The following is a 72,089-nucleotide window of genomic DNA, read 5'->3' on the forward strand; positions in this document are numbered from 1 at the left end:
ATAAATAGGGGCTATAATTTGGTGTTAATATATTTATCGTTGGGTTTTCAATATCGTATTGATGTCTAATGATGTTAACACTATTCTCCCCATAATCAAGGCAGATGTGATGCATGGACTCGTTTCCACGGCATGAAATCACAGAGCTTTAAAATCTTCACGTAGTCACTCACGTGACTCCGAAGTAAAATAGTAAGATTAAAAGAGAACTTACCAGTTTGAAGTTTGATCGTTATTTTATGAGGAGTAACGTTGAGGGATTACGTGCCCTCCGCTCCCACCCTTGATCATATACTCAACTGGTATCTCTTCTCTAATCTTACTATGTTTAGTCATTACCGTTATCTGTGATTTCACACCGCTGCTTTGAAGAATGACACGCATGCGTCCTGGTGGGGTTCTTCACGTAATCCCTCAACGTTACTCCTCGTACAATAACGATCAAACTTCAAACTGGTAAGTTCTCGTTTAATCTTACTATTCTCTGCCACAGAAGGTAGTTGAGGCCAGTTCATTGGCTATAGTTAAGAGGGAGTAGATGTGGCCCTTGTGGCTAAAGGGATCAGGGGGTATGGAGAGAAGGCAGGTTATGGGATACTGAGTTGGATGATCAGCCATGATCATATTGAATGGCGGTGCAGGCTCGAAGGGCCGAATGGCCTACCCCTGCGCCTATTTTCTATGTTTCTATGTTACACACCTGGAGTCATAATGTCAGAAAGTGATGCAGCACGGAAACAGGCCCTTCAGCCCAACTCGCCCACACTGACCAACATATCCCAGCGACACTAATCTCACCTGCCCGCGTTTGGTCCTCAAACCTCCAAACCTCTCCAAACCTGTCCTATCCATGTGCCTGTCAGTTTCTTAATCGTTGGGATAGTCCCAGCCTCAACTACCTCCTCTGGCAGCTCGTTCCATACACCCACCACCCTTTGTGTGAAAAAGTTACAATAGACAACAGGTGCAGGAGTAGGCCATTTGGCCCTTCGAGCCAGCACCGCCATTCAATGTGATCATGGCTGATCATCCCCAATCACAACCACGTTCCTGCCTTCTCCCCAGATCCCCTGACTCCGCTATTTTTAAGAGCCCTATCTAGCTCTCTCTTGAAAGCATCCAGAGAACCTGCCTCCACCGCCCTCTGAAGCAGAGAATTCCACACACTCACCATGCTCTGTGAGAAAAAGTGTTTCCTTGTCTCCGTTCTAAATGGCTTACTCCTTATTCTTAAACTGTGGCCCCTGGTTCTGGACTCCCCCAACATCGGGAACATGTTTCCTGCCTCTAGCGTGTCCAAACCCTTAACAATCTTATATGTTTCAATGAGATACCCTCTCATCCTTCTAAACCAGAGTGTACAAGCCCAGCCGCTCCATTCTCTCAGCATATCAAACCTGGGTCTCTGGCGCCGTGAGGCAGCGGCTCTACCTGTGCGCATCACCAGTCACGACAACAGCTTATTTCCCTCTGTTATCAGGCTTCTGAACGACCCTTCCATAAGCTAGGGCACTGTCCGATTCACCTCTACCCCATTGCGGACATTGGACTTTGTCTCTGGAACTGATGCGCTACAATGCTGAGAACTATATTCTGCACTCTGTATCTTGCCCTTTGCTCCACCTGTTGGACTTGAGTTTGACTAGATTGCATTTATGTTTGGTGGAATCTGATCGGATTGGATCGCAGGCAAAACAAAGCATGCACCTCTCTACCTCAGTACATGTGACAATAATAAACTTAAACCTAAGCTAATAATTATTCTTAAACCGACACCTAAAGCAGGGTAGACACAAAATGCTGGAGAAATTCAACGGGTCTGGCAGCATCTTTGGAGAGAAGGAACAGGTAGCGTTTTGGGTCGAGACCCTTCTTCACACTCTTGACCCGAAACGTCCCATATTCTTTTTCACCAGAGATGCTGCCTGTCCCACTGAGTTACTCCAGCATTTTGTGTCTATTTCCAGTGTAAACCAGCATCTGCAGTTCCTTCCTCCAAATTCCATAGGGCAAGAGCAGGCTGAAGTGATAGGTCACAGGGATGGTTCTGTTTGTGGATCCTGGGTGGGAGATAGAAGAGACCCTTCATCAGACTGGGCTGAGTAAACCAGTTGTGAACCAGCCTCTGCACTTCCTTCTTGCACCCAAACCACTGGTGTTTGTGGCAGCTTGCTTGTCCCACTTACGTGTCCTTGGCGCGATGGTCCCGCGAAGGTCGCGCACGACTTCATTCGACCGCACAGCCGTCTGGAGCGCATGACGTCATTTGAAGATGGACACAAAATGCTGGGGTAACTCAGCGGGACCGGCAGCATCTTCAGTCTGAAAGAAGGGTCTTGACCCGAAACATCACCCATTGCTTCTCTCCAGAGATGCTGCCAGTCCCGCTGCATTACTGCAGCATTTTGTGTCTATCTTCAATTTTCTTGGCCCCGCTCTGGGAGTAGGAGTGGGGGGCGGATCCGGACCGCAACGGCTGTGAGCCCCAGGCCGAGCTCGGCGATCGTTTGCCTGCTTCTGCTGCTGTTGGAGGTAAGACGTTGCGTCGCGCCAGGGTCTTGGGCCTGTCCCACTTTGGCCGTCAGTTCCGCGACAGGCCGTTGGCGCGCGGAGATTTTGTTCGCTACAAAAATTTTGTTCGCCCCTCGCGATGTCGCACACAACTACATACACCTCCGCGCTTCTCAGTGGGACCGGCCCCGCGCGGCAACACGATGCCCGTGCGCCTCAACGCGACCACGAGGTTGCGGAATTTGCGTGCCGAGGACACGTAAGTGGGACAGGCCCTTAACCTGCCACAGGCACTCTGTTACTAATGGTGACCACTCTTTAAGGGCGTTCTAAACGACCTCACTGCCAAAGGTCAGGAAAAGCATTGCACAAAGAGCCTGCCTCTCACTTGGAGCTGGTAGACTCCTGTTGGGCAAGTTGGTAGAAATGTTTAACTGTCAGGTGTGTAAGTGTGGCAGGTGTGGAAGTTAAGAGTTGTTGTTAAGAGCCTGATGGTGTTGATGCAGAGAGTCTAGACCCAAAGGGCACAGCCTCAGAATAAAAGGACGTACCTATAGAAAGGAGATGAGGAAAAATTGTTTGGGCGGCACGGTGGTGCAGCAGTGGAAATGCTGCCTTAAAGTGTTAGAGACCCGGGTTCAATCCTGATTACAGGTACTCGTCTGTATGGAGTTTGCACGTTCTCCCTATGTGCTGTGTGGGTTTTCTCCGGGTGCTCCGGTTTCCTCCCAAGAGAGCTAGACAGGGCTCTTAAAAACAGCGGAGTCAGGGGATATGGGAAGAAGGCAGGAACGGGGTACTGATTGGAGATGATCAGCCATGATCACATTGAATGGCGGTGCTGGCTCGAAGGGCCGAATTGCCTATTCCTGCACCCATTGTCTATTGTCATATTCCAAAGAAGTACAGGTTTGTAGGTTCATTGGCTTGGTATAAATGTAAATTGTTCCGAGTGTGGGACCGATGCAAAGAGCATTGTACGCAGATGAGGGAAACAGCACAGAGGAACAGAGCACAGACAAGGTGTAGAGAACTGCACCATGTAATGTACCAGCTGCGACCTGACACACGGCATTGCCTGGCTTTTATGGTTGTCTGCTGCAATGCACCACCACAGCATTATTTATGATTTAATTTATTTTTATTTGCAAGAAGGCCGTCTCCAGCCATGAGTTGCCTGCGCTGGGCAGTGTTGTGTTTGCACGATGAACTGAGCAGAGGGAGTTTGTTTCAGATGATAAATGAAGCAAATGGTTCGTCAGTAACTCGGCTTTTAGTTTAAGGCAGCAAAAAAAGGCTGCAATACAGAGCGCTTTGGCGATACAGCGCAGGAACAGGCCCGTGAGCCCAGCGACTCCGCGCCGACCAGCGATCACCCGTACACTAGCACTATCCCACACATACTCGGGACAATTTAGTTTTTAGCGAAGGCAATTAATCTCCAAACCTGTACGTCTTTGAAGTATGGGGGAGCTCCCGGAGAAAACCCACGCGGTTACATGGAGAACGTGCAAACTCCGTAAAGACAGCACCTGTAGTGAGTATAGGAGCAGGGAGGTTCTACTGCAGTTGTACAGGGTCTTGGTGAGACCACACCTGGAGTATTGCGTACAGTTTTGGTCTCCAAATCTGAGGAAGGACATTATTGCCATAGAGGGAGTGCAGAGAAGGTTCACCAGACTGATTCCTGGGATGTCAGGACTGTCTTATGAAGAAAGACTGGATAGACTTGGTTTATACTCTCTAGAATTTAGGAGATTGAGAGGGGATCTTATAGAAACTTACAAAAATCTTAAGGGGTTGGACAGGCTAGATGCAGGAAGATTGCTCCTGATGTTGGGGAAGTCCAGGACAAGGGGTCACAGCTTAAGGATAAGGGGGAAATCCTTTAAAACCGAGATGAGAAGAACTTTTTTTCACACAGAGTGTGGTGAATCTCTGGAACTCTCTGCCACAGAGGGTAGTCGAGGCCAGTTCATTGACTATATTTAAGAGGGAGTTAGATGTGACCCTTGTGGCTAAGTGGATCAGAGGGTATGGAGAGAAGGCAGGTACAGGATACTGAGTTGGATGATCAGCCATGATCATATTGAATGGCGGTGCAGGCTCGAAGGGCCGAATGGCCTACTCCTGCACCTAATTTCTATGTTTCTAATAGAACCCGGGTAATTGGCGCTGTGAGGCGGCAACACTACCGATCCTGACCACTAGTGCTGTCTGTATGGAGTTTATACGTTCTCCCCGTGACCTGCGTGGGTTTTCTCCGGGTGCTCCGGTTTCCACCCACATCCCCAAGACCTGCAAGTTTGTTGGTGAATTGGCTTCAGTAAAATTGTAAATTATCCCGGTGGGAAAGAACTGCAGATGCTGGTTTCGATCGAAGGCAGACACAAAATGCTGGAGCAACTCAGCGGAACAGGCAGCGTAAATGGAGAGAAGGAATGGGTCGAGACTCTTCCTCACCCTGGTGTGTGTGTGTGTGGGATAGAACTAGTGTGAACGGGCGATCGCTGGTCGGCACAGAGTCGGCGGGCGGAAGGGCCTGTTTCCACGCTGTATCTCTAAATAAATTAAGTGAAGTTGTACCAAACAAAGTTTTGCTCACAGCAGGCTTCGTGCAATGCATGCAGCTTTGTACAGCGACTATGAGGGACAGGTTGCAGAGTACACAGACCTAGTTATAGAAGCCCCCTGTGGATGTGGGAATGTTGTTCTCATGGGAAATACACACATTTTGTTCCTGTTGCTGTTGTTGTTGTTGACAGTCAGTTCCACCTTGCCACAGTAGGGGGAGCCCCGCTTCTAACAACAGGGTAGACAGCAGAACAGAGCATAGAGACACATTTGTGGAGGGAATGGAAGGGCGACGTTTCATAGTCACTGGAACAGCATGAGGCCATTCAGCCCATCAAGTCTACTGCCATTCAATCATGGCTGTTCTATCTATCCCTCTCAACCCCATTCTCCTGCCCTCTCCCCATCACCCCTGGCACCCAGATAGATTCTTGATTAGCACAGGTGTCAGAGATTATGGGGGAGAAGGCAGGAGAATGGGTTTAGGAGGGAAAGATAGATCAGCCATGATTGAATGGCGGAGTAGACTTGATGGGTCGAATGGCCTAATTATAATCCTATCCCTAATGGCCTTGTGACCCGTGCTAATCAAGAATCTATCGGAAGGGTCTCGACCCGAAACGTCCACCCATTCCTTCTCTCCACAGATGCTGCCTGTCCCGCTGAGTTACTCCAGCATTTTGTGTCTACCTTCGATTTAAACCAGCATCTGCAGTTCTGTCCTACACAACAATCTATCAATCAATGCCTTAAAAATACCCATTGATTTGGCCTTCACAGCATCTGTGGCAATGAATTCCACAGATTCACCACCCTCCGACTATAGAAATTCCTACTCGTCTCCTTCCTAAAGGTATGACATTTTATTCTTTCGGCTCAGGACCCTTCCTCAGCAGAGTATAAAGGTGCATGGACTGCAGGTTACTTCACTTTATAAAGTCCCAGTCATGGGATGCATCTGCAGCAGATCTATTTACAGCCAGCCCTCAGTGAAGGCTTATCGCAGGTACTGACTATCACTTTGCCACGGAATCATTAAGACCATATTTTGAACAGTTTTTAGCATTCAGAAGCCCATGAATTGTTTCTGTCTGAGCTTCAGTGGTGGAGAATTCCAAGATTTACAGACAGGTTGGTGGGTGTATGGAACGAGCTGCCAGAGGAGGAAATTGCGACAGGTAGCATAACAATATTTAAAAGGCATTTTGGGCAGGTACATGGATAGGAAAAATCTAGGTCAAAGGTGGGCAAACGGGATTCGTCACATCGTGGAAACAAGCCCTTCGGCCCAACTTGCTCACATCGGTCAACATGCCCCATCTACTCTAGTCCCACCTGCCTGCATTTGGCCCATATCTCTCTAAACATATCCTATCCATGTACCTGTCTAAATGTTTCTTAAACATTGCGTTAGTTCCTGCCACAACTAACTTGTCCATCAGCGCATTCCATGCACCCACTACCCTTTGTGTAAAAAAGGTTACCCCTCAGGTTCCTACTAAATCTTTCCCCCCTCACCGTACACCTATAGCCTCTGGTTCCTGATTTTCCTAGTCTGGGCAAGAGACTTTGTGCATCTACCCAAACACCAGCAGTCCCAGCCTAAATAATGTCCTTCCACCACAACCTTCTGTCTTCTGTCGGTGAGCCAGTTCTGAATCCATTTTTCCCGAGCTAGGAAAACATGGCGCCAAAACACGGCAGCGCCCGCACGTGTAATATATGCAACAGGAATCTCACCGTGCAGTTGCATATGAGAAATAAATCGTCATCGAACCACTGATTTTGTACATAGCGATTTAAGGAACCATGAGTTCCATGTTGTAACAATTGAGATTACAATATACATGAGCAAAATGCAAATCAGATCTCGAATAAACACAATTTAATTCCAAAATTCAGCAAAATTATCAGTTTTCAGCACAATCAGGAATAAATATACAGTATCTGATATTAATAGTCTAGATACACAGTGGATTCTTCGTAAACCATTTAAACAAAATGACAATAAAACAATGTTAATGTAGCGGCACCATTAATCTCAAGTTATTTAGATGAAATGCAAGTAATCAAAGTGAAATCTAATTAAATGCAAATTCAAAATGTGAGCTTGTGTACAACATACTTTCCTGTTAATGCAACAAACCAGTGTAGCTGACTCAGACCAGGAGTGGAATCTTTAGTGGTAGATGTAAGCTGGGCTTGTTTTACCAAAAGATGCAATGCTGTTGCTTCTAACAAGCCATAATGCAGTTCCATTGGGAAAAATACTATGATAATATAAGTATGATGAGTGCAAATGAATAAATGCAGAAAGTACTGTTCTGCTAAAATAGAGGCAACTGTATGATATTTAGTAAATCCTGATTTATACTACGGTTTAAATTAGATTGGATTTTCTTGTTGAGTTGTAAAACTATAACTTTTAAAGCATTAACCAATACTCAAAAGAGTTACGTAATGGGGAAATGATAGCCAGGTCTGCAGTGCCCTTTAAAAATAATATTTTGCTGCCAATTTGGATTGGTGCACATTCAAGTTAATGCATGTCAGAAATCTTGGAGATGGGAAAATGATGACAAGTCTCATGCTTCAAATCAGATATACCCAGTAATAGGTATAGGCTCTTGGAGTAGACCAGGTTACATTTAGTACGAGGCATATTATTGCACAAGAAATGCCAGTGATGTAAAAATTGGCTGTTATTTGAACTGGAAGTCCCCTGGTTGCTTTGTCGTGGCAGTCCAAGTCTAGTCGAAGTCTTGACATGGACTCACGCCCTCCATACAAGTCTCAACCTTCTACACAGCTGAGGTAAAGGCAGCACTGGTAGAAACCTGCCACTTGCCCAACTCTTTGCCCATGTGATATTACCTGGGTGGAAATGCTAAATGTTAATGCACAACAGAAGGAAATGAGTCCAAAACAATATTTAAGATTAAAGGCCGGAAGGTGTTATCAACTTCGCAGAATTCCCATCAGATCATCTCCCAGTTGGTGGTCTCCTGAAAATGAGACTGCACGTGATTTTCATACTGACTCAGTTTGCTCTCTGGAAAAGTATTTTGGCAAACGGGACATTCGTGACCAAAGTGCGTGGAGATGTGTTGCTCCATATCAGACTCGTCCATGTTCGCTTGGAATTGCATTGAACACACTGGGCAGGCTTGGCTGCAAACAAAATGGAGAAACAAGGAACTGCAGATGCCGGTATGCCAAAAAACAAAGAAGAAGAAAAAAAAGACAAAGTGCTGGAGTAACACAGCGGGTCAGGCAGCATTCACCGGAGGACATGGATACGTGACGTTTCAGGTTGGGACCCTTCTTCAGACTGGGAGAAAGCATTGGGTGTTGGTGCTAGTGTTGACACTGGCAATAGCCCTCAACTCTTTCTCAACAGTCTGAAGAAGGTTCACCTATCCATGTTCGCCAGAGATGCTGCCTGACGCGCTGAGTTACTCCAGCACTTTGTGTCCTTTCTTGGACTGCAAACACATCACATTGTTTAGGTTCAAGCATAATAATTTAGGTTTGGGATACAGCATGGAAACAGGCCCTTCGATCCAACGAATCCACGCCGACCAGCAATCACCTTGTTCTGTTATTGTGCCGTCTCATCTATTCCCTACACATTTGGAGTATTTTTTATTGCGTCCAACTAACATTCAAACCTGTACATCTATGGGATGTGGAAGGAAACCATTTGGGCAGCAGGGTGGCGCAGTGGTAGAGTTGCTGCCTCACAGCGCCAGAGACCCGGGTTCGATCCCGACTACGGGTGCTGTCTGTATGGAGTTTGTACGTTCGCCCTGTGACCGTGTGGGTTTTCTCCGGGTGCTCCGGTTTCCCCCCCACACTTCAAAGACGTACAGGTTTGTGGATTAATATGGCTTCAGTAAATTTTTTTCCATTGTCCCTAGTATGTAGGATAATGCTAGTGTACGGGGATCGCTGGTCAGTGCAGACTCGGTGGCCGAAGGGCCCGTTTCCTCGCTGTATTTCTGAACTAAAACTATAACACCCGGAAGAAGGCCATGTGGTTACAGGGAGAATGTGCAAACTCCACAGAGACAGCACCCGACCTGGATCCAACCAGGATCGGGGCCGCCCCTTTGGTGAATGTACAAAGTTGCAAGCTGCCACATTGAAGTTCAGAGATTTCCGTACAATCCAATCCAATGAATATATTTCATTCAGTAAGCAGAGAACTGTTGCAATAAGCCTGTACCTTTCAACCGCTGAATCCTCTTCAATGTCCTGGAAATTCTCCTGTGCACAGAAACAAGAGTTAGGCCAAATTGATCACATGCACTTTAAGTGTCGGGTCTCCAAGCACGAACCACCTTTGGTGGACCGAGTGCAAGCATTCAGTGAAACGGTCGCCGAATGTACACCAAGTTTTGCCGATGTACAGGAGACCACATCGGGAACACCGGATGCAGTAGATGAGGTTAGAGGAGGTGCACGCGATCCTGGAAGGACTGCTGGATTCCCTTCTACCTCTTCCCCTCTTAGCTCTAGCCTTTGTTCCAAGGATCTGCCTATTATAATCCCCCTTCTCCCGAGTCCACCTTCAACCAGATGCTTCCCGTTTCCAGCTTTTTTCTCCTCCCATACAATCAGTCTGAAGAAGGGTGCCGACTCAAAATGTCGCCGACCCATGTTCTCCAGAGATGCTGCCTGACCGCTGAGTTACTCCAGCACTTTGTGTCCCTTTTCCCAATTCTCAGGACAGCTCGGTCTATCAAGATCTGCCATAATGCATCTTTGGATGGTCCAAGTTCAAACGCAAGCTCTTCCAGAGAGAACTGATGGAATTTTTTTTTAAACGGGACTAGAGTAATTTCCACCCCATCATGGAACTCTGCCCCACCAACCCCGACAGCTCGTCCCAGGCACTCACCAGCCTCCTACAAAAAACGCCACATGTATCTCTTTTACATTGTTGCCCCTCGCACCTTAATCTTATGCCCTCTAGTCACTGACATTTCAATGGCAGAAAGACGGGAGGGCATAGCTTTAAGGGGACTCTTTGTTTACGATTTCTTGAACTGAAACATTTTGTTTGTAACAGGCCTAAATAACATTAGAGTCACACAGGGTGGAACCAGGCCCGACATATCCCATCTACATTAGCCCCATCTGCCTGTGTTTGGCCCATATGCCTCTAAACCTGTCCTATCCATGTACATGTCCATTTCTTAAACGTTGGAATCGTTCCTGCCCCAACTACCTCCTCCGGCAGCTCATTCCATACTCACCACCCTTTGTGTGAAAACTTTCCCCCAGGTTCCTATTAAATCTTTCCCCCATCACAGTAAACCTATGCCCTCTGGTTCTCAATTCCTCTATCAATAGACAATAGGTGCAGGAGTAGGCCATTTGGGCCTTCGAGCCAGCACCGCCATTCAATGTGATCATGGCTGATCATCCCCAATCAGTACCCCGTTCCTGCCTTCTCCCCATATCCCCTGACTCCGCTATTTTTAAGAGCCCTATCCAGCTCTCTCTTGAAAACATCCAGAGAACCTGCCTCCACCGCCCTCTGAGGCAGAGAATTCCACAGACTCACCGCTCTCTGTCACTATCCTGGGCAACTGACTCGGTGCATCTGACCGATCTATTCCGACATTCTACCAACTTCAGTAGCTGGATCCGAAACCATGCCTGTTCCAGTGAGGAATTGGACTGGAGTTCAAATGATAAGTGCAATGACAGATATCAGCACCCGGGGCGACCAATGGCCTCAGACAGCAGTTCCCAGCCAACGACCAGCCACCAACAAAAGCAGCAGAACAGGGGCAAAGCCAAGCAGAAGTCGGTTTAGAGGATACAAGATTTACCCAGGCATCCCGATCTCGCCCATGGTCAACCATTTCAGTCGTCTGCGATCCCTGGGAATCTGCAGAATTAAAACAATACGACACATTATGAGCGACCAAGAGAATGATCTGCAGGTACTCCAGTCACATTCATGCATCTTTACAGTTGTGGGCTGCCTGTGTGTCAGGGGTTTAAATGTTAGGTGGATAGAAATGCTGGAGAAACTCAGCGGGCGAGGCAGCATCGTAGATCGCTACACGTGACAATAAACAAAACATGGAGGAATAATCGTAAAGGCACAGCAAGATAATGTGCAAGGGTTGACCCATGATGTGGAGTTTAGTCTGTGCGTTTGCCATGTACAGGAGTTTAGGCATAATACTGATGTACGACCAACCAAATTTATTCTTATACGATGGGTGCACTGCCCCGTCGAGAGTTACCGAACCTCGCAGGAGCATCGAGGTAACAGCGCATCACCTGCTGATCAAAGAGTTATGTAGCACAGAAACAGGCCCTTCGACCCCACGCCATCCATTGACCTTGATGACAGGTCTCAGGCTTCAATGCTGGGGGCCTGAAAGGCATTGCCCGGAATGGTGGTGGAGCCAGAAACAATAGTGGCATTTAAGAGACTTTCAGATCGGCAGGCACATGGAAGGGCAGGGAATAGAGGGATATGGATCACGAGCAGGCAGATGAGATCAGTTCAGTTAGGCATCATGTTCGGCACAAACATTGTGGGCCGAAGGGCCTGTTCATGTGCTGTACTGCTCAGTGTTCTATAAATCTGAAGATGGCCCCACTAGAACCAGAGGGCATTAGTTTAATGGGGGGGGGGGGGGGGGGGGGGAAATAATAGATAGAGTGAGATAATGAGCAAGGGAAAGATGAGAGGCTGCAAGGGAGGTCTGTTGGAAGACTGATTTTGCAACCAAATTGGTGAGACCAGTTTAGGGTGTGGGGATGAAGAGGAAGTGATGTGGAAACTAGTGATTATCGGCAGGGTTATGGTATGTGCCAAGACCAGATGGGTCCAAGACTGAACTACAAAGGTGCAATAAGACAGATACATCTGGCGGGAGCCAGTGAAAGGCTGTCCACAAGTGAAGCTGCTGAGACTTGTTGGTTCGGGCTGTTAGTCTGTTTAAAACATGAAGGAGGGGGGAGGGTGGCTCTTAAATATTTACATAGAACAGTACAGCACAGGAACAGGCCCTTCGGCCCACAATGTCTGTGCCAAACATGATACCAACAAATGAATCTCCTCCGCATGTACATGATCTGTATCCCTTCACTTCCACGTGCCCATCTAAAATCCTCTTAAACGCCACTATCGTATCAGCCTCCACCACCCTCTGTGCTAAAACATGTCCCACACATCTCCTTTAAACTTTGGTCTTCTCACCTTAAAGCTATGCCCTCTAGTCTTGGACATTTCCACCCTCGGAGAAAGGTCTCTCCTTCTATCCATGCCTCTCATTATCTTGTCTCTACCTCTGTCCAGTCTCCCCTCAACCTCTCAGGGTGGAAATGTCAAGATGAGAGGGCAAGAATTCTCTGCGAATGTTTTTCCAGTGAAAACAATCCTAGTTTGTCCAAACTCTCCTGTGGTTAACACCAAGGAGTTAGTTTAGGTACCAAAAACAATTGTACCAAAAAACATTTTATTCCCTTGCCGACAACACTGCTTTGAAGTTATTTGGCTAAAACTAAGTGGGCAGTGGACAATAGTTGGTACAGTGTGTGTGTGTGGGTGTGTGTGTGTGTGTGTGGGTGTGTGTGTGTGTGTGTGTGTGGGTGTGCAGAGAGTGTGTGTGTGTGTGTGTGTGTGGGTGTGGGTGTGGGTGTGCAGAGAGAGAGTGTGTGTGTGTGTGTGTGTGTGTGTGTGCGCGCGCAGAGTGTGTATGTGTGCGCGCAGTGTGTGTGTGTGTGTGTGTGTGTGTGTGTGTGAGTGTGTGCGCGTGTACAGAGCATTTGTGTGGGTATACAGTGTGTGTGTGTGTGTGTGTGCGCGCAGTGTGTGTGTGTGTGTGTGTGTGTGTGTGTGTGCGCGCAGTGTGTGTGTGTGTGTGTGTGTGTGTGTGTGCGCGTGTACAGTGTGCAGAGCATTTGTGTGGGTATACAGTGTGTGTGTGTGTGGGTGTGCAGAGTGTGTGTGTGTGTGTGTGTATGTGTGTGTGTGTGTGTGTGCGCAGAGTGTGTGTGTGTGTGCGCGCGTGTACAGAGTGTGCAGAGCATTTGTGTGGGTGTACAGTGTGTGTGTGTGTGTGTGCGCGCAGAGCGTGCGAGCTGGGAATGGGAAACAAGACAATGCAAATGCAGAGACGGACAGGACAATCTTTGGACTCTTTATTGAAATAATTGCGGAGCGTGCTGACTCTCCTCTCGTGCCTGGTCACGTCACTGCCGGATGACTCCCTGGGCTGGTGCTGTCTTTGCATGCGACTCTGACATTACTTCCGCCTTTTGTTCCCCCCTCTATCGTGCAGGTGAGCCCCATCTCCCTAGCCCTGCTTGAGGGGGAGAAAGAAACACGCACACACATCACCAGCCACATAGACATAGACACCACACACACCCAGACAAACAGGCTCACGCGCACACACACACACACACGTACACACAGACGTAGACACACATGCGCCACACCCGCATGCACATAGACGTGCACACAGAAACACACACGCGCACACACATACACAGACACACATGCACACACAGACACACATGCGCCACACACACAGACAGACGTGCACACAGAAACACACATGTGCACACAGATACACATGCGCGCGCACACACACACATGTCCACACAGGCACATGGAGACAGACACACACACGTGCACATACACACAGCCATACACATGCAGAGAGACACACACACGCAGAGACACACACGCGCAGACATACAGACACATATGCGCAGAAACAGAGACACACATGCAGGTACAACATGCAGGTAGAAATACACGTGTATTGGTGAACATCTCCGCTACCATTCAAGGTGATCCCGTGCACACAGGGGTCTATAGCTGTGGCTTTGAACCCGTTTGGTTATGAAGCTTGTTCGGTTTATATTTTGTGGAACAGTACTGCACAAGAACAGGACCATTGGTCCACAATGTCTGTGATGCCAAGACCATCACCTATCTACCCGCTCGTAACGCATATCCCTCAGATTTCTGCACATCCATATGCCAATCCAAAGTATTTCAAATACCTCTGAGGTACCTGCTTCCACCACCACCACCCCTGGCAGTGCATCCCAGTCACTCACCACCCTGTGTACAAACCTTGCCCACCTTTACGTTTTGACCCTCTCACCTTAAAGCTATGCACTCTCAATAGACAAAAGACAATAGAGAATAGGTGCAGGAGTAGGCCATTCGGCCCTTCGAGCCAGCACCGCCATTCAATGTGATTATGGCTGATCATCCCCAATCAGTACCCCGTTCCTGCCTTCTCCCCATATCCCCTGACTCCGCTATTTTTTGAAAGCATCCAGAGAACCTGCCTGCACGGCCCTCTGAGGCAGAGAATTCCACAGACTCACCGCTCTCTGTGAGAAAAAGTGTTTCCTCGTCTCCGTTCTCGTATTAATTTTTTCCACACCGTGAAACAGACCATATCTATGCCTCTCAATTTTATATATTTCTATCAGGCCTTCCCACAATCTCTGGCATTCCAGAGAAAACAATCCAAGTCTGTCCAACCCCTGTGGCTAATGCTCCCCTAATCAAGCCATCATTCTGGTAAACCTCCTCTGCACCCTTTCCAAAGCCTCTACATCCTTCCTGGAATGGGGGGGGGGGGACCACCAGAACTGCTCCAAATGTGGCCTAAAGTACTGTATCATGACATCCTAACTTTTATACTCAATACCCCAACCTATGAAAGCAACCATTCCATATGCATTCTTAAATTTATTCTCAACACTGATTATTTAAACATGAAATCCGTGGAGTCAAAGAGTGAAACTTCGTGGAAACAGGACCTCAACGACCAACATGTCCCATCGGCACTAGTCCCATCTGCCTGGGTTTGGCCCATATCTTTCTAAACCTGTCCCGTCCATCTCAGATTAAGAGGCACAAACGATTAAGTTGTACCGAGCCCTAGTGAGACCACACCTGGAGTATTGTGTGCAGTTTTGGTCCCCTAATTTGAGGAAGGACATTCTTGCTATTGAGGGAGTGCAGCGTAGGTTTACAAGGTTAATTCCCGGGATGGCGGGACTGTCATATGCTGAGAGAATGGAGCGGCTGGGCTTGTACACTCTGTGGAGTTTAGAAGGATGAGAGGGCATCTCATTGAAACTTGTAAGATTGTTAAGGGCTTGGACATTCTAGAGGCAGGAAACATGTTCCCGATGTTGGGGGTCCAGAACCAGGGGCCACACAGTTTAAGAATAAGGAGTAAGTCATTTAGAACGGAAACACTTTTTCTCACAGAGAGTGGTGAGTCTGTGGAATTCTCTGCCTCACAGGGCAGTGGAGGCAGGTTCTCTGCATGCTTTCAAGAGAGAGCTAGATGGGGCTCTTAAAAATAGTGGAGTCAAGGGATATGGGGAGAAGGCAGGAACGGGGTACTGATTGGGGATGATCAGCCATAATCACATTGAATGGCGGTGCTGGCTCGAAGGGCCAAATGGCCTACTCCTGCACCTATTGTCTATTGTCCCCATATTATCTGAATGGTGGCCGATTAGGAAAGGGGGAGATGCAACGAGACCTTGGACACAGCAACTTTCAGAAAGGTAAGAAAAACCATGCTGTGAACATTCTCACTAAACCTCTAATGTCAAAAATTCACCGGTTGACCATGATACCACTCATGGTGCTTTGTCTGATTTTGTCACGTGTGGCATGGTGTCTCTGCTCCTGCCTGAGCCGCTTGGTGCCGAAGTGCTTTCATGCTTTTCTGGTCCTCAGATTCCTCTAATCCCACCCTCTCGGTGCAAACTACCCAACTCCCAGCACTTCCCATCCCTCACCCAAAGTTCTGCTGTCACAAAACTGCTGCCATACAAATGCGCTCACCAATCGCTTGATCTCCAATGGTTTCAAAACGTTTCCTCCACCTTCAGATCCCTGCAAGACCTCCCCCTTAGCTCCAGCTGATAACCAAGGTGCAACCTTCCTTGAGGTGCCCTGGTCACCTCCACCTTGCCAGTTGAGCTCTTTCCCGAGTTGCCCAAGTACCAACTTTTTATGATTCCCTCCTTAAACATTCTTCAAACTATTTCATGAACATCACAACAATTTAAAACAGATACAGCATGGAAACAGGTCCCTCTGGCCCACTAAGCCCACGCCGACAATCGATCACCTATTCTCACTAGTTCCATGTTATCTCTCATTCTCATCACCAGGTGCAATCTGCAGAGGGCCAGTCAACCTGCACACCCGCACGTCTTTGGGACACGGGAGGTGACTGGAGCACCCAGAGGAACCACGCACTGTCACAGGGAGAACGTGCAAACTCCTTTCCCTTTGCGAAGCTAACTTCTCTGATAAAAAGTTTCAGAGGATTTGTGACTGTTTCCCACATTAAGAAAGGCTGTGTATAATAGAGGTTAAAGTAAGCTTGAGCCTACACCACACACGCAACAACACAGGCAAAATTAATGCTAAACTTTAGACCACTTACCGCACTCAGAGTACGGGTTTCCAAACAGGAGCCCAGAATGAGCGGCATGAACCTTAGGTACACTCAGGCTGTAGGGGTTAGGATGCTCTAATTTAAATGTTCCACTCTGATGGTTTGAATTGAACCTCATTTCATCAATCTTCTTATTCAGCTTCTGTGAACAGAAATCAAATTATTTATTGGTTGCAGTTTAGTACAGAGTTACAGCGCGGAAACAGGCCCTTCGGCCCACCGAGTCCGCGCCGAGCCACGATCCCCGCACACTGACACTATCCTACACACACTGGGGACAAATGCACATTTATACCAAGCCAGTTAACCTGTAAGTCTTCGGAGCGTGGGAGGAAACCGAAGATCTCGGAGAAAACCCATGCAGGTCATGGGGAGAACATACAAACTCCGTACAGACAGCACCCGTAGTCATGGATCAAACCTGGGTCTCTGGCGCTGTGAGGCAGTAGCTCTATCGCTACTAGCTGCTGCTACCAATACCCCACCTGTGATCAGAAGCTCACCACAGACTCTTGAGAGGAATGCACTTTGTAAAGCCCTTGCCATCTGAAGTATAGTTGCGTACAGTTTTGGTCTCCTAATCTGAGGAGATACATTCTTGCCATAGAGGGAGTACAGAGAAGGTTCACCAGACTGATTCCTGGGATGTCAGGACTTTCATATGAAGAAAGACTGGATAGACTCGGTTTGTACTCGGCAATACAGCACTTATGGCGCCAGAGACCCGGGTTTGTAGATTCATTGGCTTGGTGTAAATGTAACATTGTCCCAAGTGTGTGTAGGATAGTGTTGATGTGCGGGGAACACTGGTCGGTGTGGGATCGGTGGGATGAAGGGCCTGTTCCCGCGCTGTATCTCTGAAATTAAAACTGAAATAAAACATAGACACAACTTTGATGACCAGACCGACAGCACACACCTTGATCTCCTCTTGTAACGCAGTCACCTCCATGGTTCGAATGTCCACGATTTGGGACTTGTCTTCCAGCTCGCGTTCAATGCTTGTGTACCTAATCTACAAAAGGAGCAGCAGCATTTCACTTCATTGCAGTGATTCACAAGGACACAATTGCATCAAATCTTTGACATCCGAGCAGGAGTCTCTCGGTGTCCTCCATAGCAGTGACAGGTCTGCATCATCAACCCAGTGCCACCACCAGGACAACATAGAAAATAGGCGCAGGAGTAGGCCATTCGGCCCATCGAGCCGGCACTGCCATTCAATATGATCATGGCTGATCATCCAGAATCGGTACCGTGTTCCTGCTTTCTCCCCATATCCCTGATTCCGTTAGCCCTAAGTTATATACAATATATATTAATGATCTGGATGAGGGAATTGAAGGCAATATCTCCAAGTTTGCGGATGACACTAAGCTGGGGGGCAGTGTTAGCTGTGAGGAGGATGCTAGGAGACTGCAAGGTGACTTGGATAGGCTGGGTGTGTGGGCAAATGTTTGGCAGATGCAGTATAATGTGGATAAATGTGAGGTTATCCATTTTGGTGGCAAAAACAGGAAAGCAGACTATTATCTAAATGATGGCCGATTAGGAAAAGGGGAGATGCAGCGAGACCTGGGTGTCATGGTACACCAGTCATTGAAAGTAGGCATGCAGGTGCAGCAGGCAGTGAAGAAAGCCAATGGTATGTTAGCTTTCATAGCAAAAGGATTTGAGTATAGGAGCAGGGAGGTTCTACTGCAGTTGTACAGGGTCTTGGTGAGACCACACCTGGAGTATTGCGTACAGTTTTGGTCTCCAAATCTGAGGAAGAACATTATTGCCGTAGAGGGAGTGCAGAGAAGGTTCACCAGACTGATTCCTGGGATGTCAGGACTGTCTTATGAAGAAAGACTGGATAGACTTGGTTTATACTCTCTAGAATTTAGGAGATTGAGAGGGGATCTTATAGAAACTTACAAAATTCTTAAGGGGTCGGACAGGCTAGATGCAGGAAGATTGTTCCCGATGTTGGGGAAGTCCAGGACAAGGGGTCACAGCTTAAGGATAAGGGGGAAATTCTTTAAAACCGAGATGAGAAAAACTTTTTTCACACAGAGAGTGGTGAATCTCTGGAACTCTCTGCCACGGAGGGTAGTTGAGGCCAGTTCATTGGCTATATTTAAGAGGGAGTTAGATGTGGCCCTTGTGGCTAAAGGGATCAGAGGGTATGGAGAGAAGGCAGGTACGGGATACTGAGTTGGATGATCAGCCATGATCATATTGAATGGCGGTGCAGGCTCGAAGGGCCGAATGGCCTACTCCTGCACCTAATTTCTATGTTTCTATATCCAACTTTCTCTTGAATACATCCAGTGAATTGGCCTTCACTGCCTTCTGTGGCAGAGAATTCCACAGATTCACAACTCTAGGTGAAAACGCTTTTCCACATCTCAGCCCTAAATGGCCTGCCCCTTATTCTTAAACTGTGAACCCTGGTTCTGGACTCCCCCAAAATGGGGAATATTTTTCCTGCATCTAGCCTGTCCGATCCCTTAAGAATTTTATATGCCATTAATTTGATATTTTAAAGAACTTGATACTTGAAAGGTGAACGATGGCCCGGGAATGTGGCATCTCTTTGTATACAGGTGTCACGTGTTCTACGCGTTTGATTTTTGAAATAACGCGTTTCTTCCTTTAATACTAAAGCCTGATTTACGCCCCCATATTTTCGGAATAACGCGCTGAAATATTTACCGCTGGCAACATAGTCATGTATGTGTTTAATTTACACGTCCTTGAATTAACGGCTGTTTTCAAGCATGTAACCCCCACTCCGCCCCGCTTGAAACGCATCGTGGCTTGGTTCGGCAACTTGAGCGCCTTGGACAGGAAGAGACTACAAAAAGTAGTAAACACTGCCCAGTCCATCATCGGCTCTGAGCTTCCTTCCATCGAGGGGATTTATCGAAGTCGCTGCCTCAAAAAGGCTGGCAGTATCATCAAAGACCCACACCATCCTGGCCACACACTCGGGTAGAAGGTACAGGAGCCTGAAGACTGCAACGACCAGGTTCAGGAATAGCTACTTCCCCACAGCCATCAGGCTATTAAACCTGGCTCGGCCAAAACTCTGAACATTAATAACCCATTATTTGTTATTTGCACTTTATCAGTTTATTTATTCATCTGTTTTGTAGTCAATGCCTACTATGTTCTGTTGTGCTGAAGCAAAGCAAGAATTTCATTGTCCATCAGGGACACGTGACAATAAACTTGAATTTGAAGAAATCAGCTGTTTTCACACTACCATGGTTGCGACTGAACAGTCCAACCATCAGCTAGAGCGTGGTCCTGACCTCCCGTCCACCTCATTGGAACTTTGGAGTTTCTTTAATTAGACTTTCCCAGACTTCAATGTTATATCTTCGCACTAAATGTTGTACCGTTTACCTGTCCTGGGCCTCCTCCATGGCCAGTGAGGCCCAGCACAAATTGGAGGAACAGCACCTCATACTTCGTTTGGGTAGTTTACACCCCAGCGGTATGAACATTGACTTCTCTAATTTTAGATAGCCCTTACCTTCTCCCTCCCCCTTCCCAGCTCTCCCACAAAGCCTGCTGTCTCCGCCTCTTCCTTTCTTTTTCCTGCCAGTCTGAAGAAGGGTCTCGACCCGAAACGTCGCCTATTCCTTCTCTCCAGAGATGCTGCCTCACCTGCTGAGTTTCTCCAGCATTTTTTGTCTACCTTTTATCTTTGCACTCTGCATTGAATTTTACTGGATCACATGCGAACAAACGCTTTTCATTGTATCTCGGTACACGTGACAATAAGAAATAAACTCTTTTACTTGTGTGTGTGATTGTGCTGTGCATAGTATGATTTTACTGGATTGTGTGCAAAACAATCTGTATCTCGGCGCAAGGCTGGCACGGTGGCGCAGCGGTAGAGTTGCTGCCTTACAGTGCAAGAGACACAAGTTTGATCCTGACTGCGGGTGCTGTCTGCACGGAGTTTGTACATTCTCCCTGTGCTGCGGTTTCCTCTCACATTCGAAAGGCGTCCAGATTTGTAGGTTAATTAGCTTTTGAATGAATTAATACGTTTATTGGCCAAGTATTCACATACAAGGAATTTGCCTTGGTGCTCCGCCCGCAAGGGACAACAGTGATAGTTAGGAATGACACATGAAACATTGAACATTAAATTATCCCTAGTGTGTAGGATAGAACTAGTGCACTGGTTGGCATGGACTCAGTGGGCTGAAGGGCCTGTTTTCACATCCGTCTCTAAACTAAGCTAAACATAGGACAATAAAGTCTTATAGAAACATACATAATAGGTGCAGGAGGGGGCCATTCGGCCCTTCGAGCCAGCACCGCCATTCACTGTGATCATGGCTGATCGTCCCCTATCAATAACCCGTGCCTGCCTTCTCCCCATATCCCTTGACTCCACTAGCCCCCTAGAGCTCTATCTAACTCTCTCTTAAATCCATCCAGTGACTTGGCCTCCACTGCCCTCTGTGGCAGGGAATTCCATAAATTCACAACTCTCTGGGTGAAAAGGTTTTTTCTCACCTCAGTCTTAAATGACCTCCCCTTTATTCTAAGACTGTGGCCCCTGGTTCTGGACTCGCCCAACATTGGGACCATTTTTCCTGCATCTAGCTTGTCCAGTCCTTTTATAATTTTATATGTTTCTATATTATGGATGAGAAGGGAATGGTGGGTTATGGTATGAGTGCAGGCAGGTGGGACTAAGGGAAAATAATTGTTCGGCACGGACTTGTAGGGCCGAGATGGCCTGTTTCCGTGCTGTAATTGTTATATGGTTATATGGTTATAAGATTCCCCCTCATCCTTCTAAACTCCAGTGAATACAAGCCTAGTCGTTTCAATCTTTCCTCATATGACAGTCCCGCCATCCCAGGGATCAATCTCGTGAACCTACGCTGCACTGCCTCAATCACAAGGATGTCCTTCCTCAAATTAGGAGACCAAAACTGTACACAATACTCCAGATGTGGTCTCACCAGAGCCCTGTACAACTGCAGATGTTCTCACAAGTGCACATGCTTGGCCCTGCTAAAACCCATCTTCCTCTCCGACTACTTCCGAATCGCACTCTTTGACCACATTTTCTGGTCACGGAGCGAACACCTGATGCTGCTCAATGTCAAACTTTGCTTCACTGTCGACTACCTGAGAATCGTTGACCTCGTTAAAAAGTGTTATTGATGGTCCTCCATCCTGGAGGGACATTGGCGACTCATGAACAAACAACAGAAAACCAATGAAATACAAAGGATTAATCAGCTTCTGACAGTTCCCAAGGGCAGTTGCACCCTATGCATTTTAATGACATATATAAAATCTAGTCCTAAATCCAAAATCACGACATGCCCGATCATTCCCAGTAGACCTGCACTTTTATTAGCACTGCAATGACAAGGCGTTCAGTTACTTTCAGCCAATGTCAAATGTAAGCACTTGGGATACACATAGAGTGACACAGCATGGAAACAGGCCCTTCAGCCCAACTTGCCCAAACCGGCCAACATGTCCCAGCTACACTGTCCCACATTTGGCCAATATCCCTCAAAACTTGTCCTATCCATGTACTTGTCTGTTTCTTAAATGTTGGGATAGTCCCTGCCACAACGACCTCCTCTGGCAGCTTGTTCCGTACACCCGCCACCCTTTGTGTGAAAAATGTGCCCGTCAGATTCCTGTTGAATCATTTCCCCTTCACCGTAAACCTATGTCCTCGATTCACCTCCTCTCAGCAAGAGACTGTGCATTTACCTGATCTATTCCTCTCATGGTTTTATACACCTCTGTAAGATCACACCTCATCCTCCAGCACTTCATGGAATAGAGACCCAGCCTACTCAACCTCTCCCTGTAGCTCAGACCCTCTAATCCTGGCAACATCCTCGTAAATCTTCTCTGTACTTTCCAACTCGAAACACTTTCTTACCTTTTGACTATTGATCGAAGGATACAGCACGGAAACAGGCCCTTTAGCCCACCGAGCCCAAGCCAACCATCCATCACCCGTTTATACCAGTTCTATGTTAGCCCACTTTCACATCCTACATTGTAGGAGCAATTTACAGAGGGCCAACAAAACCCGCACGTCATTGGGATATGGAAGGAAACCGGAGCACCCGGAGAAAACCCACGTGGTCCCAGAGAGAATGTACAAACTCCGTACAGACAGCACCTGTAGTCAGGATCGAACCCGGGTTCCTGGTGCTGTGAGGCAGCAACTCTACCGCTCATTGTGCCAACTAGGTTGACATTTACACCGTGTAGTTACTTTGACTCTAAATGTACAGTTTACTTATAACTACTAAAATAAACAGTTTATTCCTCTTCAGCTTGCGGGTATCACTGATAAGGCAGCTATTTAATACGTGTCCCGTATTGCCCTGGTGACCTTGACCAGTGCGGCCCTGCCAGGGGAGGTGTGCTCAGCGCTGATGGGGAGGGAGTTAAAGGATTTAATTCCAGACACAATGATGTAACAGCGAGACATTTCCAAGGCACGATGGTGTGTTGCTTTAGTTTAGTTTAGTGATACACTGCGGACACAGGCCCTTCGGCCCACTGAGTCCGCCCCGCCCAGCGATTCCCGTACACTAACACTATCCCACACAATTCACAACTTTTACCCAAGCCGATTACCCTACAAACCTGTACGTCTTTGGAGAGTGGGAGGAAACCGGAGCTCCCGGGGCGAAAACCCACACAGTCACTCGGAGGTTGCAAATGTCTCATAAAACCTGCACCCCGTGTGAGCAGTCTAGCGAGGTGGAGCATCTTTCTCTTCTGGAGAGAGCCTGGCACAGAGTTGTGATCAATGGGGCCGTGAGTGGCAGCCAGTCCATTGAGGCAGCTCTCTCACAGTCTCGCTGTGCAGGCCACCTGAAACACTCGGCCCACTGTGAAGTTCACAACGTTCACAAATTCACGACAGTGTAAAGCCATTCCCATCGGCCAATGGATCAATAACCGGAGGCAAAGATTTCAGGTAAGCCTCAAAGGACACAGAAGGCACAAGGAGAAGTTGTGAATTTGTGGAATTCCCTGCCACAGAGGGCAGCGGAGGCCAAATCATTGGATGGATTTAAGAGAGAGTTAGGGGCTAGTGGAATCAAGGGATATGGGGGGAGAAGGCAGGCACGGGTTATTGGTTGGGGACAATCAGCCATGATCACAATGAATGGCGGTGCTGGCTCGAAAGGCCGAATGGCCTCCTCCTGCACCTATTTTCTATCTTTCTATCAATTAAAAGCAACGAGTGGCTGGGATCTGGAGCACCTTGTTTAAAGGACGACAGCAGCAGATTCAAAAAAAAGAACAGACAAAAATAAAATGGCTGATAATGGCAAATGCGTAGGGCATCCAGCCAGCCAAGTGCTAGGATTGGAGATGAGGTCATGAGTGATACCAGTAGAATTAGGCCATTCGGCCCATCAAGTCTACTCCGCCATTCAATCATGGCAGATCTATATCTCCCTCCTAACCCCATTCTCCTCCATTCTCCCCCTAATCCCATTCTTCTCTCCATAGGTTGGGGCGAAACTAATTAGAAAACTCTTCCAAAGGAGCCTAAATATGAAAAGGCCGAATGGCCACGTTCTGTGCCTCGAGGCTGCATCGGCTCTTAGGACCATTTGTCTTATGGACATAGACACCACTAACCATCAGCATCTCGTTTATAAATCTTCACTCACCACAGCCTCCAACCTGTCGCCACGCTTTGTTCTTATTTCAGCTAACTCAGTCCCTGGCTGTTGCATAGTCAACCCCACTGAACTCGCTTCTTCTCATGGGGCAGAAAGCACAGGGTAAAGAAACAAAGACCAGGAGACAGTTTGTAGAGTATACGCTTACATCGCTACAGATTGCCACTCTAGCATGTGCAAATCTACTGCAAATTTGGTCATTTTTAATCCGTCTTTTGCAAGATCCACAATCTCACAAAAGGATTGTGGATCTTTGCAGTCTCTACCTAGTTTTAATATGTGTATTTAAAGCATCTAAGACTACAGGAACCTATGATTAGGGGGATTGGGTGTTAGTAGGGAGCAGGTGGGAACAAGATCTATCTCATTGCTCCACACACACCACACCCGTTTAGTTTAGTTTGGAGACACAGTGTGGAAACAGGCCCTTCGGCCCACTGAGTCCATGCGATCACACATCAGTTCTGTCAGCAGTTCTACCTGACGCGCTGGGGACAATTTACAGAAGCCAATTAACCTACAAACCTGCACTCTTTGCAATGTGGGAGGAAACCGGAGATCCCGGTGGTCACAGGGAGAACGTGCAAACTCCGTACAGATAGCACCAGTGGTCAGGATCGAACCCGGGCCTCTGGTGCTGTAAGGCAGCAACTCTACCGCTGCGCCACCGTGCCGTTTCTTGGGCCGATACAATGTGAGAAAGGCAGGGAAAGCTGACAGAGCTCAGCATGACTGGAGCTGCCGTCTTTTAGGCGAGATTTTAAAATATATTGGGGATTAAAGATCCTTCTGGTATGTTGTCCGTCAGCAGCAGTGAACCGGGAAACCGGAGCACCCGGGGGAAACCCACCTGGTCCCCAGCTCCACACAGGCAGCACTGATGGTCAGGATTGAACCTGGGCCACTGTAGCTGTGAGGCAGTCGCTCTGCCAGCTGCGGCACTGTGACACCCATGCTTGCGGTATTTACAGGCCTGCAGCCCGAGTCTTAAAATGGATCAGGCATTGCACAGAGAACTGTGCAATACTGCATGCAGTACCAGGCTGCTGCATTAGGGGTCCTCAGTGAGCTAAGTAGCACAGCTACAACATGAACACAAGACACATCAAGCTGGTGTAACCCAGCGGCTCAGGCAGGAGATGTCAGACTGGAGAAAGGGAATAGGTGATGCTTCGGGTTGAGTTACTTTGTCAGACTGGATTAACACAACAGTATTTCGGCACAGCTGTCTATTCACACAGACAGAGACACAGAGACGGGCACACACAGACACGCACACACACAGACACGCACACACACAGACACGCACACACACAGACACGCACACACACAGACACGCACACACACAGACACGCACACACAGACACGCACACACAGACACGCACACACAGACACGCACACACAGACACGCACACACAGACACGCACACACAGGCACGCACACACAGGCACGCACACACACACGCACACGCACACACAGACACGCACACACACAGACACGCACACACAGACACGCACACACACACGCAGACACGCACACACACAGACACGCACACACAGACACGCACACACAGACACGCGCACACAGGCACGCGCACACACAGGCACGCACACACAGACACGCACACAGACAGGCACACACAGACACGCGCACACAGACACGCGCACACAGACACGCGCACACACGCACTCACAGACACGCACACAGACACGCACACACAGACACGCACACACAGACACGCACACACAGGCACGCGCACACAGGCACGCGCACACACAGGCACGCACACACAGACACGCACACACAGACACGCACACACAGACACGCACACACAGACACGCACACACAGGCACGCGCACACACAGGCACGCACACACAGACACGCACACACAGACACGCACACACAGACACGCACACACAGACACGCACACAGACACGCGCACACAGGCACGCGCACACACAGGCACGCGCACACACAGACACGCACACACAGACACGCACACACAGACACGCACACACAGACACGCGCACACACAGGCACGCGCACACACAGGCACGCGCACACACAGGCACGCGCACACACAGACACGCGCACACACAGACACGCACACACAGACACGCGCACACAGGCACGCGCACACACAGGCACGCGCACACAGGCACGCGCACACACAGACACGCACACACAGACACGCACACACAGACACGCACACACAGACACGCGCACACACAGGCACGCGCACACACAGGCACGCGCACACACAGGCACGCGCACACACAGGCACGCGCACACAGACACGCGCACACACAGACACGCACACACAGACACGCGCACACAGGCACGCGCACACACAGGCACGCGCACACACAGGCACGCGCACACACAGGCACGCACACACACAGGCACGCGCACACACAGGCACGCACACACACAGGCACGCGCACACACAGGCACGCGCACACAGGCACGCGCACACACAGGCACGCGCACACAGGCACGCGCACACACAGGCACGCGCACACAGGCACGCACACACACAGGCACGCGCACACAGGCACTCACACACAGGCACGCGCACACAGGCACGCACACACACAGGCACGCGCACACAGGCACGCGCACACACAGGCACGCACACACACAGGCACGCACACACACAGGCACGCGCACACACAGGCACGCGCACACACAGGCACGCGCACACAGGCACGCGCACACACAGGCACGCGCACACACAGGCACGCGCACACACAGGCACGCGCACACAGGCACGCGCACACAGGCACGCGCACACACAGGCACGCGCACACAGGCACGCGCACACACAGGCACGCGCACACAGGCACGCGCACACAGGCACGCGCACACACAGGCACGCGCACACACAGACGCGCACACACAGACGCGCACACACAGACGCGCACACACTCGCACACACACACACACACAGACGCGCACACACAGACGCGCACACACACAGACACGCGCGCGCACAGACACGCGCGCGCAGACGCACAGATACGCAGACACACGCACAGACACACGCACAGACACACGCACAGACACACGCACAGACACACGCACAGACACACACACACACGCACGCACACAAGCATTAAAATCTGTCGTTATTTAGAATTCTGGAAATCCTAACCTGGCCAATTTATCTAAGATAATGTACTGAAATTTGTAGACATGCTTCACACTGAAGGCAACTTATTTGAAATAATTAATTAAGTCTTTCTCTCTTCCCCCACTGATCATTCCATTTCATTCCAGTCTGAAGTAGAGTCCCGACCCAAATCACCACCTATCCTTTTCCTCCAGAGATGCTGCCTGACCCGCTGAGTTACTCCAGCTTTTTGTGTCTCTCCTTAGTATAAACCAGCATCTGCAGTCCTTGTTTCTACATGTTTCCATTTCTCTACCTGTTTCTGCGTTTTCCGTGATCTCAACAATCTCCTTGAGTGGAGAGCTGCATTTGTTCTTGTCTTCCTGTTGCACAGAAAACAGATACTGGATTTTATTTTTGGAAATTGCAAGAAAGAGCTTGCGATAAAATGTCGAAAACAATTCAGTAAGTTGGGAGGCAGGGAGAGGAGGTCTCGCTAAAATCTTCCCATGAGGTGGCAGATGCCAAGACTGATTGGCCTTGTCAACGGCCAAGTTGGTCACAGAAATTAAAATACTAGTTCCACATTAGTTCTAGCTCCAATTGAATTTAGAATAGATAGATGGAGTCACCAAATTCTGGATCCAATTCATTTTAAATTTAGTTTAGAGATATAGTGCGGAAATTGGCCCTTTGGCCCACCGAGTCCGTGTCGACCAGTGATCCTCGCACACTCATACTATCCTACACACACACTAGGGACAGTTTACAATATTACCAATGCCAATTAACCTGCAAACTTGCACGTCTTTGGAGAGCGGGAGGAAACCGGAGATCCCGGAGGAAACTCGCGTGGTCACGGGGAGAATGTACAAACTCTGTACAGACAGCACCCGTAGTCAGGATTGAACCCGGGTTTCTGGTGCTGTAAGGCAGGAACTTCACCGCTGCACCACTGTGCCGCCTATCATGGTCTTATAAAAGTATACCATGTTTTGGTAATCTCAGTCATTTTAGTTTAGTTTAGAGATTCAGCTTGGAAACAGTATCTTTCACCCATAGAATCCATGCCGACCATCGATCACCTGTTCACACTAGTTCTATGCTATCCCACTCTCTCATCCATTTGCTACGCTGTAGGGACAATTTGCAGAGCAAACAGGCTGTCTTTGGGACTTGGGTAGAAACCGGAGTACCCGGAGGAAACCCACGTGGTTCAATGATACTTTATTGTCACATATCGAGGACAAATCTGATCAAAGTGGCCCCACTGGTTGAACAATGGGAGTGAACAGCACAGGAAAGGCTCCCCTTTCATGCATGGCAAGGCCAGGGTTTCCAATATTAAATTGTAGAAGAATTTACTCTCCACCGGCCCCTCTGAAGAAGCCCAAAATAAAATCACCTGAAAACTTTGTATTTAACAGCAGTATTCCTGAGATTGTGGACTCGATATTGCGAGCAAGTCCCAGAATTGGCAGACTCACTGAACATCTGATCTCAAATCTAACTCTAGCTGTTACTACAATTTCATTATGCATATAAAAGGCATGTTTAAAATTAAACTGGACTGTTGTTTCCCCCTGGAGCTCTCAGGTAGGCTGTTTACTCTCAGACAAAGATCCTAGCTACCTACCAACAATGCTTTCAACTTGTCGATCTGTTTATGCAGTCTCTGGCACTCCTTGTACTTTTGTACATAGCAAGACTTCCCTGTCAGCAGTTTAGCCTTTAAACTTGCAATCTCCTTCTGGATGTGATGGTTTGCAGTGATGCCCCCCTCAGCACAAGCCTATAAGCACAACACACACACACATGGATACATAACTACAGTGTTAGGAGGGCTTCTATAGACAATGTATTATGTGTGGCAATAGGGAGTCTTGAGGCTCAGCCAAAAGTTGTATGCTTTAACGTGGATACACAACATGCTGGAGTAACTCGGTGGGACAGGCAGCATCTCTGGAGAGAAGGGACGGACGACGTTTCAGGCAGAGACCCTTCTTTAATGTGGAACTTACTGGTGCACTCTCTTTGCCTGGATGATAGAATCAAGTTTGTGCTATACAGACACTCCCCGACTTAGGCAATAGGCGACTTACCTAAACAATTCAGCATTCAGTCCCTAGTGCAATCAAGGCATACTGTAATAGCAGATTGTACAATCGCTCAACAAGCCGGCAATGGCGGTGGTGGTTACCCAGAATGCAGCGCACCGCAGAAAGTACCCTGGATGCAGCCGGGCACTAGTGAGACAATGTCAGGGGTTACGGGGAGAAGGCAGGAGAATGGGGTTGAGAAGGAAAGATAGATCAGCCATGATTGAATGGTGGAGTAGACGTGATGAGCCAAATGGCCTAATTCTGCTCCTATCATTTATGAACTTAATGTTCTCAGCGAGATATATGGGGCAGGGGATGGGGATTCGGACCAAAGTCTGACTTATGTGCGGGTTTAATGTTCCCCTTACACCTGTCATGGAGTGCCTGCGTGTAGGCGAGATCACATTACACACACGTTATGTTACTACCTGAGGTTGCAGATATCAGCGGTGGAGTCCGGTTCTCTGGATGCTTTCAAGAGAGAGCTAGATAGGGCTCTTAAAAATAGCGGAGTCAGGGGATATGGGGAGAAGGCAGGAACGGGGTACTGATTGGGGATGATCAGCCATGATTACATTGAATGGCGGTGCTGGCTCGAAGGGCCGAATGGTCTACTCCTGCACCTATTGTCTATTGCCACCTGAAACCTGTACATGTAGGAAGCCACCCGCCATGACAGCAAGCAGAATGCAAGGCTATCAAATCATCATTTCAGTTAGTAACTGCATTTGAGTGAAGAATCCAACACAACACCAATGTGGATAAGACAGAGAAATAAACCACGGTACAACATTTATATTGTGCTCTGCTTTAACCACCTAGAGTTTGGATAAAGTTGTATATAAAGTTCAAGATATTCACTTGATATGGACACAAAGTGGGCCAGGCAGCATCTCTGGAGAATGTGGATAGGTAATGTTTCATCCTTCAGACCTGAAACATCACCTATCCACGTTTTTTTCCAGAGATGCTGCCTGACCCCAGAATTACTCTGGCACATCTTGTGTAAACCAGCCTCTGCAGTTCCTGATAGAGACTGATAGAGAGCATCCTCACCACAGGCATCACGGTGTGGTATGGAAACACCACACAGACAGAGAGGAAGGCTCTGCAAAGAGTCACAAAGACTGCAGAGAGGATTATCAGAACGGAACTCCCCTCCATGGACACAATCTACACACAGCGCTGTCAAAAAAGAGCAGAGAGAATCATCAGAGACACACTACATCCAGCTCACTCCCTGCTCAAACACAAAAACTGCACATACAACCTCAGGCACAGCCGAGCGGACAGCATCGCCACAAACAGAACACGCTTTTTTAAGCGCTTCTTCCCTGCCAGTGAGACTCTTGGCCAAAACAAAATGAACTGATGTCCTGACCTACCTCATAGCATATCATATTATATCATATTATATTGTCTCCTGGGCCTGTGCAATTTACAATGCAATCGACACTTTTATATAGGGTTTGTGCAAGTTACAATGCTCTCACTTTCCCCTTTATATAGGGTTTTAGGCACTTTCTTTTTTTATTTCTAGAGAAGCATATGTTTTTATAGATTATGTGTCTTTCTGTGTGTCTTTTTAATTTGACTTGACTTGACTCTCTGAACAACCGCACAAGAGTTCCTATGTGTGTAAGCACAAATGGCAAATAAAGTTTTGACCTTTGACCTCCTGTTTCAATATTCAGTGGCCAAGACTGTACAGCACGGTATCAGTCCTAATCAATCAACAAGATTTCTTAAAAGTAGACGTACTATTGACTTAGAATCACATGCACTACACCAAAGGCCAAGTAAAGTTGAACTTATTTTAAGATTGCAAACTTACTTACTGTTTGTTTGTAGCCACGCACTTGGGAGTTTGATCAACCTAGCCCAAAATACATTCGGAGCTGCAAACTAGATGATGGATTCAGTGATATCATGAAAAAGCTGGAACCATCACATAGCAAGACCTGTGCTGGAAACTATTTTGAGTACACCGCGGCTTCGACAGGGAGAGGAAATGAAGAAATCCCTCGTGTGGCTTACCAGACGCAGATTCTTCAGCAAACAGACATAAATCTATAATATCAGCCACCCAGCAAGTAACATATTGGCTTCAGATGCAAGGCCATGCATGTAATATGAACCAATGGAACAACTTATCTTCAGGAATTGCAGATTTACACATCAATAAAAGGCCAACTATTGGTCATAATTGTGTATCTTTCAGTCCTGTTTGAAAGGTAGTCCATCAGCATCAAGGATGACTTGCTTCCACTCCTGAGCCTGGTGTTTATTTGGACATATATATTTGACGTACATATTTTGACTGGTATATTTTACTCATTCTGACACCGTGGCAAGTACTAATGGTTGGTGCCAGTGGATGCTAAGTGCTCCCTACACTGTCAGTGTTTGGCCTCTATGCGCTCCAATTTCCCACAAACTCAGTGTGAAGAAGCACAAATCCGATCGGCAGTTGTACAGGGTCTTGGTGAGATCACACCTGGAGTATTGCGTACAGTTTTGGTCTCCTAATCTGAGGAAAGACATTCTTGCCATAGAGGGATTACAGAGAAGGTTCACCAGACTGATTCCTGGGATGGCAGGACTTTCATATGAAGAAAGACTGGATAGACTCGGCTTGTACTCGCTAGAATTTAGAAGATTGAGGGGGGATCTTATAGAAACGTACAAAATTCTTAAGGGGTTGGACAGGCTAGATGCAGGAAGATTGTTCCCGATGTTGGGGAAGTCCAGAACAAGGGGTCACAGTTTAAGGATAAGGGGGAAATCTTTTAGGACCGAGATGAGGAAAACATTTTTCACACAGAGAGTGGTGAATCTCTGGAGTTCTCTGTCACAGAAGGTAGTTGAGGCCAGTTCATTGGCTATATTTAAGAGGGAGTTAGATGTGGCCCTTGTGGCTAAAGGGATCAGGGGGTATGGAGAGAAGGCAGGTACAGGATACTGAGTTGGATGATCAGCCATGATCATATTGAATGGAGGTAGAGACTCGAAGGGCCGAATGGCCTACTCCTGCACCTATTTTCTATGTTTCTATGATCTGATCAGTCTGAAGAAAGGTCTCGACCCAAAACGTCACCTATTCCTTTTCTCCAGAGATGCTGTCTGACCCGCTGGGCTACTCCAGCTTTTTGTGCCCATCTTCAGTTTAATCTGCAGCTCCTTCCTACACATATTCACTGCCAATCCTGGAATCACCGACTCCATTTCGAGTGGTTCACGGACTGGGATTCCCATGAGTTGAAGACAATGTTAACAATTTTATCAGGAGGCTTTGAGAACATCTTGGATGTGTTTTCTGTCCAGCTGGGATCTCTCTTCCACATTAAACATTAGAACAGGGTGCCAATTAAGAGATGGACACAAAGTGCTGGAGTAACTCAGTGAGTCAGGCAGCTTTTAAGAAGATGGATAGGTGACGCTTTGGGTCGGGACCAGTCGGATTGTTGATGGGAGAGGGGGGGTGGGGGGTAAGAGAATGGGAGAAGAATCTGGGAGCGTAAAAAAACAAGGATAAATCGGCAAATTGGGGCCGGCTATAGATGACCCAAGGCATGGAGGTTCCCTGATAGGCTGTTTGTTGGCTGGAGACGGCATGAGCGCAAGAGGGATGCAACGTGGTCAATTGTGGGAGAGGGGGTGGGGCCAGGAGAGGAGGGGGTGGGGCCAGGAGAGGAGGGGGTGGGTGGGGCCAAGGAGAGGAGGGGTGGGGCAGGAGAGGAGGGGTGGGGCCAGGAGAGGAGGGGTGGGGCCAGGAGAGGAGGGGGGGGGGGGCCAGGAGAGGAGGGGGGGGGGGGCCAGGAGAGGAGGGGGGGGGCCAGGCAGGAGAGGAGGGGGGGGGGAGGAGAGCAGTGTTTGTGGAAGTTAGCTAAAATGAGAGAATTCAACATTTATACCGCTGGATTGCAAGCTACCCAAGCGAAATAAGAGGTGCTGTTCCTCCAATATGTGGCCTCACCAGCAATGGAGGAGGCCCAGGACAGAAAGGTCAGGGTGGGAATGGGAAGGGGAGCTGAAGCAGTGAGCAATTTGGGAGATCCGGTAGGCTTTGGCGGACTGCACGCGAGTGTTCGGCGAAACGATCGGCGAGTCTACGCTTTGTCTCGGGGTACAGCAACACTCAATACTGCAGATGAGGTTCGGAAGAGCTTGTGGACCTCTGTCTCACCTGGAAAGACTGTCGGGGTCTCTGGATGGAGGCCGTTTGGGTAGGAAGGGATGAGCGAAAAAAGGGGATGTGGGGGGAATTGTCTCTGCAGAAGGCAGAAAGGGGTGGAGAGGTGATTGGTGGTGGTGGGATCACAATGGAGGTGATGGAAAAGTCAGAAACATAGAAATTAGGTGCAGGAGTAGGCCATTCGGCCCTTCGAGCCTGCACCGCCATTCGATATGATCATGGCTGATCATCCAACTCAGTATCCTGTACCTGCCTTCTCTCCATACCCCCTGATCCCTTTAGCCACAAGGGCCACATCTAACTCCCTCTTAAATATAGCCAATGAACTGGCCTCAACTACCTTCTGTGGTAGAGAATTCCACAGATTCACCACTCTCTGTGTGAAAAATGTTTTCCTCATCTCAGTCCTAAAAGATTTCCCCCTTATCCTTAAACTGTGACCCCTTGTTCTGGACTTCCCCAACATCGGGAACAATCTTCCTGCATCTAGCCTGTCCAACCCCTTAAGAATTTTGTAAGGTTCTATAAGATCCCCCCTCAATCTTCTAAATTCTAGCGAGATGATGATGTGTTGGATGTGGAGGCTGGTGTGGTCCATCCAGCGACCCCGACAGTCTTTCCAGGTGAGACAGAGGCTGGTGGGGTGAACGGCAGGGACCAGGGGAACTATGTCCTCAGTGCATCTGGGGGGGGGGGGCGAGGAAGAGGGACCGCGATCACTAAAGATTGAGGACATCTCAGATGCCCTCATATGGAAACCTCATCTTGGGAGCAGACGCTGTGGAGCTTGGTGTTAAGCCATACGAATTGAGTCCGAGGAAGGCTCTCAACTGGAAATATCACACATTCCTTCTCTCCAGAGATGCTGCCTGACCCGCCGAGTTACTCCAGCATTTTTTTTGTCTATCTTTGGTGTAAACCAGCATCTGCAGTTCCTCCCTACACACATGAATTGTATGGACTTCTAGTGGAGCAGCCAAACCACTAATGACATTGCTGACATTGAGCACTGGCATTCTGACGATGGATTTGGAGAAAGAACGTTGCTGAGGCAGCTTTGGTGGAACCATTCCTTGGCCTCGAGATGCCTGCTATTGCTTCGGTGTTTTGCTAAAGTATTCAGGATCCCCCCCGATTCTCGACAGCTTACGAGAAAGGACCGCGATCTTTGAGCACTCTTTCTATTTGTTGTGGCACAAGGCAGTGTGGAACAGTCACTTGGATTATGCAGAGAATGGGAAATTAGATGAGGTTATCCTGGCATCGTGTTCGGCACAGGCACTGTGGGCCGAAGGGCCTGTCCCTGCGCTGTACTTTTCTAAGGTTCCCTTGATTCTCATGCTGTCCACACACACACACACACACACACGCACTTGGGGCAATTTACTACCGTCAATTACCCTAGTAACCAGCACACCTATTGATATGTGGCAGGATGTCGGTCTGTGTGGAGTTTGTATGTTCGCCGTGACTGCGTGTGCTTTCCCTGGGTGCTCTGGTTTCATTTATACATTTCAAAGACGTGCAAGCTTGTCGGTTAACTGACTTGGGTACAAATTGTAAATTGTCCCTTGTGTGTTGTGTGAGCCAGTCTAACTGGGATCGCTGGTCGGCACGGGCTCGGTGGGCCGAAGGGCCTGTTTCCTAATCTATATCTGTATCTCTAAACAAAACGTACAGGTTAATTGTCTTAGGTAAAAATTGTAAATTGTCCCTAGTGTGTTGGGGATAGCGTTAGTGTACGGGGATTGCTGGTCGGAGCGGACTCGGTCGGCCGAAGGGGTCTATTTCTGCGCTGTATCTCTCTAATCTAATCTCCTAAAGCTACATAGAGAGAGATTGGACAAACTGTACAGTTCCTGTGTGATTCTGCCCACATGCACAGTTCTAAAACTGTATAAAAGTGCGAGACAAATGGAAGGAGTTGCTACCACAACTTCAAGGAGATTGGATACTTTCAGTGAATTCTTGATTGCCTTTACCAGCTACATTAAACAACCCGTGGACATATTTTGAAGTGGTTATCCGGCATCATTACCTCTTTCCTTGAAAAGATTTGGTCGACCGTCTCAAACTTGCTTTTCCAGTGCTGGATCTCCTGCTGGGCCTCAGACAGCTTCTTCTCACTCTGCTGCTGAGCGGCCTGTGCTGCTCTCAGCTCCTCCCTGGTCTGGGCTTGTTGCTGCCGGGACTCTTCGACCTTCTCCTCCATCTCCTTCAGGCACTGCTGGAGCTTCTCCACCTGCTCCTGGAGCTGTCGGTGCAAACAAGAACAGAGGTTACCAGTCAGAGGGGCAGAATTAGGCCATTCGGCCCATTGAGTCTACTCCGCCATTCAATCTTTCCCTCTCAACCCCAATTCTCCTGCCTTCTCCCCAGAATCCAATACCCTTAAAGCTCCTGTCCCACGGTACGAGCTCATTCCAAGAGCTCTCCCGAGTTAAAAAAAAAAATCAAACTCGTGGTAAGCACGGAGAATGAACGTAGCGGGTACGTCGGAGCTCGGGGACGTCTCTTACCGGCTCGTAACGCTAACGGCAGGTACTCGGGAAGACTGGCTAACGGCAGGTAAGCACGGGAAGACTTGTGAAGATTTTTCAACATGATGAAAAATGTCCACGAGAGCCCCGAGTACCGACGAGCGGCCATTACCGTAAATCTCCGAGTTCGAATCAGGGCAAACTCGGGAGAGCTCTTGGAATGAACTCGTACCGTGGGACAGGGCTATTACTAACCAAGAACCTGACAATCTCCCACTTTAACAATACCCACCGACATTGGCCTCCACAGTGAATTCCACAGATTCACCATCCTCTGACTAAATAAATTCCTCCTCATCTCCTTATTAAAGCCATGCCCCTTTACTCTGGTCCTAGATTTTCCCACGTGGAAATATCCTCTCCACATTCACTCAATCCAGGCCTTTCACTATTCGGTAATGTCAAAGAGGTCCCCCCTCCCTCATCCTTCTGAACTCCAGCGAGTACAGACCCAGACAACATTTGATAGGGCTGTCACGGTGGCGCAGCGGTAGAGTTGCTGCCTTACAGCGAATGCAGCGCCGGAGACCCGGGTTCGATCCCGACTACGGGTTCATGCCTGTACGGAATTTGCACGTTTTCCCCGTGACCTGCGTGGGTTTTCCCCGAGATCTTCGGTTTCCTCCCACACTCCAAAGACGTACAGGTTTGTAGGTAAATTGGCTCGGTAAATGTAAAGATTGTCCCCAGTGGGTGTAGGATAGTGTTAATGTGCGGGGATCGCTGGTCAGCGCGGAGCTGGTGGGCCGAAGGGCCTGTTGCCACGCTGTTTCTCTAAAACTAAAAACTACACAGCATAGCTTGAGGGTGAGAAGGCAAATAATAATGGGGCAAATTAATAAAATGACAGAGAGCAGTGGAGGCATATACGATTCTAGCAGTGAATAAGCTTTCAGATAGGCATACTCAGGGAATGGAGGGATATGGATCATGTGAGGCAGAGGAGATTACTTTAACCTGGCATAATGTACAGCATGGACATTGTGGGCTGAAGGGCCTGTTTCTGTGCTGTACTCTTCTATGTTCTAACATGGATAGAGTGGAAGAGGTGATTGTTCGAGAGTAACACAGCATGAAAAACAGGCCCTTCGGCCCAACTTGCCCACACCGGCCAATATGTCTCATCTACACTAGTCCCACCTGCCTGCATTTGGCCCATATCCCATTAACTCCCACTATCCATATACCTGTGTGAATGTACCTGCCTCAACTACCTCCACCGGTAGCTAGTTCCATACACCACCACCCTTGATGTGAAAAAGATACCCCTCAGGTTCCCATTAACTCTTTCCCCCCCCCTCACCTTACACCCTTCTCCTCCTCGATTCCCCTAGTCTGGGCAAGTGATGCGCATCTACCCAATCTATTCCTCTCATGATTTTGTACACCGCTAGAAGATCCTATACATTGACCTTACTGTGAGTAGATAGCGTTAATGTGCGCGGATCGCTGGACATAGCCGACATGAGTATCTCAGCTTTCTAGTGCTTAGTTTTGTCAACATAGAAAATAGGTGCAGGAGGAGGCCATTCGGCCCTTCGAGCCAGCACCGCCATTCATTGCGATCATGGCTGATCGTCCCCAATCATTAACCCGTGCCTGCCTTGTTAAGAGATACAGCATGGATACTTCGACCCACTGAGAAAGCACCGATCATTGATCACTCGTTGACTATCGATTCCTTTACTCTGGGCAAGAGTCTCTGTGCGTCTATTCCCTTCATGAATAAGGTGACAAGGAGAGAGAGGAAGCAGAAGGGACGGTGTTAGGGCAGGGACGAGCTGGGGTAGCGGGTACCTGTTCTATAGCTTTGGCGTTGGAAGCCTTCAGCTCCTCAGACTTGCTCAGGGCTTGGCGCAGCCGACTGATCTCCGCCACGCACTCCTGCTGCAGGCTCTGCACCTCCGCCAACTTCTTCAGATTCTCCTTCAACTTCTCGTTTTCTCTCTTTTGGGTTTCGACGTCAAACTGGCGAGCGAGCAGAAATGGAAAAGAACGACAATTATTCGGCAGAAAATAAAACAAGTTGGAGGACACTGGAATTAGCCTGCCTCTTGAATTAACTTGCCTCCTGTTGGGCAAGTTGGTAGAAATGTTTAACTGTCAGGTGTGTAAGTGTGGCAGGTGTGGAAGTTAAGAGTTGTGCAATGTTCAAGAGCCTGATGGTGTTGATGCAGAGTCTAGGCCCAAAGGGCACAGCCTCAGAATGAAAGGACGTACCTATAGAAAGGAGATGAGGAAATATTGTTTGGGCGGCATGGTGGTGCAACAGTGGAAATGCTGCCTTAAAGTGTTAGAGACCCGGGTTCAATCCTGATTACAGGTACTCGTCTGTACGGAGTTTGCACGTTCTCCCCATGTGCTGCGTGGGTTTTCTCCGGGTGCACAGGTTTCCTCCCACACTCCAAAGACGTACTCGTTTGTAGGTAAACTGGCTTGGTATAACTATAAACTGTCCCTGGTGTGTCGATAGCGTTAATGTGCGGGAATTGCTGGTAGGTGCGGACCTGGTGGGCTGAAGGGCCCGTTTCCGTGCTGCATCCCTAAACTAAACTAGTTTCTTTAGCCGGAGGGTAGTGAATCTGTGGAACTCATTGCTGTCTTTGTGTGTTTTCAAAGTGGAGGTAGATAGGTTCTTGATTAGTAAGGGTGTCGTAGGTTACTGGGAGAAGGAAGAGGGAGAAAGGTTGAGAGAGAAAAATAGATCAGCCATGTTTGAATGGTGGAGTAGATTCGATGGGCCAAATGGCCCAATTATGCTCCTGTCTAACGATCTTACGATGGTTGCTCGGAATTCTCCAATAACATTTCCTGATAGCACGGGTGGTAGCCATTTCTGTACATCAAGGCAGAGCAACCTCATTCTTTGTAAGTTTTCCCTGTAACCTATTCCATCCACATTCCCCATTCAGAACCCACTGCTCACCCACACTCGAGGAACAGTATACAGAAAAGGGCACAAAATGCTGAGTAACTCAGCGGGTCGGGCAGCATCTCTGGAGAACGTGGATAGATGACTCATCTTCAGATTGATTGACTGGGGGAAGGGGGGTGGGGGGGAGAAAGCTGGAAGAAAGGAGGGGGCAGGACAAAAGGTTCTGAAATGATCAGAATAGGAGGTGGACAAAAGTGCTGGAGAAACTCAGCGGGTGCAGCAGCATCTAAGGAGCGAAGGAAATAGGCAACGTTTCGGGCCGAAACCCTTCTTCAGGCTGAACAGGGTCTAGTACATTGTGCGTCTTTTCTTCATTTACCAAGATTAACTCTTGCTGGCTTTCCAGGATGTCGTTGGAGCAAAATTCCCATTTTCCTTGCATCCTGCAGAAGGGAACTTGGAAGTTGGGAACAGATGTGTTCAGGGGAGGTTCTCACTGTCTATCCCATCTACATCTCTTGCTATGTTATAACCATCAGTCTCAGTCAATGTTCCCCCAATCTCTCCCACATGCAGTAGGCTGTCAACACAAGCCAGTGCCCGGATGTTAATGGCCTTACCCGAACTAGTTCGAGGTTCTCTTGTGCAGCTTTCAACTCGCTCGCGGTCTTATTCTTTACTTCCGTCAAACTGCAAATCAAAGCGCCAAAAATATATAAAAGTCAAAATACATGTCGCCAAATTCTGTTTGCATAAAATGCAAGAACATTCACAATTATTTGTTGAATATTGCCATTCACCCCTAATGTTTTCCATCTGATTCCACTTTGGGCCAGTGCAACCCAAACTCAACCAAAGGTGAACATCTATTCAAAGAGTCGAGATCCCAGCAACAGTGTGACTTGTTTAATTCCTCTGAAGAGATCTTCCATGCGAAGATGCGGGGGGGGGGGTCGGGGGAGGGAGTATGACAGTACGATTCCTCCTCATGTCCCGCATGGAGGGAGAAGTTAAAAGTCAACCTTTACCCTTTTTATGCCCCTGTCCCACTTAGGAAAGCTGAACGGAAACCTCTGGAGACTTTGTGCCCCACCCAAGGTTTCCGTGCGGTTCCCGGAGGTTTTTGTCAGTCTCCCTACCTGCTTGCACTACCTGCAACCTCCGGCAACCACCTGCAACCTCTGGGAACTGCACGGAAACCTTGGGTGGGGCGCAAAGTCTCCAGAGGTTTCCGTTCAGCTTTCCTAAGTGGGACGGGGGCATTACTTATCGCCGAAAGAAATTCTCGTAAGTGGGACAGGCCCTTTACCCTTACTTATCCCGGTGTCTCCCACTCCCCCAACTCTCAGTCTCAAGAAGGGTCTCGACCCGAAACGTCATCCATTCCTTCTATGCTGCCGGTCCCGCTGAGTTACTCCAGTATTTTGTGTCTTTCTGATAAAGCAAGCCATCGGTCGCAGTGGTAATCTTCCTCTGTGGTGCTCCCTCTATATTGTAACAGCCCCTCATTGTCTGCACATACTTTGAGATGCCCCCACACAGTGAAAGGTGCCAGAACAATGAACTCCATTCCCTTTTACCTTGTCAACTCTGTCTCCTTTGCACTGATTTCCACTTTGAGACGCTTGCTTTCTTGCTGGAGTTGTTTCAGTTTCTCCACAGCTTTCTCATGTTTCTGCTTCAGTTGCTCAAGAGACGCTTGTGATGTCTCCATCTTTGCCAGCAAGCTCTTAGAAAGGAAAGGAAGCGGAGCTGATAAGCACGTATCAACGTTCTGCCCAAATCACTGTCTAAATCCTCAGGCTCTGCTCAATAACAAGTGTGAGACCAGGGGCTCAAAGGGCCAGCTTGATACTTCCACAACTGCAGGGACAATAAGTACAGGCTATGGAAGGTTGATGGTCGTTCAGAGATATAGCATGGAAATGCCCTTCGGCCCACTGAGTCCATGCATCCCATTGTTCACACATTAGTTCTCTGTCACATCCACTCCCCACGCATTAGGGACAATTGATGGAGGCCAATTAACCTACAAACCCACACATTTTATTTCATTCCCCTTACATGTTTTTCCTCTACCTGCTAAATTTTTATAAGGTGTCCTTGAGACTCTTGAAAGGCGCCCATAAATAAAATTTATTATTATTATTATTATCTTTGTGATGTGGTGTGAAACCGGGACACCCAGAGGAAACCCACGTGGTCACAGGGAGAACGTGCAAACTCCACACAGATATCACCCAAGTTCCGGTCCGCACACCCGGGCCTCCAGTGATGTGGGGAAGCGGCTCCACCAGCTGTGCCCACCCAATGTACCAGCTGTGCCCACCCCATGTACCCAGCTGTGCCCACCCCATGTACCAGCTGTGCCCACCCCATGTACCAGCTGTGCCTACCCCATGTACCCAGCTGTGCCCACCCAATGTACCAGCTGTGCCCACCCCATGTACCAGCTGTGCCCACCCCATGTACCAGCTGTGCCTACCCCATGTACCCAGCTGTGCCCACCCAATGTACCAGCTGTGCCCACCCCATGTACCAGCTGTGCCCACCCCATGTACCCAGCTGTGCCACCCCATGTACCCAGCTGTGCCACCCCATGTACCCAGCTGTGCCACCCCATGTACCAGCTGTGCCCACCCCATGTAATTAGATGTAGACACTCTGCGACCTCTGCAGATCCTTGTGCAAGTCAGAAACGGAGGTGCTACAGCACACAAGTACATTTACTGTTCAACGCGGAGACCACGGGGGAGCTCCAAGGTGGAGACCACGGGGGGGAGGAGCTCCAAGGTGGAGACCACGGGGGGGAGGAGCTCCAAGGTGGAGACCACGGGGGGGAGGAGCTCCAAGGTGGAGACCACGGGGGGGAGGAGCTCCAAGGTGGAGACCACGGGGGGAGGAGCTCCAAGGTGGCGACCGCAGGGGGAGGAGCTCCAAGGTGGCGACCGCAGGGGGAGGAGCTCCAAGGTGGAGACCGCGGGGGATGGAGGAGCTCCAAGGTGGAGACCGCGGGGGATGGAGGTGCTCACGAGGCAGAGACCACGGGGGATGGATGAGCTCCGAGGCTGAGACCACTGTGGGGGCTCCAACATGGAGGGAGCATCCACGAGGACAGCTGACTGGCTTGCAGAAACAGCCGCATGCGAAGGTGCGAGCGCACTCAGATATGACGCAGCTGGCTTCAAGAATTGTTTTCGCGAGTGCGAGGTTGTGCACCTCCGGGAGTGCCTGTATTTGCAAATTCCCAAGCCTAATGAACACAGTGAGCAGATTCCAGGGAGTCTGAAATTGTTACCTTTATAGATGGCAACAAGTGACATTGCAGGTTTACCTTGTGTTCCTTCTGCAGGTTGAAACATGCAGTCTCTTTCTCAGTCAGATTCTTTCTCAGGTGCTCTGCCTTTTCATTCTGGGCTTTCATTTCCAACTCGCTCTTCACCTTCTGTTCCAGTGTTTGCTTTTCAAGTGCTGTCACCTCCTTCTGTTGTGGACAAGAAATTTAAGTGGGTGAGGGGGGGGGGTGGGCGAGGCGAGGTGCGTGATGGAGAGAATGCAAAAGTAATCATGTCCACACTAAGAATGATATCAACATACCATCAGCTAAACACCTGGAACTACAGCACAAAACACACAGATGCTACCTGACCTGAAGGAATATTTTTTATTTCAGGATTCACACATCTGTTTTTGTTTGCTCCCAAATGGCCTGGATCTAATCCTCTGACACATTCCCATCGTCCTAGAGTAGAGGCATAGTCATACAACATGGAAACATGCCCTTCAGCCCAACTCATCCATGCCGACCAAAATGCCCCAAATACTGTAAACGAGTGCCATTCACCTGTGTTAGTCCCATATCCCTCTATACCTTTACTACGCGTGTACCTGTCCAAATGTTGTTAGAGCACCTGCCTTGACTATCGCCTCTGGCAGTGCGTTCCGTATACCTGTAACCCTCTGTGTGAAAAAGTTGCCATTCAGATTCCCATTAAATGTTTCCCCTCTCACCTTAAACCTGTGTCCTCTCCTTGATTCCCCTACCCTGGCTAAAAGACTATGTGCAGTTACCCGATCGATCCTCCTCATTACCCTATACACCCTTTGTAAGATCACCTCTTAACCTCCTACACTCCAAGGAATAAAGTCCCAGTTTGCCCAACCTCTCCCTGTAGCTCAGGCCTTCAAGTCCTGTCAACATCCTTATGCATCTGTCCCACTTAGGAAACCTGAACGGAAACCTCTGGAGGCTTTGCGCCCCACCCAAGGTTTCCGTGCAGTTCCTGGAGGTTTTTTTCAGTCTCCCTAATGGTCGAAAGTGGTTTCCGCTTCTTCTATGTTCCGGCGAGTATTTCAAAACATTCAAAACCGGCCGCGACTAAAAATAGGTTGCCGTTTTAAAAATCGGTAATTTTTTAGTCGAAGCCGGTTGTGATGCTAGTTGAAGGTGGTTGCCGGAGGTTGCCGGAGGTTGCAGGTGGTTGCCGGAGGTTGCAGGTGGTTGCCGGAGGTTGCAGTTGGTTGCCGGAGGTTGCAGGTAGTGGAAGGTCTTACCTTAGTGGAAGATATTTGAGAGCATCGCAACCGGCTTTGACAAAAAAAATTACCAATTTTTAAAACGGCAACCTATTTTTACTCGCGGCCGGTTTAGAATTTTTTGAAATAATCGCCGGAACATGAAAGAAGCGGAAACCACATTCGACCATTAGGGAGACTGACAAAAACCTCCGGGAACCGCACGGAAACCTTGGGTGGGGCGCAAAGTCTCCAGAGGTTTCCGTTCAGGATTCCTAAGTGGGACAGGGGCATTAACATCTAACAGAATGAACAAGATATTTGAGAGCAAGGTTAAGCAACCCAATTGGAGTGACTGTACCTTATTTATCTCCAGTGCTGTAAAATGTTCCTCCTTTTCCTTCGCTGCCTGGGTTTCAAGCTCTTTGATCTTTTCCTTCAAGGTGGCATTTTCCACTACCAACTTCAGATTGTTCTCCTTCAGCTCAATTTTCTCCCGTTCCGTTTCTTCTTGTTTCTCCTGTTGCAGGAGGAATTAAATTTTTTTAAAAAGGAGACAAAACGTCAGGCAGACTGGAGAACGAGGGGAGAAGGCAGATGCTTCAGCGGCCTCTCTCAAAACCAGAGTTACTCGAGCTAACAATAGACAATAGAAAATAGGTGCAGGAGTTGGCCATTCGGCCCTTCGAGCCAGCACCACCATTCACTGTGATCATGGCTGATCTTCCACAATCAGTACCCCGTTCCTGCCTTCTCCCCATATCCCTATTCTCCACTATCTTTAAGAGCTCTATCTAACTCTCTCTTGAAAGCAGCCAGAGAATTGGCCTCCACTGCCTTCTGAGGCAGAGAATTCCACAGATTCACAACCCTCTGGGTGAAAACGTTTTTCATCATCTCCGTTCTAAATGGCCTACCCCTTATTCTTAAACTGTGGCCCCTCGTTCTGGATTCCAACATTGGGAGCATGTTACCTGCCTCTAGCGTGTCCAATCCCTTAATAATCTTATATGTTTCAATAAGATCCCCTCTCATCCGTCTAAATTCCAGTGTAAACAAGCCCAGTCGCTCCATTCTTGCAACATATGACAGTCCCGCCATCCCGGGAATTAACCTCGTGAACCCATGCTGCACTCCCTCAATTGCAAGAATGTACTTCCTCAAATTTGGAGACCAAAACTGCACACAATACTCCAGGTGTGGTCTCACCAGGGCCCTGTACAGTGAAGAAATCTAGTGGCGTGTTGGCCTTCATAACAAGAGGAGTTAAGTATAGGAGCAAAGAGGTCCTTCTGCAGTTGTACAGGGCCCTAGTGAGACCACACCTGGAGTATTGTGTGCGGGTTAGGCAGCACCTGTGAAGGGAATGGACAGGCAACGTTTCGGGTTGGGACACCTCCTTGACATTGGGTTTTCCTGTTTGATGCCTGCACTGAAGTAATAATTGCTTATTATTGATTTCACTTTCCAGTAATTAAGTGCAGATAATTCACAGAAAATAATTCACCAAGCATAGAATTAAGACTAGTTCACTAGTGTCCAGCGCGGCTACATGCTCTGTGTGCAAGTCAACTCTCATTCCTTAAAATGATCACTTAATAACTTCCTGCTAAATATCTACCCAATTTAATGCTTTACCCCAGACCATTCATTCCCAGCCAATATGTTTTCACCCAAGCTCGTGGGAGTGTGGACCTTTCTGCTTGGTGAGGTGCATTGGAACATTTTCCTCACAGAGGGCGGTCCTCTACCTTGGAGAATCGAGAAGGTTCGGGCATAGAGGTATTTTAAACAAGTAGATATATTTCTGAAATATTAATAAATTGAGGGATCCTGAGGACACTGATGCAGATGAAGCTGGAGGTACATCAGCCATGAGCACATTGAACAGTGGGACAGACTCGAGTGATTTACTCCTGTTCCTACATTTTTCTCTGACGTACACCCTGACTTTCAGTTTCTCACTGGCTCTTCGGGCCTGTTTTAGTTTAGTGGAGTTTAGTTTAGAGATACAGCGCGGAAACAGGCCCTTCGGCCCACCGAGTCTACCCCAACCAGCGATCCCTGCACATTAACACTGTTCTACACACACCAAGGACAATTTACACTTATACCAAGCCAATTAACCTACAAACCTGGTAGACACAAAATTGTGGAGAGTCAGTCAGCGGGTCAGGCAGCATCTCTTGGAGAGAAGAAAAACCACCCACTCCTTCTCGCCAGAGATGCTGCCTGACCCGCTGAGTCACTCCAGCATTTTGTGTCTACCTTCGATTTAAACCAGCATCTGCAGTTCTTCAAGCCTGCACGTCTTTGGAGTGTGGGAGGGAATCGAAGATCTCGGAGACAACCCACGCGGTCACGGGGAGAACGAACAAACTCCGTGCAGACAGCACCCGTAGTGAGGATGGAACCTGGGTCTCCTGGCGCTGTGAAGCAGCAACTCTACCGCTGCGCCACCGTGTCTGTTGCAAAGTGGACGGCGTTTCACTGTCAGGGATGGGCTAGACTTACAGCTCCATTTCATAGAAACATAGAAAATAGGTGCAGGAGTAGGCCATTCGGCCCTTCGAGACTGCACCGCCATTCAATATGATCATGGCTGATCACCCAACTCAGTATCCTGTACCTGCCTTCTCTCCATACCCCCTGATCCCTTTGGCCTCAAGGGCCACATCTAACTCCCTCTTAAATATAGCCAATGAACTGGCCTCAACTACCTTCTGTGGCAGAGAATTCCACAGATTCACCACTCTCTGTGCGAAAAATGATTTTCTCATCTCGGTCCTAAAAGACTTCCCTCTTATCCTTAAACTGTGACCCCTAGTTCTGGACTTCCCAAACATCAGGAATAATCTTCCTGCATCTAGCCTGTCCATTTTAAAGGGGCTGTTCAGCTAGCAGTATGAAAATGGAGATAAGAATGTCCCCCCCCACCCCCACCCCCCACCATAACATTCCAGCATTCCCAGGTCTTTTTTTTTTATTGGAGCAAGAAAAAAAGGCTGGGAGGAACAGCACTGTCAGCATTCCAGAATGCTGGACGGTGAAAGGACTGCCTAATAACATCTGGCTGTAGAACGCATACTCGGGGGTCACAGATAAAGGAATAGCAGACCAGGGCTCGCTTTTATGAGCATTACTGATTTAAAACATTTGCAACTTAGATTCCTAGATAAAAGTGTAACCACAGCTCACAGTCACACCGAGAAACCCTGCAGCCGCACCTAACTTTTGGAAAATGTCAAAATATAAACCCCTGCCTCTTAAAACCCATCCAGCAAACTTCAGCCGTGCTTGCCAGGAGACTTGTGAAAAGACGAACTGTATCGAAATCAACCCGAAAAGCAATACGACTTTAATCGAGGCAGGAGGCAGGAGCAGCACAAACACTGGCATTTCACAGTTCCTTGACTCTGGCGTTATTCAGAACTGTCACAGCCAACCCCTGACACCAATTCGATTACCACCCACAATTCCACTAAAATACATTTAATTTAGTTTAGAGATACAGAGCAGAAACAGGCCCTTCGACCCACCGAGTCTGCACCGACCAGCGATCCCCGCACACTAACATTATCCTACACACATTAGGCACAGTTTACAATTTTACCAAAGCCAATTAGCCTACAAATCTGCAGGTCTTTGGAGTGTGGGATGAAACCAGAGCGCCCGGAGAAAACCCACGCAGGTCATGGCCCTCGATAAAACCCTCTGGTCCTAGACTCTCCCACTAGTGGAAACATCCTCTCCACATCTACTCGATACAGCCCTTTCACTATTCGGAATCAAACCCGTATCTCTTGGCGCTGTGCTTAGAACGGAGACGAGGAAACACTTTTTCTCACAGAGAGTGGCGAGTCTGTGGAATTCTCTGCCTCAGAGGGCGGTGGAGGCAGGCTCTCTGGATGCTTTCAAGAGAGAGCTAGATAGGGCTCTTAAAAAATAGCGGAGTCAGGGGATACGGGGAGAAGGCAGGAACGGGGTACTGATTGTGGATGATCAGCCATGATCACATTGAATGGCGGTGCTGGCTCGAAGGGCCGAATGGCCTCTACTCCTGCACCTATTGTCTATTGCCTAGTGTGAGGCAGCGGCCCCACCCGCCGCGCCACTGAGCCTACGTGGACAACTGAGAAAAGGAGGATGTGCTTTGAAAGAAATATCTCACTTGTGTGGTGATGATGAGCATCTCTTGAGAAGAGTCACTGTCCAGCCGTTCAGATGTGCTGTGGCCCATTAGCCGGAAACCAAAGGGTGTGCTGGCCCCACGGATTTCACCCTTCTGCGTGACGTAGCAAAACTGGTAGAAGTCATTTTCATCCTTTGGAAGATAGTAAGCTGGGAAAAAAAACAAAATAACACAGACGTTGGCATGATTAGTTTTATTGGTTACGGTCTCCATCACAAGATGCATGAAACATAGAAACTAGGTGCAGGAGGAGGCCATTCGGCCCTTCGAGCCAGCACCGCCATTCATTGTGATCATGGCTGATCGTCCCCTATCAATAACCCGTGCCTGCCTTCTCCCCGTATCCCTTGACTCCACTAGCCCCTAGAGCTCTATCTAACTCTCTCTTAAATCCATCCAGTGACTTGGCCTCCACTGCCCTCTGTGGCAGGGAATTCCATAAATTCACAACTCTCTGGGTAAAAAAGATTATTTTCTCACCTCAGTCTTAAATGGCCCCCCCTTTATTCTAAGACAAGGGTATTTATTCAAAACAAGGGTGCAAACGAAACCCTCTCTCTATACGTTTAAGAAAGAACTGCAGATGCTGGAAAAATCAAAGGTAGACAAAAATGCTGGAGCTTTTTATGTCTATCTTCTTTTCAAACCAGCATCTGCAGTTCCTTCCTACACTAACTGCCGCTGCCTGCAGTCCATCCATATACTTCCATTCCCTGCATATCCATGTACCTATGTAAATCCCTCTAAGATGCCACTATCATATCTGCCTCCACCGCCGTCCTTGGCAGCATGTTCCAGGCATATACCATCTCTTCACCTCTGCCTATCCTTAGCCCCACGTCCCCCTCCCTTTTCATCTGTGCATGAACTGCCTCATATTGTGTTTTGAATTGAATTCTGTCTTTACTTTGTGTACTAGTCATGTCTCTACTATTTATTTCATTCCCCTTACATGTTTTTCCTCTACCTGCTAAATTTTTGTAAGGTGTCCTTGAGACTCTTGAAAGGCACCCATAAATAAAATTTATTATTATTATTACTGTGCGAATGTTCTGTTACATCCAATATCCATTTTAAAGATGTCTGCAATAATGAGGCTAGACTGTACTCTGGCGAGATTGGAGACTTTTGAAAGTTCTTACCCTCAAACGTCACTTGTTGTTGCCGCTCCACAAGACTGTCCCACTTTGGGAGAGGTGCCCAAACAAAAGTGTGGTAATCTCGGGCAGTGCTCCATCCAACCTGCAGGCAAAGATCAATAAACAACAATAAACTGACCTCACCAAGCAGCTGTGGAAATGCATCGGTGGAAAGTTTATTCCCCGTCAAAAAGGATTGAATTAGTCTCGTTTGGTTTAGAGATACAGCGCGGAAACAGACCGAGTCCCTGCCGACCAGCCATTCCTGTACACTAACATTATCCCACGCACTAGGGACAATGTACTTTACCAAAGCCAATTAACCTACGTCTTTGGAGTGTGGGAGAAAACCCACGCAGGTCACAGGGAGAACGTACAAACTCTGTACAGACAGCACCTGTAGTCAGGATCAAACCCGGGTCTCTGGCACTGTAAGGCAGGAACTCTACCAGCTGCACCAAGCAAGGATATTTTAATTGCCAACTCAGAAGGTTCAGAACAGAAATAGCAAGCTGAAAGGTCACCGAATCATAGATTGGCCAGCACTGAAACAGACATTGGTCAGTGGTTATCATGTTGCTGTGTACACAAGGTGGCTGTGTACATGTTACAAACGGGAAGGTCAGTGTAGTGGTGGTAGCGGCTCATCCAAAACACACCACTTCTAGAAATGATACAAAAGCTAAACACTTGGACGACTGCGAGCAGTTTTGGGCCCCATATCCGAGGAAGGATGTGCTGACATTATTGAGGGTCCAGAGGAGGTTCACGAGAATGATCCCAGGGCTGATTGGGTTAACATATGATCAGCCTTTGACGGCAATGGGCCAGTACTCGCTGGAGTTTAGAAGGATGAGAGGTCACCTCATTGAATCTTCCCGAATAGTGAGAGGCTTGGACTGAGTGGATGTGGCGAGGATGTTTCCACTAGTGGGAGTGCCTAGGGCCAAAGGCTCATAATAAAAGGGTGTACCCTGAGAAAGGAGATGAGATGGAATTTATTTAGTCAGAGGGTGGTGAATCTGTGGAATTCATTCACACAGTAGGCAGTGGAGGCCGTCAATGGATATTTTTAATGTGGAGATTGATAAGATTCTGGATTAGTACAGGTGTCAGGGGTTATGAGGATAAGGCAGGAGAATGGGGTTATGAGGGAAAGAGAGATCAGACATGATTGAGTTTTGGAGTAGACTTGATGGGTCGAATGGCCTAATTCTGCTCCTACTACTTATGAAATACTGGAAACGCCAGATATTTGAAATTAAAAAGGAAAATGCCAAAATTAATCACCAGTTGTTGGGAAGCTATTTATTGTTGAACCTGGAGTTCACAGTTTTCAGTCTCCTATGCCTTCTTCCCAATGGCAGGAGTGAAATGAGAGCGTGGCCAGGCTAGTGCGGGTCTTAGATGCTAGGAAAGAAAACAAACCCAGCTGGTCAAGGAGCTGCCTCACAGCGTCAGAGACCCCCAGCATATAATCCTGACCTCCACTGCTGCCTGTGAGGAGTTTGCACGTTCTCCCTCTGGTCACATCTTTGCCAGTTTTCTTTTCGTTATTAACTAGAAGACAATGGGTAGCACAGCGGGAGAAGTTGCTGCCTTTCAACGCCAGTGACCCAGTCCCGGGTTCGATCTTGACCAGATCTGTACGGAGCTTGTACGTTCCTCCCGTTCTCTCCAAGATCTTCACTTTCCTCCCACACTCCATAGACGTACAGGTTTGTAGGTTAATTGGCTTGGTATACATGTAAATTGTCCCTAGTGTGTGTAGGATAGCGTTAATGTGTGGGGATCGCTGGTCGGTACGGATCCGGTCGGGCGAAGGGCCTGTTTCCGCGCTGTGTCTCTAAACTAAACTACGAGCATGCATACTGTGGCAATCTGCCTCTTTGTCACACCTCACCCCAACAAACATTTGGAAAAAAAAATTCCTACCTTGAAAATTCCAATCCAATCCTTCTTATGAGCTTCGATCTTGGATGTCAGTGTGTAGTTGCATTTCACTGGGATGTCGGTCATGTACAGTTTTTCCACGTTGACGAAGATAACCTGGGCAAAGGTGCTGGAATACATCGACGAGTTGTCATGTTCTGGATCTTCGTTCATTGCGAGCGGTCTGAGAACGCACAGAAATAAATTGCATTTAGCAACCGACAAATGCTACCGACTTTTGAGAATTCGAGTTAAAAAATAAAGAAATAAAACATCTTATAAAGACATAAAAATGCTGGGATAACTCCACAGGTCAGGCAGCATCACTAGATACCATGGATAGATGGTTTTGGATCAGGGCGGCACAGTGGTGCAGCAGTAATGTTGCTACTTTACAGCGCCAGAGGCCCGGGTTCGATCCTGACTACGCGTGTTGTCTGTGTAGAGTTTGCACGTTCTCGCTGTGATCTGCGTGGGTTTTCTCCGGTGCTCCGGTTTCCTCCCACATTCCAAAGACGTTCAGGTTTGTAGGTTAATTGGCTTTGGTAAAATTGTAAATTGTCCCGAGTGTGTAGCAGTGTTAGTGTACCGGGGGGGGGAGGGGGGGGGGGGGAAGAGTTGATCGGCATGGACTAAGGGCCTGTTTCCACACTGTATCTCTCTAAAGTCTAAGGACCTTTCTTCAGACCTGTATGTAACGTCACCTATCCATGTTCTTCAGAGATGCTGCCCGACCTGTTGAGTTACTCCAGCACTTTGTCTCTTTTTTGGTAAACCAGCGTCTGCAGTTCCTTGTGTGCACAAGGAAAACGTCCTGTTATGTAGCGTCTACCTTATCCAAAAAGTGTTCCGCAAGCAATGGAATATCCTTGCAGTGTGGATACTGTTGTGTATCACTACAGAGATAAAGACTATATCCAGAGGTCTCCATGGCAACTGGCCTATTGGGAAATTCCTTTAAAACATTTTTTTTTTTAAACACCAGAATGAATTTCGGGTGCGACTCCGAAACAACTCAATTAAAAAAAGCTGGTTCCCCAGATTTGTTATTTTCCATATATTAAGATGGTGAGAGGAAGAAAGGGTGTTAAGAGTTTATGCCGAGAACTCAATCAAATAGCAGAAATCCCCAGATGGAGGTGAACTATTGTGTTTTCTGCAACACATTGATGAGCAGATATCCCATAGCACCTGTAATGCACATGGCTTTGATATTTATATACAGTGCTTCACTAAACCTGCACACCACATGCTATTTAAATGTCGGAAATCTAGGGAGCCGTCAATTTATTACAAATTGGAAATGATAGAGCTAGTAAATCATTTTTTCTGTTGTCAGTGATATTATCACCATAACCAAGGGCTCGCTTACTTTGTTAAGGGGGGAGGGGGGGAAATCCAACTTCAGAGGCAATTAGCACATTGATACTACCCATGAACTGAATATTAGATGGATGAACTAAACTGTCCTCTCACCTTACATTCCATCTACCTCATTGGAGTTCTTTGAACTATCTCTTATCAGATAGACAGAATTAGATTGAGTCTGAAGGGTCTTAACCCGAAACGTCACCCATTCCTTCTCGCCAGAGATGCTGTCTGTCCGGCTGAGTTACTCCGGCATTTTTGGCGTCTATCTTTGGTGTAAACCAACATCTGTAGCTCCTCTCTACATATCTTTAATCAGACTTTACTGGACTTTATCTTGCACTAAACATTATAATCTTTATCCTGTATCTGTACACTGTGGACTGCTTGATTACAATGATCATCATCGTTTTTTTGCTGACTGGATAGCATACAACAAACAGCTTTTTACTGTACCTCAGTTCACAAGACAACGATAAACTAATCTAAGGTGGACACAAAATGCCGGAGAAACTCCAGCATTTTGTGACTACCTTAGATTTTACCAGCATCTACAGTTCTTTCATAAACATAAACTTATCTAAACTAGCCTATTTTGGCATCCGTGTTTGACACAGACATCGTGGGCTGAAGCCTGCAGGACTTGTTCCTGTGCTGCTCTGTTCTACATTCAGGTACAAAGAAATTCTTAACACAGCAATCCACCAGGCCTTTTTTCCCCCCTTATCATTACCTTAAATGGTAAACTCCAGTCACTTTAACATCTGGAAAGCCCTCCATCTCCAGTCACCCCTCCCTCCCCCATCTCTAGTCACCCCTCCCCCCCCATCACTAGTCACCCCCTCCCCCAGTCACCACCCACCCATTCTCATCGACAGTCCCCCCCATGTTAGTCACCACCCCCCTCCCATCCATCTTCTCCCAACCATTTCTAATCCCCCCTCCAATCACCTCCTCCAGTCTTTCCCTCCCAATCTCCAGTCTCCCGAACCCAATGCCATCTCCAACCCCCCTCCCCAATCTCCAGTTACCACACCCCTGGTACCTCCAATGAACGGATTTGTGGAAGGGACCCCAATCCTTCCCTTCGCCCCTTCCCTATCTCCCCCCCCCCTCCCCTTCCCTCTCTATCTCCTCCTCCCCTCTCTCTCCCCCCCTCCCTTATCCCACCCTCCCTTATCCCACGTCCTTCCCCCTTCCCTCTGCCTCAATGCCATGACCATTAACAGCGTCAAACACGAGTAAAGAACATTGAAGGGAGTGCGGCAACTGCAACCTTACCGAGTTGAGACGTGTGAAAGGACCTGACTCTCACCAGGATTAGAACTGAAAGTGAAAGCAAATTGTTTTTAATACGCAGCTACACACGACGACAGCAGAAATAAAGGAGCTAAAAGATTAAAAGGAGATGGAGGGGGGAAACAAAATAAGATACCAACTTTTCTGCGCCGGCCCAGGTTATGCTTTCACTCATCAGAAAGTTTCCCGGTGTAGCCAATGCTGACTGCGTCACAAACCCACCGCATGGCACGCTGGGGGCTGTAGTCTCTGCGTCGGCCTCTCGCCTACAGAGTCTGCGCAGACCCAGGCCATGCGGACTACAACACCCGGCAGCCTCCACTGCGCTACTGCTTCCCTCTCCATCCCCACTGGGAATTCTAGAGGTCAGCATCGTTTTAATTTGAGGTGTTTATTCCTGCAGTGAAACCAAACCCAGAGTTGATATGGGATATATGAGAGCTGATCATTGTCAGCAGGCTAGGCCTTGGGCAAGCCTGCACAATAAGACAATTTGACAAATCAGCCTAGGCAGAAAAGGGTGGTGAAAATTGCCCAACGCATCACCGGTTCCTCGCTCCCCTCCATTGAGTCTGTCCAAAGCAAGCGTTGTCTGCGAAGGGCGCTCAACATCGCCAAGGACTGCTCTCACCCCAACCATGGACTGTTTACCCTCCTCCCATCCGGGAGGCGCTACAGGTCTCTCCGTTGCCGGACCAGCAGGTCCAGGAACAGCTTCTTCCCTGCGGCTGTTACATTACTCAACACCGTACCTCGGTGATATATTTATTGCTCATATTCTATGTCGCTCTTCTAGGGAGATGCTAACTGCATTTCGTTGTCTCTGTACTGTACACTGCACAATGACAACAAAGTTTGAATCTGAATCTGAATCTGATATGTATATAATTGAGTAGCAAGGAACTGCAGATGCTGGAAAATCGAAGGTAGACAAAATCCTACATCAGTCTGAAGAAGGGTTTCGGCCCGAAACATTGCCTATTTCCTTCGCTCCATAGATGCTGCTGCACCCGCTGTGTTTCTCCAGCACTTTTGTCTACCAAGGAACTGCAGATGCTGGTTTACACTGAAGATAGACAGATAAATGCTGGAGAAACTCAGCGGGACAGGCAGCATCTCTGCATAGAAGGAAATGGGTGATGTTTCGGGTCAAGACTGGAGTCTGAAGAAGAGTCTGGACCCTTCTTCACCCATCCCTTCTCTCCAGAGCTGCTGCCTGTCCCGCTGAGTTACTCCAGCACTTTGTGTCTATCTTCGGTTTAAACCAGCATCTGCAGTTCCTTCCTACACATGGAATTGTACCTGGAGGTATTGAAGGTGGCTACATTAACCCCACTGTTTATAAAATCTGATGTCACAGGTAAGTTAATACTTTCTAGTTAACTCTTCCGCATGGGTTTTCTCCAGGTGCTATGGTTTCCTTCCACATTCCAAAGACGTGCAGGTTTGGAGGTCAATTGGCTTCTGTAAATTGTCCCAGGGCCAGGTGTGAAGGATAGTCCTGTCTTATAGAAACTTACAACATTCTTAAGGGGTTGGACAGGCTCGATGCAGGAAGATTATTTCCGATGTTGGGGAAGACCAGGGGTCACAGTTTAAGGATAAGAGGGAAGTCTTTTAGGACCGAGAAGAGAAAATCATTTTTTACACAGAGAGTGGTGAATCTGTGGAATTCTCTGCCACAGAAGGTAGTTGAGGCCAGTTCATTGGCTATATTTAAGAGGGAGTTAGATGTGGCCCTTGTGGCTAAAGGGATCAGGGGGTATGGAGAGAAGGCAGGGATGGGATACTGAGTTGGATGCTCAGCCATGATCATATTGAATGGCGGTGCAGGCTCGAAGGGCCGAATGGCCTACTCCTGCACCTATTTTCTATGTTTCTATGGTATGGGTGATTGTTGGTCAGTGGGCCGAAGGGCCCAGTACCATGCTGTATCTTTCAACTAAACGAAACTACTTGGGACATCCCTTTAAATTGCTTTCCACAAGAGAGGTGAGACACAGTCGCATCATAATTTCCTGGTCTTTACCTCCTTGGCAGAGCTACAGGTGCAGAAAAGCAAAGAAGGAAAAAGCGGGAATTAAAGGTGAATTGGATAAAGAAGTACCGCAGCCAGATCTGGAAATATATCACTGGGTCTAAATCCTCTACAATATGGACTGTAGTCATTAAGAAGGTGACTCACCATCATCTTCTTAAGAGCTGCTCGCGAAGCTCAGAAACTATGAATGAGCATGACAAGAATCATCTTCACCTCGCTATCACCTCTATTATCACCATCTATATCTCTTGTTTCCCTTTCCCCTGACTCTCAGTCTGAAGAAGGGTCTCGACCCAAAACATCACCTATTCCTTTTCACCAGAGGTGCTGCCTGACCTGCTGAGTTACTCCAGCTTTATGTGTCTATTTTTGGTTTAAACGAACATCTGCGGTTCCTTCGTACACAATTATCTTAACCCTACAGTTGTAGATCAGACTGTATCCATTCTTTGCTACATATAAAGGGGGCCACAGTTTAAGAATAAGGGGTGAGCCATTTAGAACGGAGATGAGGAAAAACTTTTTCACACACAGTTGTGAGTGTGGAATTCTCTGCCTCAGAAGGCCGTGCAGGCCTGTTCTCTGGATGCTTTCAAGAGAGAGTTAGATAGGGCTCTTAAAGATAGTGGAATCAGGGGGTATGGGGAGAAGGCAGGAACGGGGTACTGATTGTGGATGATCAGCCATGATCACATTGAATGGCGGTGCTGGCTCGAAGGGCCGAATGGCCTACTCTTGCACCTATTGTCTATTGCCACCGAATGTTTCATATTACATGAAGAAGGCTGAAGAAGGGTCCAGATCCAAAATATCGCCTATCCACGTCCTCCAGAGATGTTGCCTGACTCACAGAGTTACTCCTACACTTTGCGTTCTACGCAAGAATCCATCATCTGCACATCCTTGTGTCTCTATGTCTGCCGTCAAGCCTGCTGTGATTTAGACTGAAATCTCTGGCACCCATTTTCAGTCTGCACTGAACCCGCACTTTCCCACTTTCACTTCCACTCCCGACACTTCAGGAGGCATTTTTACAGAGGGCTAATTAACCTGCAAACCTCCACCACCATTGGGGAGTGGGAGGAAACCGGAGCACCTGGAGGAAGCCCACGCTGTCACAGGGAGAATGCGATGGGCATACTCCACACAACCAGCACCCGTCACGCAGTCAGGAACGAACCTGGTCTCTGGGTTTCTGACGCTGTGAGGCAGCAGCTCTACCCGCTGCACCACTGTGCAAATCTCTGCTGACTGTGTTGAGCAGAGAAAGACATTTGGCTTCAGGTCATGAGATGCTGACCAAAGTAGGTGAAAATATAGAGGGAAGGAGTAAAAAAACGTACAATAAATATATATTAAAAGTAATCCTAAATCATTTAACTATGATGCTGATGTGAGCTGGCCTGAATCTGGTGACCAGATGGTTCCAATACAGTTTTTGTGCAAAGTTTATCAGGGGTAATATGCCTCAGATTGCTTGCACTCCTGTGGTCTCAAACCTGGAGCACCATTTTCCGATCAAAAAAATCCTTCAGCTATTTTTCCCACTTAATTCTTTACCTATTTTTCCGTCCTTTGCTGATTAACAGATCCTCTTGTGTTCTCATACAAAGGAAATATGGTGTAATAAAGACTGACACTAACTATGATATATAACCACATAATTTCCTTTTTAACCAATGCTGCCTGTAAATCACATTAATTAGATGCATGTGCGCAAGTTTATGGACTTTGGGATCGTGGAGTTTAGGAAACCGTGGGAGTCTTGATTTCAAACGATTTTTAAAATTTATTTCATGGCCTAACAGGAGCGCTGGATTAGATATAACTTGTGGCCCCACATGTTATAAAATACACACAGCTCTAATATCTACTTATGTGAAGTTATTGTTTATCTACTTGTCTTAAATCCAGCTGAGCTTCAGTAGATAGAACACTTACCTCTTGAGTCAAGAGGTTTTGCGTTCATCTCCTGTTATGGAGACTTGAAAAGACTTCAAGTGCTGGAGTAATAAAGCCACTGTCCCACTTAGGAAACCTGAACGGAAACCTCTGGAGACTTTGCGCCCCACCCAAGGTTTCCGTGCGGTTCCCGGAGGTTTTTTGTCAGTCTCCCTACCCGCTTCCACTACCTGCAACCTCCGGCAACCTCCGGGAACCGCACGGACACCTTGGGTGGGGCGCAAAGTCTCCAGAGGTTTCCGTTCAGGTTTCCTATGTGGGACAGGGGCATAATAACTCAGCGGGTCAGGCAATATGTTCAAAAAGGAACTGCAGATGCTGGAAGATCGAAGGTACACAAAATTGCTGGGGAAACTCAGCGGGTGCAGCAGCATCTATGGAGCGAAGGAAATAGGCGACGTTTCGGGCCGATACCCTTCCTCAGACTGATGGGGGGTGGGGGCGGAGAAGGAAGGAAAAGGGGCGGAGGAGGAGGAGCCCGAGGGCGGGCGGATGGGAGGGTGGGAGGTGACAGCTAGAGGGTTAAGGAAGGGGAGGAGACAGCAAGGGCTAGCAAAATTGGGAGAATTCAATGTTAATGCCATCCGGACGCAAGGTCCCCAGACGGAATATGAGGTGCTGTTCCTCCAATTTCCGCTGTTGCTCACTCTGGCAATGGAGGAGACCCAGGACAGAGAGGTCGGATTGGGAATGGGAGGGGGAGTTGAAGTGCTGAGCCACCGGGTGTTCAGGTAGGTTATTGCGGACTGAGCGGAGGTGTTCGGCGAAACGATCGCCCAACCTACGCTTAGTCTCCCCGAGGTCAGGCAATATGTCTGGATAGAGGAATGGGTGACGTTCCGGGTCGAGATCCTTCTCCAGTCTGAAGAAAGACGTTCCTTCACGAAGGAGATGAGGGGGAATTTCTTCAGACAGAAAGTGGTGAATCTGTGGAATTCTTTGCCAAAGAAGGCTGTGGAGGCCAAGGCAATGGATATTTTTATGGCAGAGATAGATAGATTCTTGATAGTACGGGTGTCAAGAGTTATGGGGAGAAGGCAGGAGAATGGGGTTAGGAGGGAGAGATAGACCAGCCATGATTGAATGGCGGAGTAGACTTGATGGGCCGAATGGCCTAATTCTACTCCTATCACATGACCTTATGAAGCAAGCTGCTGTGTCCTATATGTTATTGAGCATGTTTGGAGACCAGTTTGAATCCATTCCCTCTGTCCCACTCTTCTAAGTTATATCCAATAGAGTCTGAAGAAGGGTCTCGACCCAAAACATCACCCATTCCTTCTCTCCAGAGATGCTGCCTGACCCGCTGAGTTACTCCAGCATTTTGTGTCTACCTTCCAAATTTAATATTTCCTTCACTACTTTCCCAGAGATATTTTCCCTGACGTTCACATTCCAGAGTTTTAAGATACCTAATGTTTTTTTGTGCTGCCTTAATATTATACTTTCTGCCATTGGTGCTCATGTCGACAAATCTGTGTGTTCTGAGGTCTGGGAATTCCTCCATATTCCTCTCACTCTCTCTCTCTCTCTCTTACCTAATCTTTTGTCAGCCAATGTATTCTGTCCTTTTGTAGCTATGTGTCAAATCTGTTTGATTTTTTTACTTCCTTAAAGTGTCTTGGGATATTCTGCAACATTAGAGATGATGTAATGAATGAATGAATGAATAAGTTTATTGGCCAAGCATTCACATACAAGGAATTTGCCTTGGTGCTCCGCCCACAAGTGTCAACGACATACAGTGACAGTTAGGAATGACACATAAAACATTAAATATTAATAATAAAGCATTATTGATTAAACATGTGAATTAAATAAAATACCAGAGCAAAAAGAGGCTACTTTGGCGGTCTCAAGAACGACAACTGAACTTTTAAACAAATCTTTATTCGAAAATTCACTTTTCAGTAAACAGGTTCTCTAGACACGTCTGGCCACATCGGTGGTCAGCGCTGAACTCCTGCACGAAAGCAAAACCGCGCGAAAACAAGCAGCCCCTCCCGAGTCACGTGACCGCGGCTTCCGAACGCCGGGTTCGATACCTGCGTGCGCCAGCAGGAGCCGCTACACTACCGATTTTTGGTTATGGCTGTGGTGGCTTTGACAGTCCGGATTTGCCTTCCAGAGGGAAGTGATTCAAAGAGTTTGTAACTGAAGAGCACTTGCCATGTCTTGAAAGGTGCTATTTAAATGCAAATATCTCTTCATTTCCCCATTGACAGTGGATCTGATCCTTTAATGCCTGAATGGACGGCTCTTACCGCTAAGTCAGAAGACCTGCTTCCCATCCCTGACAGTATTTCAAACTGATGAGCAAAAAAGCTTTGAAAGGAAACAAATGGAAATTATATCATTGAACTTCTGAGTTGCTCCCAGCAGTATTTACTGATAATTTTCGTGACGTTCTCAAAGTAAGCATCTCTCCACATCATCCACGGGTACCATAAAGATTTGTAATCATCAGCTATTCTCTGTGAAACCGCCCATGACAATGCTGATTCAGCTTTGTTTTCCACAGTTTTTATTAGCAAGAGAGTTGTTCAATTCCTGTAAGTAATTTACCAGTGCCTCTAAATAGACAACACATTGCCCATTGTGTAAAAAAAAAAGCCCATCTCCCTATCAGATTAGAGAGCAGCTCTTTGCTGCAAGCTGATGTCAGGTGCAGCAGGAGCTAAATAAAGACCTGTGTTCACAACATCTGAAAAGCCTTTGCAGTAAATTATGTATCTCCTCAAGTGCAGTCACTGTTGCAGTCTCGAACCATGGTGGCTAATTTGAACACAAGGTTCCCACCTGGCAGCATTGTGATGACCAAAAAAATTGGTTAATTGTTTATTAGCTTTAGTTTTCAGTTTTAGAGACACGGAGCGGAAACAGACGCATCGGCCCACCAAGTCCACGCCGTCCAGCATTCCCGCACACTAACCTAGGGACAATTTTACATTTATACCAAGCCAATTAACCTACAAACCTGTACGTCTTTGGCATGTGGGAGGAAACCGAAGATCTCAGAGACAACCCATGCAGGTCACAGGGAGAACGTACAAACTCCATACAGACAGCGCCCGTAGTCAGGATCGAACCCGGGTCCCTGGCACTTTAAGGCAGTAGCTCTGTCGCCACGACACCGTGCAGTTATTATCAAAGATCCTATAGCGGAGCAAGGTAGACCATAGAAACATAGAAACATAGAAAGTAGGTGCGAGAGTAGACCACCAGGTCCGTCGAGCCCGCACCGCCATTCGCTCATGGCTGAACACTAAACAGACACACTTACCCACAAACAGTAGACACAAGACACAGAACACAAGACACTACCCTCCCCTTTATACCGCTATCACCCCTCTCCACCCCAAAAACCTCGTGATCTCCTGGGAGAGGCAAAAAACCGGATAAAAACCCAGGTCCAATTCGGGAAAAAAATCCGGGAAATTCCTCTCCGACCCCAATCCAGGCGATCGACACTTGTCCAGGAGATCACTCAGGTCTTACTATACTAACCATATACTAACCACTCCTTCTAAATGCAATAATTTACCCCAGGTTGGGAACACTTCGTCAAGATGGGAAACAAAAATAATGGAGTAACTCAGCGCCTCATTTGAAAAGGAATAGGTGACATTTTGGGCCGAGACCCTTCTTCACGGATGAAATGTCAACTATTCCTTTTTCTCCAGAGTTGCTGCCTGATCCGTTGAGTTCCTCCGGCATTTTGTGTCAATCTTTGGTGAAAACCAGCATCTGCAGTCCCTCCCTACACACAAAATCCTCGTACTTCTTGGACGTCACCCATTTATCGTTTCAGCTTGTTTAAGAAGGAACTGCAGATGCTGGGAAAAATCGAAGGTAGACAAAAGTGCTGGAGAAACTCAGCGGGTGCAGCAGCATCTATGGAGCGAAGGAAATAGGCGACGTTGCCTATTTCCTTCGCTCCATGCAAAGAGTTGAACAATCTCCACTATCGGAAATAGGCAACGTTTCGGGACGAAACCCTTCCGGGTTTCGTCCCGAAACGTTGCCTATTTCCTTCGCTCCAGAGATGCTGCTGCACCCGCTGAGTTTCTCCAGCGCTTTTGTCTACCTATCGTTTCAGCTTCCCTGTTGCGGGAATTCCAGTGGATTGATGAGGCGCGACACCCTGCTTTTATATCCAAGAGACTATCCTTCTGCTTTCTAGATGAATATTGACTGGCTCTCATAAAATGCCTTCGAGCATTTCCTCTACAATTGAACCTCCCCTCGCTGGCCTGTAACTCTCTGATTCATGGATCTATGCTGCATGCATATTTATTGTGCTATAGCTCTCTGTCTGTCGGTGCTCGGTGATATAGAATACACCAGGGAGAATCCCCCCTCCACCCTGCCTCTTCTTTGTGGGTCATATGTTCATAAGGTCATAGAAACATAGAAACATAGAAAATAGGTGCAGGAGTCGGCCATTCGGCCCTTCGAGCCTGCACCGCCATTCAATATGATTGTAAAGGAGTGGAGTCTGACACACTGTAACCTTTACTGAGTCTTTAATTAAGGCACATGTTACACACGTCCCAGTACTGACTGCATCTAGTCTTCAGGCGTACTGGAACAAACAGGGAGGAGCAAGGGGAAGATATCACAGTTATACTGAGATGGCTGGGCGTGGTGAGTGGTATTGAGGTAGCTACATTATAGGTTGCATGCATAAACCATCTACATCCTTTCCCTTGGAAATTTAAATTTAAATTATAACAGTGGCAGGGTGGTTATACAACCCCTGCAAATCTAAACGAAATCACCGTAACGGACAGGGGGTTTGACAACCCGACCCGAGCGAGTGCGCATGGCACCCTCACCCTCCCCACCCGAAAGAAGAGGAGGAGGCGCAATATCAGCCGGGAAGGAGAAAGCCGGGGGAGACCCAGCCGGGAATGCGGAAGGTGACCCGACCGGCACAGGCGAGCCAGGGGAAGGAGACGGGGGAGAAGGAGGAGAAGGAGAGCGGGCAGGGGAGGAGAACCCCGGAAGGGCAGAGGGAGGAGAACGCGGCAAGCGGACTGACCGGGGCATGCAGGGAGCTGTGGGGTAATTAGTAGTGGGAGGCTCGAAACGCAACGGAGGAGCATAGGGGGCCGCAGGAGGAGGCTGAGGCTCGTTGACAGCCAACAAGTGCTGGCGACTTCGGCGGTAGATAGTTCCTTCAAAGTCCACCAAGTAGGATCTGGGTGAATTGTCCACCGCAACCACGGTTGCGAGTCGGGAGAATCCGGTGGCTGTCTGCATGCGGACGACCTGGCCAGGCAGTAGTGGTGAGAGAGGGCGGCAGGACTTGTCGTGAGAGCGGCGCTGTACTTCATGCCTTTGAGCAATCCGTTGCTGGACGGCAGCAGGCTGGAGGACCTTGGGCACTAGGGATTGTTGGGCGATCGGCATCGGTGGGCGAAGAACGCGGGACATCAGACGTTGGGCAGGGGATCGCATGGTAGTGTCCCTGGAAATGTTACGAAGGTTTAACAGACCCTGGTAGAAGTCACCATTGGAGAGACGAGACTGCTCGAGCAAATTCTTGGCACTGCGGACAGCACGTTCGGCCAGGCCGTTGCTCTGCGGGTATTCAGGGCTGCTGGTGTAGTGAGTGAAGTTCCACTTCACAGCGAAAGCTTTAAATTCTGCACTGGTGAACTGGCGGCCGTTGTCGGTCTGCAAGCGGACCGGGGACCCAAAAGTGGCGAAGAGTCGGCGCAGCTTACTGATGACCATTTCATAGGTGATAGCAGGGAGAAGGTCCACCTCGAACCAGTTCGAGTAGGAGTCGACCAACACTAGGTATTGCTTTCCACGCCATTCGAATATGTCGGCAGCAAGCGATGACCAGGGCATAGCAGGGGCGGGCTGCTGCAGAAGTGGCTGGCGCTGCTGATGTGGGGCAAGAGTGTTACAATCAGGACAGGAGGCTACTCGGGCCTTAATGTACTTTGCCATGCCGGGCCAATAGTATTGTTCTTGGGCATGTGTGACAGTGGCGTCGGCTCCGGGATGCCCCATGTGGGCAGCGTTGTAGTACAAGTCGTATAGGGAGGCAGGGACGACCACCTTGTGACCCTTGATGATGATCCCGTCCCGGAGCACTAGTTCATCTCGAACCAGAAAGAAAGGGTGGACACCAGCAGGCAGCGAGGTGCGTTTGCTTGGCCACCCCCGCTTGATGACAGCTGCGAGCTGTTGCAGGTCTGGGTCGTTGGCAGTGTGCTCAACCAGGCACTGCAGCTGCTTAGAGGGAACAAAGTTAACATTGAGTACCTGCAGATCCCCCTGTTCGTAGGGATGTCTGTCGCAGGAGGACCGGGGGGCCCGGGACAGCGCATCGGCCACATGCATCTCAGTGCCCCTCTTGTAAACGATCTGAAAGTCGAACCGCTGGAGTTGTAGCATCATTCGCTGTAGTCTGGCTGGAGCGATGTGGATGGGTTTATTGAGGATAGTCACCAAGGGTTGGTGATCCGTCTCGACGGTGAACTTGGTACCGAAAAGGAAGTCCTTGAACTTGGAGCAGGTGAACACAACCGCAAGAAGCTCCTTCTCGATTTGTGCATAGCGCTGCTCAGTGTCCGTCATGGTTCGCGAGGCATAAGAAACGGGCTGCAACGAGCCATCATCATAGAGCTGCAGGCAGGCAGCACCTAGCCCGAAACGGGAAGCATCACACGTTACCACAATTGGACGCTGCAGGTCGAAAAACTTGAGAGTCGGCGTGCTGATAAGCTTTGTTTTGAGGAAGTCGAAAGCCTGCTGGTTCGTACAGGGAGGCAGGGACGACCACCTTGTGACCCTTGATGATGATCCCGTCCCGGAGCACTAGTTCATCTCGAACCAGAAAGAAAGGGTGGACACCAGCAGGCAGCGAGGTGCGTTTGTCGTTGTCATCCAGGACCGCTGGATTATAGTTGAAAGCCTGGGCTCGTTTCATAGCATCGGGACCGGCAAGGTTCAGCAGGAGCGAGGCTTTGACCGCATCAGGGTCATTTCGGTGCACGATGTTGATGAAGTGGTTGTAGTCCATCACGAAAAGAGCTCAGCGCTCCGCAATGTCAGCGTCAAAGACAAGGGGAGAGGGCTTTCGGCATGAGAATGCCATGATGAATAGGGAATTAAACACTAGTTGGACTAGGGACAAATAAAACCAGATAAACAGGAGGCGCGCGTTTAACTTGCTGACACCATGTAAAGGTCTGGAGTCTGACACACTGTAACCTTTACTGAGTCTTTAATTAAGGCACATGTTACTCACGTCCCAGTACTGACTGCATCTAGTCTTCAGGCGTACTGGAACAAACAGGGAGGAACAAGGGGAGGATATCACAGTTATACTGAGATGGCTGGGCGTGGTTAGTGGTGTTGAAGTAGCTACATTATAGGTTGCATGCATAAACCATCTACAATGATCATGGCTGATCATCCAACTCAGTATCCCGTACCTGTCTTCTCTCCATACCCCCTGATCCCTTTAGCCACAAGGGCCACATCTAACTCCCTCTTAAATATAGCCAATGAACTGGCCTCAACTACCTTCTGTGGCAGAGAGTTCCAGAGATTCACCGCTCTCTGTGTGAAAAATGTTTTTCTCATCTCGGTCCTAAAGGATTTCCCCTTTATCCTTAAGCTGTGACCCCTTGTCCTGGGCTTCCCCAACATCGGGAACAATCTTCCTGCATCTAGCTTGTCCAACCCCTTAAGAATTTTGTAGGTTTCTATAAGATCCCCCCTCAATCTCCTAAATTCTAGCGAGTACAAGCCGAAATTCTAGCGGGTACAAGAGTACAAGGTCATAATTAGGATAGGAGCAGAATTAGGCCAGTCGGCCCATCAAGTCCACTCTGCCATTCAATCATGGCCGATCTATCTCTCCCTCCGAACCCCATTTTCCCGCCTTCTCCCCAAAACCCTTAACACCCGTACTAATCAAGAATGTATCTATCTCTACCTTAAATATATCCACTGACTTGGCCTCCACAGCTTTCTAGGATTCTGAATCCTAAATTCAGCAGCTTTATAAACATCTTTTAGGGTTTGGGGGGGGGGGGGGGGGGGATACAGTGTGAAAACAGGCCCTTCAGCCCACCAAGTTCGTGCTGTCCAATGAACACCGTTACACCAGTTCTATGTTAGCCCTCTATTGCATTCTACACACTAGGAGGCAATTTACAGAAGCCAATTAACCCACAATTCTGCACGTCTTTGGAAAGTGGGAGGAATCTGGAGCACCCGGAGAAAACCCACTTGGAGAATGTACAAACTCTGTGCAGACAGCACCTGTAGTCAGGATCGAACCGGAGCCTCTGGCGCTGTAAGGCTGTAAATCTACCGTCGCGCCACCGTGCCGCCACTCAATTTCCTTGGTCCACCCCCGTCTCTGTTACTGACAATCTCACCGTGCCTTCATTACCCACAGGCGCTCTCTACTTCCCCTCTCTGTAAACAGTGTCACCCGAATGCCTGCCGCCTCATTGCACCAAGGAAGACACAAAACAGTAAGACTGGCCGGAGAACTGGGAAGGGGGGAGGGATGGAGAGAGAGGGAAAGCAAGGGCTACTTGAAGTTAGAGAAGTCAATGTTCACACCACTGGGGTGTAAGCTACCCAGGCGAAATATGAGGTGCTGTTCCTCCGATTTGCGCTGGGCCTCACTCTGACAATGGAGGAGGCCCAGTGTGGGAATGGGAGGGGGAGTTAAAGTGCTGAGCAACCGGGACATCAGGTAGGTTAAGGCGGACCGAGCGGAGGTGTTCAGCGAAACGATCGCCGAGCCAGCGCTTGGTCTCACCGATACACAGGAGTCTACAACTGGAACAGCGGATACACTAGATGAGATACAGTAGATCATTACACCAAGTCTCTTTCAACATCACCTGTGGGCTTGCTGACTTAAGAATGGCTTCACATTGAAGTTCTCATCCTTGTTTCAAATCCTTCCCTATCCGGCTCCAGATGCAAGGTCTCGACCTATAATGTTGACCCTATCTCTGCCTCCACAGGTTTTTAAGACGTTTTTAGACAGGCACACGGATACGGAGGGAATGGAGGTTTACGAATCATGACTGGTGGACGAGATTCGTTTGAGTTTAGTTTATTGTCACGTGTACCGAGGTAGAGTGAAAAGCTTTGTTTAACTCGGCATCAAGTTTGCCACGGACATTGTGGGCCGAAGGGCCTCTTCCTGTGCTGTACTGTTCTATATTCTCTATACGGTATGTTCTGTGACACTTTGAGTTCTTCCAGCAGTTTATTTTTTGTTCTGGATTTCAGCATCTGCAGCCCCTCTTGTCTCCTTCCCGATCTCTGCTATCTACTGTAGAGGACTGGCTTCTACAGAAGGTCACAAGGACTGACTTCCTCCGACCCTAATCTCTGGAGATTCCTGAATTATGGGCTTGGACACGCTAGAGGCAGGAAACATGTTCCTGATGTTGGGAGAGTCCAGAACCAGGGGCCACAGTTTAAGAATAAGGAGTAAGCCATTTAGAACGGAGATGAGGAAACACTTTTCTCACAGAGAGTGGTGAGTCTGTGGAATTCTCTGCCTCTGGATGCTTTCAAGAGAGAGCTAGATAGGGCTCTTAAAAATAGTGGAGTCAGGGGATATGGGGAGAAGGCATGAACGGGGTACTGATTGGGGATGATCAGCCATGATCACATTGAATGGCGGTGCTAGCTCGAAGGGCCGAATGGCCTACTCCTGCACCTATTGTCTATTGTCTAATCATCACATGATATCACCAATTCATAATGAAATAAAACACTTGCCATAAATGATTGTGTCATCACCTGGGTAACACAACACACACTGGGCGGCACTGTGGCGTAGCTGGTAGGGCTGATGCCCCACAGTGCCAGAGACCAGAGTTCAATCCTGACCTCGGGTGCTGTCTGTGTGGAGTTTGCACATTCTCCCTGCCTGTTGACCGCCTGGGTTTCATCCGGGTGCTCTGGTTTCCTCCCAACATCCCAAAGATGCGAGGGTTTGTAGGTTAAATGGCCTCTGCATAAATTGCCCCAGTGTATAGGAAGTGGATGAGAAAGTGGGCTGACATAGAACTAGTGTGAACGGGTGATCAATAGTCGGTGCGGACTCAATGGGCCGAAGGGCCTGTTTCCATGCTGTATCTCTAAACTAAACAAAGCACAAGTAGCCCGGGACATCGTGTAGGCCTCAGAGATATTATAGAGGATCTTATAGAGGTGTACAAAATCATGAGAGGAATAGATCGGGTAGATGCACAGTCTCTTGCCCAGAGGAGGGGAATCGAGAACCAGAGGACATCGGTTTAAGGTGAGGGGTGGAAGATTTACTAGAAACTTGAGGGGTAACTTTTTCACACAAAGGGTGGTGGGTGTATGGAACAAGCTGCCGGAGGAAGTAGTTGAGGCAGATACCATGGCAACGTTTAAGAAACATTTTGGACAGGTACATGGATAGGACGGGTTTAGAGGGATATGGGCCAAACACAGGCAGGTGGGACTAGTGCAGCTGGGACAAGTTGGGCCGAAGGGTCCGTTTCCACACTGTATGACTCTATGACTATATCAGACTCCAGTAATACGGTGATGGTGATATTATTGCAGGTCTGAATGAGATTATACCCCATGTAATCCACAACCATAGTGCAGCAACAACCTGTCACTGTTATCATCAGGTAACGACATCACACAGCCTGTTGCCAATGGCATCATCGATTACACAAGGCTACCTGGATGAGAAGGTGTTAGTTGTAAGGAGAGTTCAGACAGACTTGGATTGTTTGCTCTGGAACCCTGGAAGTTGGGAAGAGACCTAATTGAAGCATATAGAAACATAGAAAATGGGTGCAGGATGAGGCCATTCGGCCCTTCGAGCCAGCACCACCATTCATTGTGATCATGGCTGATCATCCCCAAATAATAACCCGTGCCTGCCATTTTTAAGGGGTTGGACAGGCTAGATGCAGGAAGATTGTTCCCGATGTTAGGTAAATCCTGAACAAGGGGTCACAGTTTAAGGATAAAGGGGAAATATTTTAGGACTGAGATGAGAAAAACATTTTTTACACAGAGAGTGGTGAATCTGTGGAATTCTCTGCCACAGAAGGTAGTTGTGGCCAGTTCATTGGATATATTTAAGAGGGAGTTAGATGTGGCCCTTGTGGCTAAAGGGATCAGGGGGTATGGAGAGAAGGCAGGTACAGGATACTGAGTTGGATGATCAGCCATGATCATATTGAATGGCGGTGCAGGCTCGAAGGGCCGAATGGCCTACTCCTGCAACTATTTACTATGTTTCTATGTTTCCCATATCCCTTGACTCCACTAGCCCCTAGAGCTCTGTCTAACTCGTATATAATGAGAGCAAACCTGGAGTAGACAGTCAGATGCATTCTCCCAGCGTGAAAATATCAAAGAACCGGGCGTTGCGGTGTCTCAGCGGTAGAGTCGCTGCCTTACAGCGAATGCAGCGCCAGAGACCCGGGTTCGATCCTGACTACGGGTGCTGTCTGTACGGAGTTTGTACGTTCTCCCCGTGACCTGCGTGGGTTTTCACCGAGATCTTCGGTTTCCTCCCACACTCCAAAGACTGACAGATTTGTAGGTTAATTGGCTTGGTAAATGTAAAAATTGTCCCGAGTGGGTGTAGGATAGTGTTCAAGTGCGGGGATCGCTGGTCGGCGCGGACCCGGTGGGCCGAAGGGCCTGTTGCCGCGCTGTATCACTAAACTAAACTAGACTAGAGGGCAGAGCTTCATGGTGAGAGGGGTAAAGTTTAAAGGAGACATGGAGGGCAAGTTAGTTTTTTTTACACAGAGAGTGGCGGGTGCATGGAACATACTTCCAGTGTTGGTGGTGGAGACAGACACAAAAGGTGGTGTTTGAGAGGGTTGTAGAGGGGCGCGTGGAGATGCAGGGAAAAGAGAGATATGGATCACATGTGGGTTATTGATGGAAGAGTTCATAGTTGTTGGACTTAGAATAAAGGGGAGGTCATTTAAGACTGAGGTGAGAAAAAACATTTTCACCCAGAGAGTTGTGAATTTATGGAATTCCCTGCCACAGAGGGCAGTGGAGGCCAAGTCACTGGATGGATTTAAGAGAGAGTTAGATAGAGCTCTCGGGGCTAGTGGAGTCGAGGGATATGGGGAGAAGGCAGGCACGGGTTATTGATAGGGGACGATCAGCCATGATCACAATGAATGGCGGTGCTGGCTCGAAGGACCGAATGGCCTCCTCCTGCACCTATTTTCTATGTTTCTATGACTTGGATGAGATAGAAACAAAGACAATTCAAGAACATCGGGGATAGTATTGAGTTTCACCTTTGATTCCCATTAATCTTTGGGAAATATATGTGCAATATGTTGGAAAACGGCTGGGTGGTTGTTCAGGGTGGAGATTTAGTTTAGTTCACCGATGTATAGTGACAATTTTTGTTGTTGAGTGCTAACCAGTCAGTGGAAAGACCATACATGTTAGCAATCGAGTCATTCTGCTCGGCTGGGAGTTTAGTTCAACCTGAATGTATTATTTCTCACATATGATAGCACAGAAGATTTTACCACCGAATCTGATGGTGGGAAACAGGAAAAATATTGAAAAGGCTGATTGAGCTTAATGTCATTTTGTTCATCCACACCATCCATCACCAAAGGGTTTGGACATGCTAGAGGCAGGAAACATGTTCCCGATGTTGGGGGAGTCCAGAATCAGGGGCCACAGTTTAAGAATAAGGAGTAAGCCATTTAGAACGGAGACGAGGAAACACTTTTTCTCACAGAGAGTGGTGAGTCTGTGGAATTCTCTGCCTCAGAGGGCGGTGGAGGCAGGTTCTCTGGATGCTTTCAAGAGAGAGCGGTGCTGGCTCGAAAGGCCAAATGGCCTGCTCCTGCACCTATTGTCTATTGTCTATTGATAATGGCTGAGCATCCACATGTCGATTCCGATGAGTTGTCGGGGCAAAGTAGACAGAAAATGCTGGAGAAACTCAGCAGGTGAGGCAGCATCAATGGAGAAAAGGAGTAGGCGACGTTTCGGGTCGAGATCCTTTTTCAGACTGATGTCGGGGGGGGGGGGGGGGGGGGGGGAAGAAAGGAAGAGGCGGAGACAGTATACAATTGTAGGAGCTACTTCATTTGGCCAGGAGGCCTTTACCTGACCGTCTGAAGAAGAGACCCAACCGGAAACATCACCCATCCAGGTGTTTCCAGAGATGCTGCCTGACTCGCTGAGTTACTCCAGCGCTTGGTGTCCTTTTTTAGTAAGCCAGCATCTGCAGTTCCCTGTTGCTATCGCTTTCTGCTGCCTGCACTTATTTATGGCAATAATTTTACTGATCTGTTTGCAAAAGGAAATAATCTCACTGTACCTTGGCACACGTGATAATAAAGGACCCATTGAAATATCCACTCAACCATGTTCTGCCTCAGATACATACAAGGATAGATCGCATTTTACTGGGGGATACTGTTGGAACGACTAAGAACAGAAAACCTCGCTGAATTTCGGGAGGCCGGAAACCCTGTGTAGTCTTTGCACAGGCTACAGTGGACGTGTATAGACTGAATTATGACAGACAACATGGAATGGTTTTTGCTACTGAGGACATTGCTGATCATATATGGGAAGGGCCCTGATGTGACCTGCATTGAATCTGCTGAATGTGCGATCATTGCTGGCCACCAGGGGTCAGTGTGGAGACACGTTGGCCCGGAGCTGCAAGTATTTATAGGCCTGTTTGGTCAAAAAACATTAGACTGATTTTTAGTAGGGAATGGAGTCAGGTGAAATTGAGAGAAGTTGGGGAGAGGAGAGATGAAGAGAGAGGGAGAGAGAGAGGAGGGAATGGAGCGAAGGGTAAGAGGGTGATGTGTAGGAAGGAACTGGAGATGCTGGTCTATACTGAAGATAGACACAAAATGCTGGAATAGCTCAGAGGGTCAGGCAGCATCCACGGGGAAAAAAGGAATAGGTGACGTTTCAGGTTTTGTTGAGTCTGAAGAAGTCACCTGACCTGCTGAGACACTCCAGCCATTTTGTGCCTATTTTTGCGAGGTGGTGATAGTTGGGTTGAAGCAGATTTGGGGAAAGGCCGGGGGGGGGGGGGGGAGGGGGAGGAGGACACGGAGGGGGGGGTGGGGTGTGGTGGGGATGAGGAAAATAATCATTGAAGAAGGGTCTCGACCCAAAACTTCTCTCCATAGATGCTGCCTCACCCGCTGAGTTGCTCCAGCATTTCCGATGTTGGGGAAGTCCAGGACAAGGGGTCACGGTTTAAGGATAAAGGGGAAATCCTTTAGGGCCGAGATGAGAAAAACATTTTTCACACAGAGAGTGGTGAATCTCTGGAACTCTCTGCCACGGAAGGTAGTTGAGGCCACAGTTCAATGGCTATATTTAAGAGGGAGTTAGATGTGGCCCTTGTGGCTAAAGGGATCAGGGGGTATGGAAAGAGGGCAGGTACGGGATACTGAGTTGGATGATCAGCCATGATCATATTGAATGGCGGTGCAGGCTTGAAGGGCCGAATGGCCTACTCCTG

At 48.2% G+C, this 72,089-nt stretch overlaps 1 protein-coding gene across 1 annotated transcript; it reads right to left on the reverse strand.

Annotated features, from left to right (window-relative positions):
* Positions 1–6,953: 6,953 nt before the first annotated feature.
* On the reverse strand, positions 6,954–53,917 carry calcoco2 (calcium binding and coiled-coil domain 2). Its single transcript, XM_033034774.1, has 16 exons — positions 53,685–53,917; positions 53,527–53,571; positions 50,881–51,061; positions 48,949–49,048; positions 47,786–47,955; positions 43,976–44,134; positions 42,434–42,583; positions 40,680–40,828; positions 39,720–39,789; positions 38,022–38,192; positions 35,723–35,938; positions 17,494–17,589; positions 16,563–16,716; positions 10,929–10,987; positions 9,314–9,354; positions 6,954–8,256 (listed from the first exon to the last, which is right to left on the reverse strand). Exons 1-16 carry the CDS (start codon positions 53,915–53,917, stop codon positions 8,064–8,066), a joined length of 2,187 nt encoding a protein of 728 aa, XP_032890665.1. The 3' UTR covers positions 6,954–8,063.
* Between the last annotated feature and the right edge of the window lie 18,172 nt (positions 53,918–72,089).

This window comes from Amblyraja radiata, chromosome 16 (assembly GCF_010909765.2).
Source record: "Amblyraja radiata isolate CabotCenter1 chromosome 16, sAmbRad1.1.pri, whole genome shotgun sequence".
Taxonomy (NCBI): Eukaryota; Metazoa; Chordata; class Chondrichthyes; order Rajiformes; family Rajidae; genus Amblyraja; species Amblyraja radiata.

Bases quoted from the DNA above. Each gene is read 5' to 3' on its own strand.
- calcoco2 (XM_033034774.1), bottom strand. From the start codon at position 53,917: ATGCTGACCTCTAGAATTCCCAGTGGGGATGGAGAGGGAAGCAGTAGC. The intron at 44,135-47,785 runs GTGAGATATTTC...CTCCTGCAACAG, and splicing joins TGCTCATCATCACCACACAA to GAGAAACAAGAAGAAACGGA. The intron at 39,790-40,679 runs GTAAAAGGGAAT...TTTGATTTGCAG, and splicing joins AAGGAGACAGAGTTGACAAG to TTTGACGGAAGTAAAGAATA.